The sequence below is a fragment of the Trichosurus vulpecula genome, chromosome 1 (assembly GCF_011100635.1).
Source record: "Trichosurus vulpecula isolate mTriVul1 chromosome 1, mTriVul1.pri, whole genome shotgun sequence".
In the NCBI taxonomy this organism is placed as follows: Eukaryota; Metazoa; Chordata; class Mammalia; order Diprotodontia; family Phalangeridae; genus Trichosurus; species Trichosurus vulpecula.
Window position 1 is genome coordinate 213,501,707 of NC_050573.1, and position 72,089 is coordinate 213,573,795.

Consider the following 72,089-nt stretch of genomic DNA (forward strand, 5'->3'; position numbering starts at 1 on the left):
CATTCAGAAATTCCCATTATAAATACACTAAGTCATGGTAATTTTATGTAGCAGACTAGAAATTAGAGTTTATTAACTTTCAAGGTAAGAAGATTTCTTTCTGGTTGAAGAACAATAACCCAGCGAGACCAATACACCTCAAGGATGGCTCCTTAGAATCACAGAATGCTTAGAGCTAAAAATACCCTGAGAACCCATTTTGGGCAAAAAAAGCAAGACAGAACCTAGTGGAGTTTAATAAATTGGCCAAATTCATAGAACTGGCTAAGGGTATAGCATGAACATGAACCCAAGACATTTAATGCCCAGCCTAATACTCTTCCTATTTATCAATCACTCAAGGAATAGCATTGTTTAACAGAATCAAACCCCTTATTACAATTTTCCCTTCTGACTGACATGCATTGATAATGATATAAAGGATGTCCATAAAGACTGTGTGCAATTTAAAATAGTTGTAACTTCTTTTAACTATATGTGATAGAAAGTATCTGTAATAAGGATTAGAAAGCTTGATATATCTAGTTTATTTTTGTCTTTAGTAATTTTATTTTATTTTTATTTTTAGAAATTCAACATAAAACTTATTTTTCAGGATTACTGTTGACCCATTGCTTCACTAGAAGAGAAAGTAAACTGTGTTCTTTGGCTGGCTGAACTAAAATCTACCACTGCTGTCCCAAGTCTACCATTTTCTTGGCCTCCACATTTGCCAGATTTGACTCCACTGGATTTCTTTTTATGTGGATATGTGAAAACTAATGTTCATTCAACCAAACCTTGATCTAAAGAAGACTTGAAATCCAGGGCAACTGATGTGATTGCCAGCATTACTGAAAATCAGCTTGAAAATATTTTCCATTAACTACAGAATTGTATTATCCTTTGTATCAGTAATGATGGTGGACATGTTGAAAATTAACAAGAACAGTAAAAAAATTGTGTTTCTTCTTTCTTTTGCTTTTTACAGATTCTTTTTTATCACATATAGTTACAAAGTTACAACTATTTTAAATTGCACATGGACTTTATGGACACTCCATATATGTCTGTATCTATTAAGACTTCCTCTTTCCTTCCTTGGAGAAATTACTAGTTGTTCTTGAAAGGGTACTGAAGATTAGGAAATACAAAACACCATTTATTGAAAAGTTGCCAAATCAGGAGAATACTGAATTTATTTTAAAATAGTCACTGAATGTCCATATCCAGAATTGTGCAGGACTGAATGAACTACAAATATAGACACATACTATTTTGGAAGCAAATGAATTTTAAACAATGCCCTGAACAATGAACCTTTGGCAGCTGCTTTATTCTGAGTATTATGATGGTGCTATATGCCAAATAAGAGCCAATTTTCATCCAGTGTTAATTCTTTGTTGATGTTTTCTCCCAGGCTATTCTTATCAGGGCTTACTGCTATCAACAAAAGCAACAAAAATGGCACTGGATCCCTACATAATGAGTTATATTTCCATAGCAGTGATCAAAGGCCCTAGATTTATAAGTTTGCCTCAAGTGAGCTTATTTCTATTAAAAAGGAAGGGGAGGAAGCAAGGTGCGTTGTATGTAGAAGAGAGGGAATTGAAGAGGAATTTGCAACTATGTCCAAGGAGCAGCCACGCTGTGCATACCCTTTGATCCAGCAATACTACTGTATCCCAAAGAGATAATAAAAAGGGAAAAGGACCGACGTACAAAAATATTTATGGCTGCTCTCTTCGTGGTGGCAAAGAACTAGGGGATTCCCATCAATTAGGAAATGGCTGAACAAGTTGTAGTATATGAATGTAATGGAATACTATTGTTCTATAAAAAATGATGGGCAGGTAGATTTAAGAAAAACCTGGAAACACTTAGATGAACTGATACTAAATGAAGTGCACAGAATCAGGAAAACATTGTACACAGCAATAGCAACATTGTGCAATGATTAACTATGACAGACTTAACTCTTCCCAGCAATACAGTGATCTAAGTCAATTCCAAAAAAAAACTCATGATGGAAAATGCTAACCACATCTACAGAAAGAATTCCGGAGTTTGAATACAGATTGAATCATACTATTTTCAATTTTTTTGTGTTATAATTTTTCTTTCTCATGGCTTTCCCCTTTTGTTCTGATTCTTTTACAACATGACCAATGTGGAAATATGCTTAACATGACTGTACACGTAAAACCTATGTCAGGTTTCTTGCTGTCTTGGGGAGGGGGAGTGGGGGAATGGAGAGAGAAAAATTTGGAACTCAAAATTTGACAAAAATTAATGTTGAAAATTATCTTTACATGTAGTTGGAAAAAATAAAATTCTATTAAGGAAGAAGATAGGGAATGTTTAGATTTTATCTTGTTATAGAAAAACCTAATTTGTTAGAGACTATAACTTGGAACTCTCCAGTAATTACCCTTTCTGTATATATACTATGCAATTACAACGTAAGGAAGGAGGAGGCCCCTGACACAATGAAACAATTAGAGGTACCTACTAAATCACCAAAGGGCAATTCTGGAATGGTTCCTACAGTTTTAAAGTAATGTGTATTTCATTGTACTTTCCTTTTATGTAACCCTCGAAACTGTCTCACAATTCATTAGCCAAACTGGTTAATGAGAGCAAGATTTTTATTAACTATTCCTGATAGCAGAAAGATTCCTGTATTTTTTTCTTCTTAAAAAACACTTTGAGATGCAATCCTGGAAAACATTCTTGAGGAAAATGGTACTGGACTTATTTTTATTAACATGTCTTAAAAATATTTTAGCTAAAACATTTTTTCAACTGGTATCACATTAAAATAACTTTACAGTTGTCATAGAGTCTCCATAGACATATTTACTAGGCTTCTGGAGGGAGCCTCATAATTTAATACCCTGCCCAATAATTTATTACTGATGGCTTGCTTAAAACGAGAGCTAAAATTAAAATTAAAATAGGTTAAATTATTTATCAGGATTCCATGTCTATACCTTCTTAGTGTCAAATAGAGAATCTGAGACTATTCCATGAAAATTGGAGTAAATTATATAGAAGGAAGGAAAAGAGAAATAAAGTGAATAATTTTATTTTGATTTATATTACAAAACACTTGTCAAGATGCTATGTAATATTCTAAAGCTGCCTCTAAAACAAATTTTAAAAATAAATTAATTTCTTCCCCCAATTTTTGTTTTCTGTGCAAAACATGAATAGACTGACCTTAGTATAAGAGGGAAGATTTATGAAGTTCAAAGTAAAGCAGTTAAACAAGAAAGCATGAAATACCTCATTCAAATTCCCAAGACACAAGTTGAAACTTGTCCATAAAAAAAGAAAAAAATTGTTTGAAATTTTAGGGGGCAAATTATTTGAGATCTCTTCCCTTTTCTGTTCCCTTGTTTTTCACTGCATTGCTTATTACTATTTTAAAATGAAAGAGAAAGAAATGTAACTTTGAGCAAAAATTTCTTGGTGCATGTTTTCATGAAGGTCTTGGAGAAGTGAAGGGTGAAGCCTGAGAAGGACTTAGGATTTAGGATTTAGGATAAACTGTATATTTCCTTTATCTGTGGTTTCTACCCCTATTGCTAATTAGTATGAGTCATTTGAAAACTGATTATATTTGACTTGTAAGGATCTCTATAAGAATAATCTGGAAAAAGACTGTTTTTGCATGAAGGAAGAATATGCTCAATATCACATTTATGTGTGTATTCACATTTGATTTCATTTACAAAAGAGGAGAAAGGTAGTCTTTGGATTACATTTTTTATCCATCATCCTTCAATATCTTCCACTGGAGAGATTAATCAGTTGTCATGAACATTGAAAGGCACATTTTGCAATGGGGAAAGACATTTAACCTATGCAAATTACATGTAATAAGATCAAATTTGTTTGTTTTTTTTTTAGCCATACTGAGATTGTTTCTTATTTTTAACAATAACACATTAATTCATTGATAACAATAACAAAGTGTTATTTTAACTTCAACAGTCTTTGTGTAACCATTGTGTTGGTTACATATTGTGATTACATACATACATGTCTAATAAGCCCTAAGAGGTCACAAAAGGATGCAGAATTAGATATCACAAGTACAAAAGTATAGAGAATACAATGAAGAGTTTAATTTCAGTTTCTTTCTTCTATTATAGTTTTCAAGTGCTTAGTCTACTCATTTTAATTAACCTATTTAGACTTAAAAAGTAAGATTTAAAATACTGTAGGGAACACTGCTAAAATTTACTACCTACTCAGTTACTTTGATATTCATTAAAGAGTCATCATAGATAATAGTCAATTATTTCAGTCTCCCAATATTTAATTTCCAATTAAAATAATTACTCTTCTTATGTGTCATTTTTATTTTTTAACAGTCGAGGATACAATAAACTTGGAGAAACAAGTAAATCCAAATTTAAAGGTAGCAAATATTTCTATTTTCTTACTTAGATATGTCAATGACCATTTCTTTAGTCTTATGTATCTAGCACTTCAAGGATTTGTTCAAAACTCAGTACCTCTTGAAAGCCATCTCTGACAAATCCAATCACAATCTGTTGTGATTTTTGTCTTCTCTGAACTTCTTCCCTATATTCTCCGAGCACTTGGCCCTTTATGTTTGATTATGTTTTGTATGATGAGGCTGATTTTCTTGGGAGACTCATAGTTATGATTTCAATATTTTTATTTATACTATATTTATCAAAAGGAAAAAGATAGTAGCAGAATGAGGATTTGAAATTAGGTGCTCTCACTCCAAATCCAGTATTCTTTCCACTGTACCACATCTTCCCATCATTCATTCAAACACCCTGTCTAGAGCAATTAGAATTTAAAGTGTCTTTATAGATCATCAGACCAACCAGTCTCATCAAATGAGAAAATGTATGCAAAGTCTTTTGCAAAATGTAAAGAATCATATGTATGTCAACAACAACAACAATCACTATTATCTTATGCATGAGGAAACCAAAACCTGGAGAAACTGAGTCCATACCCTAGTAAATGGCTGAACTAGAATAAGAGCTCAGGTGACCTCATATATGATTTAGTACTCTTTCCAATATATCACACTGACTCCCTAATATGTATAGCAGAGAAGTCAGGCTGAGGAGCCCCACGTCTTATATTACTGAGAACGATTTCTGCATTCAGAAGTTCTGGTAAAAGAAAAAAAAATAAAAAAACAAACAACAATAACAAACCCTTTAAATTGTAGAATATTTTAACATACCTTGAACTTAGCCTCCTAATACTGGAGACATCTCAGCCCTATTTAATAATAAGACACAAAAAGCCCAGTGCCCTCCTATGGTGAAATGATATTCTCAATACCTCACGATTCAAAAACGGTTCCATCATGAATTCCTCTTATTATTAGACCTAAAATAGCATTGCTTTGAAATGATCCAATTAATATGGTTTTATATGTCTACTTTGTCATCTTGTTTTTTTAAATTTTTTTTTATTTTTACTTTACAACACTCAGTTCCAAAAGTTTTACCAAGTTGGAAATTTTCTATCTCTTCCTCTCTTCCCCACTCCCTGCCAAAACAACGTGTAATCTTATATAGGTTGTACATATACCTTTGCACTAAACTTATTTACACAATAGCCACATTGAAAAGAACTGTAATCAATGGAATGAATCATGAGAAAGAAATAAAACCAAAAAAGAAGGAAAAAAAAGAGAGCAAATAGTTTGCCTCAAGCTGCATTCAAACTCCATAATTCTTTCTCTGGATGTGGCTAGCTTTTTCCATCATGAGTATTTTGGAGCTGTCTTTGAACCCTGTATTGCTGAGAAGAGCCAAGTCTATCAAAGTTAGTCATCAGAGATACTGTGTGTCTGTAATTGTGTATAATTTTCTCCTGGTTCTGCTACCCCCACTCAGCATCTGATCATGTTAAGTCTTTCCAGGTTTATTATGAAGTCAATCTGCTCCTCATTTCTTATAGCACAATAGTATTCCATTACATTCATATACCATAACTTGTTTAGCCATTCCCCAATTGATGGCATCCCTTTGATTTCCAATTCTTTGCCACCACAAAAAGAGCTGCTATAAATATTTTTTGTACATACAGGTCCCTTTCCCACTTGTGTGATCTCTTTGGGATACAGACCTAGAAGTGGTATTGCTGAGTCAAAGGGTATGCACATTTTTAAAACCTGTTGGGAATAGTGCCAAATTGCTCTTCAGAACAACTGTATCAGTCCACAACTCCCCCAACAATGTGACATCTTCCTATTTTCCCATATCTTCTCCAGCATTTATGATTTTCCTGTTTTGTCATGTTAGCCAAGCTGACAGGAGAGATGCGGTACCTAAGAGTGGCATTGATTTGCATTTCTCTAATCAATAGTGATTTAGAGTTTTTTTATATGACTATAGATATCTCTAATTTCTTCCTCTGAAAACTGCCTGTTCATATCTTTGACCATTTATCAATTCAAAGATAAACTGTATTCCTATAAATTTGACTCAGTTCCCTGTATATTTTAGAGATGAGGCCTTTATCAGAGACACTGGTTGTAAAAATTCTGAATTTTCTGTTTCCCTCCTAATCTTTGTTGCATTGGCTTTGTTTGTACAAAACTTTTCAATTTAACATAGTCAAAATTATCTATTTTGCATTTTGTAATGCCCTCTATTTCTTGTTTAGTCATAAATTCTTCCCTTCTCCATAAATCTGACAGGTAAACTATTCCTTGTTCTCTGAAATTGCTTATACTATCAGCCTTTATACCTAAATTGTGAACCCATTTTGACTTTACTTTGTTATACACTGTAAGATACTGGTCTATGCCCAGTTTCTGCCCTGTTGTTTTCCAATTTTCCCAGCAGTTTTTGTGAAATATTGAATTCTTAACCCAGAAGCTGGACTTGGGTTTTATCAAAGAATATAATTGCTATAGTCATTGACTACTGTGTCTTATGTACCTAACCTATTCTGTTGATATTTTTTTAAAATCAAATTTACCAAAGGTTTATCAATTTTATTGTTTTTTTTTCATAAAACTAGCTTGTAGTTTTATTTATTAGTTCAGTAGTTTTATTGGTTTCAATTTTATTAATCTCTCCTTTGGTTTTCCGTATTTCTAATTTGGTATTTAATTGAGGGTTTTCTATTTGTTCTTTTTCTAGCTTTTTTATTTGCATGCCCACTTCATTGATCCCCCTTTTTATTCATGTAAGAATTCAGAGATATAAAACTTCCCCTAAGAACTGCTTTCCCTGCATCCCATAAGTTTTGGTATGTTTTCTCATCATGGTCATTCTCTTGAACGAAGTTATTGATTGTTTCTATGATTTCTTCTTTGATCCACTCATTCTTTGGGATTAGATTATTTAGTTTCCAATTAATTCTTAGTCTATCCATCCAAGGTCCCTTATTAAAAATCATTTTTATTGCATTATGATCTGAAAAGGATGCATTGACTATTTCTGCCTTTCTGCACTGGATTGTGAGGTTTTTATGCCCTAGGACAAGGTTAAATTTTATGTATGCGCCATGTACCACTGAGAAAAAAGTATATTCCTTTCTATCCCCATTCAGTTTTCTTCAAATGTCTATCATATCTACCTTACCTAAAGTTCTATTCACTTATTTAACTTCTTTCTTGTTTATTTTGAGGTTAGATTTATCAAGTTCAGAAAGAGGGAGACTGAGGTCCCCCACTAGTATAGTTTTGCCATTTATTTGTTCTTGTAACTCCCTTAACTTCTCCTCTAAGTATTTGGATGCTATGCCACTTGGTGCATATATGTTAAATAATAGTATAACTTCATTTTCTATGGTGTCTTTTAGCAGGTTATAGTTTCCTTCCTTATCTCTTTTAATTGGATCTATCTTTGCTTTTGCTTTGTCTGAGATTAGGACTGCTACCCCTGCCTTTTTCACTTTAGCTGAAGCACAATATATTCTACTCTAGCCTTTTACCTTTACCCTGTGTGTGTCCCCTTTTCAAATGTGTTTCTTGTAAACAACATATTGTAAGATTTTGTTTTTTAATCCATTCTGCTATCCACCCCTGTTTTATGGGAGAATTCACATTCACAGTTATGATTACTATCTATGTCTTTTTTTTCCTTCTTATCCCTGCCCCCATCGATGCTTTTATTTCTCCCTTCTCTCTTCCCCTCCTCAAAAGTGTTTTGCTTTTGACCACTGCCTCCTTTATATTTCCTCCCTTTCAACTCCCCCCCTTTATCTTATCTTGCTTTATCTTATTCCCTTGCTACTTATTCCCTCGCTTCTAACCCTGCCTTTCTTTGCCCTTTTGTTCTTACTGCCTATAGGGCAAATTTGATATGTATACTTAACAGAGTATGTTATTCTCTCCTTGAACCAAATCTGATGATAGTAAATCTCCAACACTGCCCTTCTTCCTCCATTTTTCCCCCAAGTATGATATTTTTCGTGCCTCTTCATTTGATGTAATTTCCCCTGTTCTGCCTCCTCCTTACCTCTTCTCCCACTGCAATCCCTTTTCATCCCTTAATAGAGATTTTTATCATCACTTCTGTTAATTTATACCCACAGCCTCTGTCTATCAATATCACTTTAAGATGTTGTACTAACTATACCATTTTCAAAATTAGTAAATGTCATCCTCCCTTTTCATCAGGAAGGTCTGGAATTCCCTTATTTCATTGAGTGTCCATCTTCTTGCCTGAAAGATTATACTCACTTTTGCTGGATAGTTGATCCTTGGTTGTAGTCCAAGCTCCTTTGCCTTTTAGAATATCATATTCCAATACCTCCAATCTTTTAATGTAAAAGCTGCAAGGTCCTGTGTGATCCTGACTGTAATTCCACGATATTTGAATTATTTCTTTCTGGTTGTTTGCAGTATTTTCTCCTTGACCTGCTAATTCTGGAATTTGGCTACAGTATTCATGAGAGTTTTCAATTTGGTGATCAGTGGATTCTTTTGATGACTATTTTACTCTCTGGTTCTAGGACCTCAGGAAAGTTTTCCTTGAAGATTTCTTGGAAGACACTGTCCAGGCTATTTTTTTCATTATGGCTTTCTGGAAGACCAGTAACTCTTAGATTATCTCTCTTGGATCTATTTTCCAGGTTAGTTATTTTTCCAATGAGATGTTTTACATTTTCTTCTATTTTTTTCATTATTTGACTTTGTTTGATTGATTCTTGATGCCTCATAGAGTCATTAGCTTCTACTTGCACAATTCTAATTTTTAACACATTATTTTCTTCAGATAGCTTCTGCAACTCTTTCCATTTGGCCAATTTTACTTTTCAAGAATTCATTTTCTTTTGTTTGAGTCTGTAATTTTTCTCTTACCTCTCTAATTTGGATTTTAAAATCCTCTCTGAGCTCTTCCAGGTATGCTCTTTGGGCTTGAGACCAGATCATCTTCCCTTTTGAGGTTTCAGGTGTGGGTATTGTATCAATGCTATGCTCTTCTGAATTCATATTTTGATGCCTGTCCACATAATATGATTCAATGGACTTTTTCTAGTTTGCTTCTTCATGGTGGTTGCCTTTTTACCTGCCTTTTAAAGTGGATCTCTGCTTCTGGGGCCCAGGGTGTTCTGTCCCAAGCTTCTTGTTTCAGGAGCTAGGGGCCTGGTTACTGGCTTTGTGTGCTGTGGCCTCTGGTTTTGTCAGCTAGAAGCTATATTTGCTGCAGCTCACCTGGTGCTGAGCTGGAGCTGGCTGGTGTCTGCCAAGGATCAAGGCCCAGTGGAGTCTTTCTGAGTTTCCCCAGGGTTGCACTGAAGCTCACAGAATGAAGGGGGGGGAGCGGTAGTCTGGCTGCTGGAAGTCTCCTCTTCCCCCAGGGCTATGCTTTATAGCACAGGTGTTCTCAGTGTTCAGTCTGTGCTGGTGTCTGCCAAATCCCCTGGCTGTGAGAAGGCGTTCCTGGGGTCCTGGTGTTGGTGCTTGCTGTCTCCACCCCCCTGGGGCTCAGGAACTCCTGCTAGTCTGTTAAGGTGGGGCTTACTGGGATGCCTCCTTTCCTGCACTGGTCTCCTTACATCAATGCAAGAGGGAGGGTCTCCCTAGCTTCCCAAGCTAAAAGACTTCTGAACCCCCACTTCTGGCTCCTCTATTCCAGGGTTTCTCCTACAGCAGCATTCTCTGGGTTATTCAAGGGAGGGATCAGAGCTCTTAGAGTTTACTTAGTCATCATGGCTTCCAGAAGTTCAAGAAGGTGAGTTTCAAACCTTTAGACACTGGGCTTTTAGCACCAGGAGTAGTTGTTGCTGCTGCCATAGGCTCTACACTTCTGTCTCACCTAGTTTGGACAAAGTACCATCCTGCACCAAAAGGCCTGGGAATCGCCACTGCAGCCAGTGGATTGGGCCTGCTCCCTTTCTGGTTTTGTGGTTCCATGCACCCAGCTCTCTCTTAGCCCAGTGCAACAGACCCCTCTCTTACTGGACTTTCCTTGCTTGGAAATCTGCCATACTCTGTCTCCTAGTGGATTCTATTTCTCTCAAATCTATTCAGATTCACTTCCCAAGGTTTCTGAAAGAATTTGTGAGAGAGCTCAGGCATGTCCTTGCTTTCACTCTGCCTTATTGGCTCCACCTCAATACAATTGCTATTGATTTAAATGAGTACAGATAAAAAATCTAATCCTGAAATATAGCTTCATTAAAAATGTACTATGCCAAACGAAACTATTTCCTTTTTTTACCTGTTTCCCAGACAAGTAGATCTGAGAAATGCTATTGATAGTATTTATTTTAGCAAAGTTTTTGGTGAAATACCAATGCTATCTGGCAGAAAAACAAAGAAAGATATGGTCACATTGAAGTATATAGTGTCCAGCACAAGGAAAATGATAACCCAGATGGACAGCTCTGATCAGACTACATCAGTAGGGTTGTGCCATTTTGGAGTCCTGGATTTTAAATAAGAAATTTATAAGCTTGGTAGAATCCAGTGAAGAAAATCCAAGAGTAGTCAAGGGACCCCCTGATACTTACAAATATATTTAGACTGAAAGAACTGGAGATATTTAGCCTGAAGAAAGGACTTAGCAGAGACATAATAACTGTTTTCAAGGATGTAACATGCTGCTGTGCGGAAGTGGGATTTTTATGTCACAGAGCTTAGATAACTAGTTTGAAGTTTAGTGTGAAAAAAATTGTCTTCATCCCAAGAAAAAGAACAAAGAAACAAATCTTCTTTACAATCACAGCCACACAGAAATGTAATGTGATGAGAGAGAATAGATTTAACTTAACCTCACTCAAGATCTTCAAACAAAGACTAGATAATTACTTTCCGGGTCAAGGTAATTCTTGTTCAAATATGGTTCAGATGAGATGATCTCTATGCTCTGAAAAATCTTCTAGTTCTGAGACTCTAAGAGTCTGTCATTTGAAATGAGTGTATACTTGTGACAATAATGTGGCTAGCAGATGCTGTGGGGGTGTAAGACGCAACAAGATCAGCCACAAGTGCTGCCAGCACAGGTTCTTTGATATGCTTCTCTAAGGGAAGCAACTTTAAGGGGTTATCAATCTCACTTTAATCAAACATACATATATCATTCACTTAGTTCAATGGGAAAAGCCAGCACCCTGAACCTCAGAGCAAATACAAATAGAAATTACAAATGTACATTATATAAACAGAGCAAATAACACAAACCAGTCCATCCATAGCAATACATAGTTACCAGAGAAGCACTGACATCTGGGTTTTATCAAAGCCCAGGGCTCCTAAACAAAGGCTGGCCAGAGTCTCATCTAGTCAAATCACAGGACGCTGTTCTGGTGAGTTAGAGCCCCAGACAAAATGCTAACCTCTGAATTTATATACCCTTCTTAGGTCCAGAAAGCTTCACACCTAATCAGCAAAAGAGTGCGGATCTGGGGCTTAGTACCTAGTTAGCAAAAGGGTGTGGGCCTGGGGATTTGTACCTAGTAAGACTTAATCAAAGGCACTTGATTATTTTAGTATTCTAAAAGAGAAAACAGTAAAAAAAAGCCCTACTTTAATTACCAATACAATATCATAACAATGCAAAACCTAACTAGCCCTTCAGGTGATAATTATCAATATTTGGGAGATGTAATGACCAAAAGCTTTTATTATTGGGGACTATATTTCTAGAAATAAGCCTCTCCTAGATATGTTTTTTATTAAATTGATTCTTAAATATTTTATAATTGAGAGATACAAGTTTGCTGCTCTAATATTACACTGGGAAATTACATAGAAAACAGATAGTATTGATATTTCTCCTCCAAACCCCACAAAGTCTCCTGAGTAGACCAGCAATTAGTAAGGAATTTTTTAATTACCTACTAAGTTCCAGTCACTGTGGTAAGTAGCAGGGATCAAAAAACACAAGGGAAATATTCACTTCTCTTAAGAAATTTATATTTTGTTAGAGGAGACTATATATACATATGCTTGTATATATGCATGTATATATATATATATATATATATTCCTTAATACATATGTGATTTATATATGTATACGCATGCATATATGTACACATGCATACATACATAGCTATTTATCAGGGGACAACGTTAGCAGCTAACCGGATTCTAAGACGTAAATTTAAGATAGAATTAAGGAATTTAATATTTTTTTTTCAGCTAAAGAGACTAGAAGAAATCCTAAAGTATAAATGAAACTCAAAAAATCCATTGGTATATAATATTTCATTTTTATTTTTTCTGACAATGTATAACTCCATAATTTTACTGAGTTAAATAAAAGGCATTAGCATTGCGATAAATCCTCTTTTCAAAATTCTACCTTGCATACAATTAATTTCCAAAAGAATTTTTGAAATATGGTCTCGGTTCTGATAACATAAACAAGTTTGCTTATGGTGAATTGGCCAGCTTTATTAAAACCTGGCATTTTATTGAGCAAGGAGTGGTTTACAGAAACATCACCTTGTCCACTCCTAGGACAGTTTCCATGGGTATGACATCAAGTATGACATTTGGGGAGAAGGGAGAGTTAAGGAAGAAGTACCTGCAAAGATCAATCTAAAAAGTGTGACTAGAATATGAACTGTGCAACCTCAGCATTAAAGAAGCAGCCAGAAGATCTGTTAAGGGTAGATACAAGGAGTGAGAATAAAGAATCAGAACTTGTAAATACAAAGGATGCATTGCTCACTTTGGCAACTGAGTCCTAACAATGCCTGCGATCTATTTTTTTCTATTCCTGATTTTGTTATTCCTTGTTTTTATTTGAAATTATCAACTTGGCAGGTCCCCTTGCCAGTTATATCAACTGGCAGAAGAGGGGGCAGGTAAGCTTAGAACAAGCATTTTATTTGGAATCAGTTTGTCACTTACACATGTATATCATTATGGAAAATGAATCATAAAAGTTTTCTTTTTTTAGTAGAAGGAATGACATAATTCATTTCTTGGTCTATAAGTATCATCACTGAATTTTGAGATTCTGCTTTAGGATTCCTATTTGTAAAATGTCAATATAATTTGATCTAAAATAATAATATAAAATGTCATGGGATACAAATACAACTTAGAAAATCAAATTTATTTAGAACTTACTAATTTTCAATTATTTCATTATTACAGGAGAAAATATCAGCTGAAAAGATGTTAAATGTTAAAATTAAAGCTATGACATCATTTTATTTCCTAACAGTCTTCTCTTCTACATTGTTATCACAAAAATTGCTCATCATAAGGAATGAACACTTACTACATTATTAATGAATTTAAAGGGGATGAGGGGTTTTTATGTTTTTAAAAAGTAATCTAAATTATTAAATATATTTAATCTGCTGTAAATGTGGAACTCCAGTGCTACTTGAAGGGGGGAATATGTTGGGCACCAAGTCCACCTCATACCAATACATGGGAATTCAGTTACTAAAATACAAACATAATCTCATTATGAGGTAATATGAGGGTAACTAATAGGCCTCAAACCTGTTGATGAGTTAGGGGGATATCTACCCCAAGCATGTGAAAACTTTTCTTGGTGCAATGGGCAGATAACCATAAAAGCAGCTGAAGAAGACATTGTAAAGTGCTTAAAGGTTGGTCAGGCATTGATTATCAAGATGCATCCAGGGCCATTGCCAATGGTCTTGACTTTTGTCCTATTACTGGACTTCAATGACTCAGAAAGAATGAGTGAGGCTGACAATTTTTTGAAACTTTGCCTCGCTTAAATTCCATTCACATGCAAGTCAAGACATCACTTGTGATGTCATTGGTCCTCTTTGAAAATGAAGGACAAACCACAAAACATGAGGTAGGTTATATGTACATGGTTTAGTTTTCCCCTGCCACATCTTCTTAAAGCTAACAGGGAGTTTATGAATTCTGTGTGTGGTCCCTATGATGGTTCTACCTCTCTTGGGGGTGAAGAAGACTAGTTGAGCATAAAAAAGTGTTATCCACCTAAGACAAATCAAATTACATTATCTTAGAACTGGATGGGATGTTAAGATTTATCTAGTCCAAGGCCTTTGTAATAGATGAAGAAACTGAGGCCCAAGTAAGTAAAGTGACTTTCAAGAGGTTATACCAGAAACATTAGAGACAAGTTGCACCTATAAGGTAGCAAATGAATGAGTCATTCTAATAATAATGCAAAATAATGCATTTTAAAATGAAACCCTGCTTTACTCAACCATGCAGTTAGTGAAAAAGATCACCAATCATTTTTGTTTGTTTTATTGTATACCCTAGTCTTTGTGAGTCCTTTTGCTAAGATAGAATTTAATATAATTCAGGAAGAATCTTAGAAAACACGTGCTTCAAACAGAAAATATTACTTACAGATTTTTAAAATTTCAAGTTCATTTCATTTATGGTTTTAAAATCTTATATTCCTGTTAATCTGCTCCATGGAAAGGATACTAATATGACTGACATCAAAACATTTGGAATAATATAAAGTTTCAAGGAACTATTTTGAGTGTATTTAATTTTATAGTTCAGATTTGAATGCAAACAAGAAAATTAAAATATTGACAAATAGGTTCTACATAGCAAAGCCATGCCCCCTAAATTGTATTTGCTTATTCCTTTTATGTTCTTCATACAGTAGAGGAAGATAGAGTCATGAACACAGTCAACAGCTAAATAGAGAAATCAAGTCTGTGATCTGTGCTAATAGAAGAGAGTAGTGATGTATATCATTCCAAACAGTGCATGATTTCAAAACCACTTATATTTGACATTTTGGAATTTACATCTTAAGGACAGTCTACACCCAAGCAATTCTTGACATGTGTAATAAAATAATGAGACCAACTTGCAAAGACCCAAGTGAGGATGAGCTGAACAAATAACTTCATGATTCTGTGGTTGAAACCCTGAAAAAGTGATTCTTCTTCATCATTCCATGCAAGAGATAGACAGTATCTAGACTTATTGGTTCATTCAACCCCCAACTTCCTCTGGGTAATAAGTGATGACTTGGGTATTGTAGTTAAACAAAATCTTTTTGGATAGTTGAAATGGCTTTCCCAGCAGAGGAATTTCTACTCTTCAACTTGTTTCTATTCTACTTCTTCAGCTTATCCACACCCTTCTACTTTCTTCTTCATAATGCATGCAAAAGCCCAAAATGGAAGCAAGGAAGTTAATAGGAAAACAAGTCAAAAGGAACAATATTAATGTAGAGAAAGAAATTCTAATTGTATCCCACGGTGATCTGCTTGCACATCACAGGAAGTGGGTATTTTGGGTAATATAATAAATACATATTCATCCTACATTGGTCATGTTTTGGAGAAAATCTTGCCAATATTTTAAGAGAGTGAGAAGAAAGGAAGCATAATCATGTAAATGAAGTATAATTTCAACTGTAAAATTCACATATTTTGTGTGCTACTTTGTGCCTCTTTTAAAGTTATTTAAATAGGCATGCAAACGCTTCTGTTTTGAAAATATGTTTCATCTCCTCCCACACTCTAGCTACATCTTACACTTTAAGGAATATAATGATGTCTGAGTTTTGTTGCTGCTGATTAAGATCCCAGACAAAGCAATAAAAAAGAATTCTCAAGTAGTCTACGAAAGTTATGCCCCACTTTGATGTTTCTTCCAAAAGTTGTGCATACATAGGCTAAATAGTAAGTCATGGGATCACAGGATCATAAATCTAAAGCTGGAAGGGACCTGGGATCTCATCTAGTCAAGCTCTATCATTTTATGATGAGTAAACAAGGCTTAGAGAGATTAAGTGACTTGAAGCAGCACTACTTTTTCCTATAAAAATGTATTTTGCTTGAAATCCCAGAGAACGATCAGAAAGCCTAGGGAACCCAGGTAGCCAGTGTTTAAAAGGTGGCATTTTTCTTTGGATGGGATGCATGGAGTTTATTGATCTTAGGGATCCATACCAGTACCTGCCACATAAAATGAGCTTTATCTCAGGCCTGGGTATTTGCTGAACTTGGCCTGGGCACCATGAGGGTTGGGGATGAATGGGGAGTAACTGTGAAACAATAAACAAGAGGTGTCAGAACCTAGGGCTTCCAGCTTCCAGGTCCCTGTTAGAACCAGGTGCTCAGTCATTGGTGTTTGCAAGAGTGAAGTTACTGATTTTCTGGGCAAAAATCTCTGCCACAAACAGAAGGAAGACAAGAGAGGCATCCCCACAGACCTGACTGGCCTTGAATTCATTGTCCCTATTTCTTATGAAGTTAGCATCGGTAATGTAGCATTTCACCAGTCCTCCCTTGAGAGTGATCATACCTATGCATTTGGCAAAGATATCCTGAATATTGATGAATTGTAAGTCCTCCACAATGACCAACATCAATTCTGAGTTCTCACATGAGTGGAAGATCACATCCCCATGAGATCCATTTGTCAGAGTTCTTCTGTGCCCAGTAATACACAGACTCATGTTGATTTCTTTGCTCAATTGTATAGTCATCTTTGAAGGTGTCCATTTCATCCCCTCTATATTTGCTCTGGAACTATCTTGTCCAGAATTGGCATCACCAATCTTCAAATTTGCAGTAATTGTCATTGGGTAGAGGTAGATTTCTTATCCTATTGATGCCATTTTGTCTCAGATCCTTCCTCTTCAAGCTAAATTCACCCAGATATGTGGGTGCCAGGCATTTGACTACATTCTCCTCTATACTATGGGCTGTTGTCACCAGCACATCCACAGCAGGTAGTGGTTTATGGTCTCCTGAAAACCAGAGGTGATGAAGTTCCACATGTAGCATAAGAAGATGGTGCAGCCACTACTGGTTGACATCTTAGTTTCAGATATGTGTGATTCTCCTCCTCTTCCTTTACAGATCCAGTGTCTTCTCAATTATGGCATTACCTGGTGCACGCACAGCTGAAGCTGGTGGCCTAGAAGCCACTGGTGGCTAATGCATGCATAAAAGTGCCACAGTCTAAGGCCTCAGGAGTGGGGAACCCTGGTAGACTCTAGGTAGTGATTGAAGACATAGGTCTGGACCTAGATGGTTAACTGTGTGATGGAATTTGAACTTAGGTTCTGTGACTTTAATTTCAACATTCTTTCTACTGTGCCACATTTCTGAGAAGGATGGGAAATGCCTCCTAGGAAAGGTGGCTTACTTTGCTATATTTTAATATATGGAATGTGGATGTTTATGGAAAATATCTGATATCCTCATTTTTTTCCAATAGGACAACTTCTTTGCTGCTACTTTATACACACAAAGAGATGTGTGTATAATATATGTACATATATGTATAATATATAAACATATGTGTGTTATGTACATAAATACACAAATACATAGGTATGTCATTGATGCACAGTATTAACTCCTCTAAGGATTGTGTACAACTTGATGGTAGGCACTTGGTCCTCCTACAGGAGATGCTAAATGATACAGTGGATAGAGTACCAGTCTCGAGTTTAGGAAGACCTATGATCAACCTCAGACATTTACTAATTGCATGACCCTAGGTAGGTTACTCAACTCTTGTTTGCCTCAGTTTCTTTATCTGTAAAATGGGGATAATTAAAGCACCTTACTCCTAGCATTGTTATGAGGATCAAATAAGATAACTGTAAAGTGCTTATCACAGTACCTTGCACATAGCACTATATGTGTTTGCTATTACTGCTACTTCTACAACTACTACTACTACTACTACTACTACTACTACTACTACCACTACTACTACTACTACTACTACTACAAGTTCCCACTATTACAGATACTACTGGTTCTCCACACTAAAGTACCTTGCACAGAGGAGGCAACAATAACTGTTTAACTGAATTATTACTTTTAATCTAACACTCCCCAGAAAAGAGACCTCTTTTTCTCATTATTTCTCCTAAAATGCGAGTACATGAGTGAAAATATTTGACACATACTAGCTATCACCTCCAACACAAGGCGATTCCAGATCCCACTACCATTTCCCTCTTGATATTACTTTGTACTTTGAAAGGCAAGAGAAGTTTGATCAATACAATGTTCAACTGTGACTCCAGAGGATGAATGATAAAGCAGGCTGACCAGCTACAGACAGAGAAGTGATGGATTCAAGGTGATGAAAGACGAATACATTTTTCCACATGGACAAAATGATAATGTTTCACATACATATATTTGTACATATGAATGTCCATATTCGATATAAGAATTTCTTTTTTTTAATTTAAAATGGGGAAGGTTTGGGGAGGGAACGAGTGTCTAATGATAATGCCTCTTTCACTTTTTTTCCTAAAGGAAAGGAAATGAGAGTCTTCGCAGCAATTGTTTTAATGAAGATAATTAATACAGCATTGAAATATAGATGTTGAATTCATCAGTATCTTAATAGGAAAAACAAGCTACATGTAATAGAGATTCAGTTTTATATATAATCCTCTTTTTCTGCTTTATTTTATTTCCGGAAATGCTCTTTTTATTTGGTGCTTAACATCTTAATTAAAAAAACAATAATATCAAGGAAATAACTTTGAATATCCATTGCTTTCAATTATATGTTTGATGTTGAATCTCCCCACTAGCTTCTTGGGGACAAGGACTGTTTCCATGTACCTTTTTGTATCAGAGCCTGTTGCAATGTTATCTACACAAACAGCAACTAATAAACATTTGTTGAATTGACTATGGTAGCATAGTGCAGCCAGATAGGTTTCTAACATTACAGGACTGACTTTGCTAGAGAACCTTTAGACTCAATGTCAATGAATTCTTTGGAAACTGAATGTTCTTTCTAGGCTTCCCTGAAAGATTCATTCTCTCCCCTCCCCCAATTCCCTCATGTAGAGTAAACATCACTGGCAATTGCCAACGATTAGCATTCCATCTGACACAATCAAATCAGTTCAGGTACACAAGCAGTGCTATATTTTTACCATTATGAATTTCAAAAGTCTGTATACAATTGGCTTAAATGGTGGTAGCTATTATAGTGATCAGAATCATAAAAAGAAATAATTTCATTCCAAAACCCTATATAATGTCATTGCCTAACAAACTATAATTAAATCATACTTTCAACTTGCATGGATATTCCTTCTGTCACTACAAAAACACCTGATCCTGATCTCTTACAAGCTGGAAAAGATAAAAAAAAAATCATCATAGGATGGCTATCCATAGTTTGTCAACAGGGCCACACTCAAAGATTTCTCTGATTTGACAGAACCTACCAGCATTTGTAATCAATTTGCTTAGCCTGTTTGTGCCAAGAGTAACGTTTAACCTATAACATGGCATACAGGTAAGACATTAATGCAACTGTTCTGTGAGTACTTGACATTTTATTGTCCACTGTAATTTCTAATAGTATAATAATTAGGTCTGTGTCCTTCATTTTTCAAAGTAGTTAGCACATTGCCCATATATCTTAGGTGTTTAAACATATTAATTATTTATGAAGTTAAAGCTATTTTTAATATGAGAAAATGCAACCCTTACATTCTATTTTCAGTAACTCCATATTTGCAAAGGAATTTCTTGCTTTATTTGGTGAGAACATCTGGATTTTTTGAGATTCTAAAGTTTGAACACATCTTTTTTCATCCACTGGAATGATCTGTTTGATATTCATGACAGCAGTTGCTATGTGATTAGTTAAATTAAGAATGATATTAGAGGGAAGAGGCAAGATGGAGGAGAAAAGCCAGGATATTGCTTGTGTTCTCCCCAGTTTCCCTCAGAAACAATGTTAAATCAAACCTCGAAATGGATTCTGGAGTAATTGAATCTACAAGAGGATAGAGTGAAAACTTTTTTCCAGCTTAAGATAACTTAGAAGGACTTCAGCAAAAGTCTGTCTCACTTAAGCAAAATCAGAGCACAGCCCAGTGCAGGTGATGTCTGGGCAAGCCAGCAGAAGGCTCTTAATCACAGCACAGGTCAGCAGTTGAGGCCCCTCAGTTGTGAATCATCAGGCTAATGACACAGCAGGGTGGCTATGAGGCCTCCAGCCCCAGGGAATAAGACGTACAAATAGGTCGGGTCTCCCCAACTCGGTGGTCAAACTTGCCAGCTACTAAGGCCCTGAAGAGAAAGCCAGTGATCAGGCCATCTACCCCCAGCACAAGAAGCTTGAGACAGCGTCCTGTTTGCCCCAAGAGCAGACCTCAATTTTAAAATTCATGAAATAGGCTAAAAATGAGTAAAAATGGAAAAGACCCTGACCATAGAAAGATAAAAGAAAAGCTCCAAAAGGGTTTTAAAAATCAAATAAGAAAACTAAAAGAAAAATTGGGGAAAGAAATGAGTTATGCAAGAAAGAGTCAGCAGCTTAGAAAAGGAAGAAGAAAAATTGACTGAAGATTGGCCAAATGGAAAAGGAAGTATAGTAGCTAACTGAAGAAAATCATTCCTTAACAATTAAAATTTGGCAAATAGAAGGTAATGAGTCTATGAGACATCAAGAACCAGTCTAACAAAATCAAAATAATGAAAAAAAAACAGACGAAAATGTAAAATACCTCATGGCAAAAACAACTGACCTAGAAAATAGGTCCAGAAGAGATAATCTAAGAATTATTGGACTACCTGAAAGCCGTTAAAAAGAGCCTGGTCAGCATCTTTCAAGAAATTATCAAGGAAAATTTCCCCGATATCCTAGAACCAGAGGGTAAATAGAGTCATTGGAAGTTATTGAAAGAATCCACTGATTACCACCTGAAAGAGATCCCAAAATGAAAACTTCAAGGAATACTGTAGACAAATTCCAGAATTTTCTGGTCAAGTAAAATATACTGCAAGTATCCAGAAAGAAATAATTCAAATATCATGGAGCCACAGTCAGGATTACACAGGACTTAGCAGCTTCAACATTAAAGGATCAGAGGGCCTGGGATATGATATTCTGGAAGCAAAGGAGCTTGGATTACAAGGATCAACTACCCAGAAAACCTGAGCACAATCTCTCAGGGGAAGAGATGGATATTCAATGACACAGGAGACTTTCAAACTTTCCTGATGAAAAGATCAGAGTTGTACAGAAAATTTGAACTTCAAATGCAACAAAAGCCTAAAAAGTAAAAAGGAAAGAAACAGCAGCAGCAGCAGCAACAACAACCCATTATTCAATAAGATTAAACTATTTACACCCCTACAGAAGAAGATGATATTTGTAACTGTTGAGAACTGTATCTTTATTAGGGCAGTTAGAAGGAGTATACATAGACATAGGATGTGGGTATAAGTTGAGTTTGAAATGATGATAAAAAAATTAAAGGGTAAAAAAGGGATTGTTTTCTGAGAAGAGGAAATGGAAGTAGTATAGGATAAGTTACCTCACACAAAGTGCTACAAAGACCTAGTAGAGTAGAGGGAAAGAAGGGAGGGTATGAACATTGTTTGAACCTTACTCTCATTGGATTTAATGCAAAGAGGGAAAAACATGCACACTTAATTGGGTACAGAAATTTATCTTACCGTATAGGGAAGTATGAGGAGAAAGGGGAAAAAAGAGAGGGGGGGACCAATAAAGGAAGGGAGATGGTGGTCAGAAGCAAAACAGTGGTGAGGAGAGACAGGGTGGGAGAAAAGAATAAATAGGTGAAAACAGGATGGAGGGAAATATACAGTTAATAATCATAACTTTGAATGTGGATGGTATGAATTCTCCCATAAAATGGTAGTGGTTCGCAGAGTGGATTAAAAACCACACTACAATATGTTGTTGTGTTGGTAATCAAAATGGGCTTCTTAGCACTTAGTTCAACAAGTGCCCTTGGATAGTTTGGCTTTTGTTCCCTTTGAGTAATTCATTGAGCCTTACTAGGTGCTAAGCCCCAGGCCCAAACCCCTATTAGGTGTAAAATCTTAGTGGGTGTGGATTGGTAACTAACGTGGGGCCCAAGGTGGGACTAACTCCAGGGAGGGCCTAGTTTACATGTCTGGGAGAGCAGAGGCTTTTAGACCACGTGGGTTTAAGTCCGCCTCTTTGTGAAGCTTTTAGGTCACATGGGTGAGTCGCATGTGTGACTCACCCCTGACGCTGAAAAAGATACAAAAACTAGGGGTTGGCTGTTTCTTCCTTGGAGCTCATTGCCACAGCAGTGGTGGCGTGTGTGACTCTGGGCCAGCCCTTTTTCTGAGTTCCCGGGCTGAACCTAGATGTTGGTAACTACAAATTGTATTGGGTCTGTCTGTTGATGTTTGTAATTTGTTTGTGTTTTCCTCTGAAGTTCAGTGTGCTGGATTTTTCCCCTGAACTAAGTGAATGCTGTCTGTATGCTGGATTAAAGTAAATTTGTCAACCCCTTCACCTTGCTTTCCTTATTAAGGCAGATCAAAAGAACCTGTGCTGTTGGCAGCTTTCTGGGTGCTGGCTGCGGGTGGATCTTATATCCCCACAGAAGCTGCTAGCCAGATTGTGGAAACAGTTGTTTACAACAAACTTATTTGAAGCAGAGAAATACAGACAGAGTAAAGGTAAAAGGCTGGAGCAGAATATATTATGCTTTGGGTGAAGTTAAAAAAATGCAGGGGTAGCAATCCTGATCTCAGACAAAGCAAAATAAAAACAGATCTAATTAAAAGGGACAAGCTACATCCTGCTAAAGGGTACCATAGAGAATGAAGTAATATCAATGCTAAACATATATGATCCAAGTGGTATAGCATTCAGATTCTTAGAGAAGAAGTTAAGTGAGTTATGGGAAGAAATAGATAGCAAAGTATACAAATGGGAGACCTCAACTTCCCCATCTCAGAATTAGATAAATCAAACCATGAAATAAACAAGAAGGAAATTAAGAAGATGAATAGAATTTTAGAAAAGTAGATATGATATAGAGCTCTGGAGAAAACTGAGTGGGGATAGAAAGGAATATACTTTATTTCTCTGTGGTGCATGGTACCTACACAAAAATGGACCGTGTATTAGAGCATAAAAACATCACAATCTGGTGCTGAATAGCAGAAATTTTAAATGCATCATTTGAAAATAAGAATTATGTGTAATAAAAGGCCATGGAAAGATTGATTAGAAATCAATTGTAAAGTAAATAATCTAATCATAAAGAATTAGTGGGTTAAACAACAACTCTTAGAAAACAATCAATAACTTCATCAAATAGAATGGCAATAGTGAGACAACCTACCCAAATTTATGGAATGCAGCCAAAGCAGTTCTTAAGGGAATTTTTATATCTTTACATGCTTACATGAGTAAAAAGGAGAAAGAGGAGATCAATGAATTTGGCATGCAACTAAAAAAGCTAGACTAAGAAAAAAAGTAAAAATTCCAAATACCAAATTAGAAATTATGAAAAATCAAAGGAGAGGTTAATAAAACTGAAAAGAAAACTATTGAACTAATAAATAAAACTAAAAATTGGTATTATGAAGAACACCAATAAAATAAACTTTTGGTTAGTCTGATTAAAAAAAAGGAAAGAAGAAAACCAAATTACCAGTATCAAAAATGAAAAAGGGTGAATTCACAACCAAATGAACAGGAAATTAAAGCAATTATTTGGAACCAATTTGCCAGACTGTATTCCAATAAATCTGACAATCTAAGTGAAATGAATGTGTATTTACAAATACATAAATTGCCCAGATTAAGAGAAAAGTAGACAAAATACTTGAACAACCCGATTCTAGAAAAAAGAAATTGAACCATCCATCATTGAAATCCCTAAGAAAAAAGTCTCCAGGGCCAGATGGATTTACAAGTGAATTCTACCAAACATTTAAAGAACTATTAGTTCCAATATTATGTAAGTTATTTGGAAAAATAGATGAAGGAATCCTACCAAATTCCTTTTACTACACAATATATAGCGGTGATATCTAAACCAGAAAGAGCCAAAACAGAGAAAGAAAATTATAGATGAATTTCCTTAGTGATTATTGATGCAAAAATGTTAAATAAAATATTAGGCAAGAGATTATAGCCATTTATCACCAGGATGATACACTACAACCAGGTGGGATTTATATCAGGAATGCAGGGCTGGTATTAGGAAAACTATCAGCATAATTGAGCATATGACAAACAAAACTAAAAGAAACCATATGATTATCTCAACGGATGCAGAAAAAATCTTTTAACAAAAGATAGTACCCATTCCTATTAAAAACAGTAGAGAATATAGGAATAAATGGAGTTTTCCTTAAAATGATAGGTAACATCTATCTAAAACCATCAGCAAGCATTACATGAAATGAAGATAAGCTAGAAACTTTCCCAATAAGATCAAGGGTGAAACAAGATGTTCCCTATCACCACTATAATTCAATATTGTACAGGAAATATTAGCTTTAGCAATAAGAGAAGAAAAATAAATTTCAGGAATTAGAATAGGCAATGAGGAAACAAAATTATCACTCTTTGCAGATAATATAATGGTATACTTAGAAAGTCCTAGAGAATCAACTAAAAACTATTTAAAATAACTAACTTTAACAAAGTTTCAGGATAAAAAAAAAATCCACATAAATCATCAACATTTCTATACATTACCAACAAAGCACAGCAGCAAGGGATAGAAAGAGAAATTCCACTTAAAATAAGTATAGACAATTTAAAATATTTTGGAATCTACCTGTGAAGACAAACCCAGCTCAATCTATATGAACACAATTACAAAACACTTTTCACACAAATAAAGTCAGTTCTAAATAATTGGAAAACATATCAATTGCTCATGGGTAGGCTGAACTTATATAATAAAAATGACAATTCTACTTACATTAATTTACTTATTCAGTGCCATACAAATCAAACTACCAAATAATTATTTTTATAGAACTTGAAAAAAAAAAACAATAAACTATACCTGGAAAAACAAAAAAGAGGTCAAGATTATTGAGGGAATTAACGAAAAGAAATGCAAAGGAAGGTGGCCTAGCAGTACAGAATCTAAAATTATATCATAAAGCAGGAATCATCAAAACTATTTAGTACTGGCTAAGAAAGAGAGTGGTAGGTCAGTGGAAAAGGCTAGACACACAAGACACGTTGACTATTGCCAATGGCTATAGTAATCTACTGTTTGATAAGACACAAGACTCCAGCTTCTGGGATAAGAACTCAGTATTTGACAAAAATTGCTAGGGATACAGGAAATTTGTATGGCAGAAACTAGGCATAGGTCAACATCTTACACTTTATGCCAAGATAGGGTCAAAATGGGTGCATAATTTAGACATAAAGGTTGATACCAAAAGCAAATAAGGAGAACAAGGAATAGTTTACCTGTCAGATCTATGGAGAAGGGAAGAATTTATGACCAAAGAAGACGTAGAGAAAATTCCGAAATGCAAAATAGATAATTTGTATTACATCAAATTAAAAAAAGTTTTTGCACAAACAAAAACCAATTCAATCAAAATTAGAAGGGAAATAGAATGCTGGGAAACAATTTTTATAGCCATTGTTTCTGATAACAGTATCTGATAACAGATAATAGCCAGTGTTTCTTCTTTCTTTAATATATAGAGAACTGAGTAAAATTTATAAGAATACAAATCATTCTCCAATTGATAATGGTCAAAGGAAATGAACGGGCAATTTTCAGATGAAAAATTTAAAGCTATCTCTAGTCATAAGAAAAAAATGTTCTAAGTCACTATTGATTAGAGAAATGCAAAACAAAACAACTCTGAGGGACCACCTCACACCTATCAGATTGGCTAATATGACAGAAAAGGAAAATGATAAATGTTGGAGATTTGGGAAAATTGGAACACTAATTCATCGTTGGTAGAGTTGTAAACTGATCTAACCACTGTGGAGAGCAATTTGGAACCGTGCCCAAAGGGCTGTAAAACTGTGCTTACTCTTTGATCTACAAATGTCACTGCTAGGTCTGTATCAAAAGAGATCATAAAAATGGAAAATGACCCACATTGGAAATTGAGGTGATGCCCATCAATTGGGGAATGGTTGAACAAGTTGTGGTATATGAATGTAATGGAATACTATTGTTTCATAAGAAATGATGAGCAGGAAAATTTCAGAAAAAGCTAGAAAGACTTACATGATTTGATGCTGAATGAAGTGAGCAGACACAGTACAAGTAACATTGCACGATGATCAACAATGGTAGACTGCTCTTCTCAGCAATATGATGATCAAAGACAATCCAAAAGCCTAACAATGAAAAATGCTATCCATATTGAGAGAAAGAACTATGGAGTCTGAATGCAGATTGAAGTATACCATTTTCACTTTTTTTCCTTTCTTGTGGTTTTCCCCTTTTATTCTGATTCACAATATGACTACTATGGAAATATATTTAATATGATTGTACATGTATAACGTATCAGATTGCTTGCTCTCTTTAGGGAGGGGGAGAAGAGGGAAGAAGGGAGAAAAATTTGTAATTCAATATCTTATAAAAATTAATGTTGAAATTTATCTTTACATATAATTAGAAAAAAATAAAATACCATTAAGTGAAAAAAGAGTTGCATTAATGCCAGGCAGTAAAAAATCATTTTTGAAAAACCTGCATACCTATATCACACTTCCTAGAGTCATTAAGGAAAGTAAAATAAATGCTAAATAGACATTAAGTAAACATTATAATACACATTCATTCTTTTTTAAACCTTTTATCACTGGAATGAAAAAAGCCATCTGATTCAGATATGAGGGTACACACGAGAATATTGTTGCAAATTTTTTAAAGTATGAAATACTCCAAAAAGTCCTAATCTGATGCCTCATACACTTCGGTGCTCAAAAGCTACTTCAGGAGAACATAAGCTCTGGCTTCTCCTACCAACCTGGAAAAGGTATAAGATCATAGCCAGCATATAGGCCAGGATATGGGCTGTATCTAAGAGAAGCCAACCAACAGAAGGCTGTTGAAAAAGGAGTGAATTTATTTGACCACAGCATCCTATGATGACTTTCTATCTCCTTAGGTGTGGAGAAGTTGAGATCTAGAGAGAGAAACCAAAATAAAAAATTATTAATCTTCTGAAATTCTTAAGTAAACAATAATAATGACATAGGATGGCTAAAATATCTTGAGTCTTTTAATTGCAACTCACCTTTGGGAGTATTTTAAATTCAGTAGTCTTTTAATAAATGTTTTTTCATGGTCAAGAACTATGATTATTTCAGAATTTGAGGGACTTTTGAAGATAATTTTGCAGATAATTATGATGAAACTGAGGCCCAGAGAAATTAAGCAATTTTCTGAAGGTCAGACAAAGAAGGTAGTAAAAAGTTAACCATTCAAATTCAGCTCTGTATTAATGTCTTTTTGGGGGGGTTAGATTTACCTTATACTTTAAAGGATCCCATTTTTATACCATATCTTGAAACCAAAACTCCAAATGAGAGGAAAAACAGAAAGACTTCTTTTCTTTAAAGTCTGAATGATTCAAAAGTGCTCAACTTCACATGGTCTTGGATTCTTTCATCTTCTGAATACTTGAAATGAAGATTCAGGTTAAATGAATAATCTAAAATTGGCTATTAGAGTGTGGGTTTAACATAGAAAATCTAAGACTTGGATAGTATGATTGTTCTCTGTTATACAGAGTGTTCCTAAAGTCTGGACATATAGGAAATGTGGAGTTATTGCATTGAGTTCATGTGAATATTGCAAAGTGCATCAACCTTTGCATCACAAATGATGGAAATCATATTGAAGATGCTATTTGTTAATATTCCAATTAAATAAAGTGTTGCTGAAAATTTCGTTCATTTCTTGAAAATGTGCATTTTTGCTTATGTGTCCAGACTTTAGGAACACCCTGTACTTAAATGATTCCTAGACCTTCCAACACAATGTGTACAGCTAATAGTTCCATTTGTATCTTTATAGGCTAAACCTTTTTTTTGGTCATTAAGAGCCAGGGGAATAGATTTGGAGTGCACAACTATTATCTTAGCTATACAGAATGATTTTAGAAGCAGTTTATAACTCACTATACTCTAACAGATTGTGTGTGTGTGTGTGTGTGTGTGTGTGTGTGTGTGTGTGTTAGGCAGGCAAGTCCATTACTCTAAGACGTTACCTCTATTAAGGCTACCTATCTCAATATTTTAAACCACTATCATTTTGCATATAACATATGTCTGCCATCAATTTCAACAACTCCAATGCAAGTGATGGTTTCTTACTACTTGAGTTTCAGCTTACAATAAAGCTTATCAGCAAATGTTATAGTTCTACAAAAATGAGTAATTAGGACTAGTTGGTATGAACCAATTAGAACATTTATATACCAAGAGCTATAGCAAAGACAGGATACACTAGCTCATGATTCTTCTTTTCATAATGGGACAATTAAATTTCTTTCTTGTCTAATATTAATTAGATACATTTGCCTATTATAATATCAATATTCCAAAGGAAAGGTATCACTGCTTGAGCAACTTGTGGTCCTGAAACTATATTTAAGCAAGAAATCTCAAGTGAAAACGGAAGTGTAAGAAAATAATTTTAATATTTGTTATATGTTTTAGAAATGGGACATGCATTTGTAACAAATGATGTAAAACTAATTTTAGGTAATTTTTTACATCTGGTATAATGATCCATTCTTTTGGTCTTTAACATTGCAGGGATTCTTTTACTTTTGATAAAATCTATTTCCAAGATTGAGAAAGGAGAGTTTTCATATAAACTTGAAATTCAGAGGAAAATGTTGATGCTGTTTTCAGAAAATAATTCTGTTTGTAATTTTCTATACAAACTGTAAGCAATCACAAATAAGTGGTGCTTGCATCTTCCAGCAAGACTCTTGTAACAAAGAAAAGAAAAAAAAATATCAATGAAAACTTTTCTACAACAGGAGATCGGATTTAAAAGTGCTTTAACCAACTATTTCTCCTGTAGCTATTTTGAATACGAAATATGCCAGTCTAACTTCTTAAGCTCCAATTAGGACCTATGCCCAAGAGGGTATTAAGCATTTTCCATTATTCTCTGCCTTTATGAGTATCAATAGAGGGTGTGCAAAATTGAAGATGGTGATGGATTCAGCTAAACCTAAATTTCACTGATTTCATTTTCTATTTCTTATCCTGGTGCCTGGATATACAATGAAAAACAAAACAAAACCACCAATACTGACTAACAGCCCTCTACAGCCAAGGAAATGATTATTGGAAAGGATTCATAAGAAGTAGAGCTGGCCTCAATTCTACATTTCATTCAGTCTAAACATGCATTTTATAAATGAGGAAACCAAGGCATTGGAAGGACATGTGACTCACCTGTTCAAAGAGAGCAAGTGCAAGAATAACATTTCAACCCTGGTCTTCTAGTTTCGGGTATAGTCCTTGACTCCATTTTGTAATCTTTAAATGATTTATATTTTAAAATTATTTTAACAAGCATATAGTGATTCCCCTCATTTTTCAGGTAAGAAAATAGATGCACAGAGATAGACTTGCCAAATATCATAGCAGCAGTGAAAAACTTCAGATTTTAACTCAGATCTTCTAACCACAAATCCAATATTCTGTCTATTTGTCCTTACAACCACAAAACAAGAGGTCCACATTGTTATAAGGAACTTTTGATGTTTGCTATTAGTGAAGAAATAGCAAGGAAGTTGCACGATGTGCTTAGCTTCTTCTTGGTTATGCTTAACAAACCTCTAGGAGAGAATTTTTTATAACAGGGCTTTTCTCATTTTTTCCACTGCTATGACCATTATATTTCTTCTGCTAAATATTCCTTTCCTCTGTCATGTAGCACTGAAAAAGAATTTACACTCAAATTTTGTAGAGTTCTATATATTTCTTTCTTAAGCCAAGAAAGAGTATCAGGAAAGGTTTCCCAAAAGTGAAGGCATATGAAGTGAACTCTAAAAGAAACTCTCCTTTCATTAACAATACTATCACCCTAATCAAAGTCTTTTCACTCTATGCTGGGTTTTTGAACTAACCTTTTTAATTGATCTCCCAGCCTCTACACTCTCTGAGTACCACTTATCCTACAAACTGCTGCTAGGGTAATAATCCTTACAATATTTTTAACCCCTTGCCTACTCCCATTTGAGAACCTGCTGGACTTGCCAGGCCCATAGGACCAAAGTCCTTTTTGTTCATGTAGATGTGGAAGCACACACTTTTATTTATTATTATTGTTGATATGCATAAGGCAGGGAACCATGTTAGACACTAAGGGTACAGAGGAAAAGGTAACAAGAAAACATCATCTGGCCTCAAGGAGCTCATTGTCAACTGAAAGAATGGATACCATATATAAATATATAAGAACATACATAATAATACGAGGAAGAGAAAGAGTGAGAACTAACAACCAGAAACACCAGGAAAGGTTTCTTAAAGGAACATGAACTGAGCTCTGAAAGAGATAAAGATTCCAAGAGCAGGAGATGACAGGGAAGTGCATCCCAGGCATGGGGAAAGTGTGTACAAAGGCATGGAGGTGGGAGATGAAGCACTAGGTTTAGAGAACAGTAAGTAGGTCATCTTGGCTTGAATGTAGAGTATATTGAAGAGGAATAATGCAAAATAAACTGGAAATCAGGTGGTAGGCAGTCTTAATGAAGTGCTGCTCATTTTATAGCCTTTCTTCTCCTCCAACTGAGAGATAATATTCATCACAGGTACCCCAAACACCTAGTGCAGTGCTATCACGACAGTGAGTGCTTAATATCTGTTAAATGAATGGTTGAAAGCCAAATTATGAATGTAATGACTGGTAGATGTTCCTACAACTTAAAGTGTATTACCAAAGATAGGAGAAAAATAAGTAGTAGTATAATGGGAAGGTGTGGGAGTATTCAGGTTCATGGCAAGAAGAAATAGAGAGTGTGGAAAATATCAAAACACCCTTAAAGGAATGATATATAAAGGGATATGCAGTATAATTTAGTTTATATATACCTTGACAAATAGGTTACATATGTTCTTTTACTACATCACTAATGAACGCTCTTGCTTGTAAACCAAGAATTTGTTGATGACAATAATTATAAAAATAACATTTACTGAAGATTTTAAAAATTACTTTCATATACAATAAATGCATGAAGCAAGCATTCAAAATAGCTAGGGAAGACATCCTTATTCTGAGTTCCAATTCATAGGAAATAATTATCCTCCAATTTATACTATTTAAGCATTGCAAGGTAAAAGTAACAACACAAATATGCATATTAAATAGAAATAAAAATGGAAAGTATCAGTCAAGAATCAATAATGAATAAGCCATTACAGTTTACAGGTGAACTAAGTCTTTTGGGACACTGTGTATGTACAAAATATGTATAGCATCTTTTTTGTGGTAGGAAAAAACTGAAATAAAAGTAGTGCTCATTAATTGTGTATTGGTTGAACAAATTATAGCATATTAATGTGATGGAAAACTGCTGTACTCTAAAAAATGGGCAACAAGATAGTTTCAAAGATTGATAAGGTAGATAAGAAAGATAGATCAATTGATTCAGGGTGAAGTGGGCAGAAGCAGAAAAACAGTATATATTGTAACATAACATATAGTGTAGCATATAACAATATATAGCATAATATCTATATAAGAAAAATGAACACTGAAATACTTTATAATATTACTCAAATAAATGATCAACCATTGTTTCAGAAAACTAATAAAAGAATAGTGCCTAGCTCAGAAAAGAATTATAATAGAATAATAAGAATAAGAAGAGCACTTTTTATTGAAATTTGCTTTGTGCTTATGTGGATTTCTTCTTTCTTTCCTTCTCTTCTCCTTCCTTCACTCCCTACTTCTTTTTCCCCTCCCTCCTTTCTTCCCTCTTTCTCCTCTTCCCTTATTCCATTTCTTCCTTTCTTCCTTTTTCTCCTGCTTCCCACTTCCCCTCTTTCCTTCTCTCCGTGCCTTTTCCCCTCCTCCCTGCCTCCCTCTCTTCCTTCCTTTTCCCTCCTTCCCTCCCTCCCTCCCTTCCTTCCTTCCTTCTTTCCCTCCCTCTCTCTTTCTCTCTTTTTTAGGTGGGCTGGGAGATTTGGGAGGAAGAAAAAAGAATGCTGGGTAATTGAAAAAAGGATAATATTTTTACAAAGCAAAAAAAATAACAAATATCATTCTTTCAGCATCAATTATATGGAATCATATAAAGCATGATGATAAAACTTAAAGACAAGTTTATAAAATTTTAAAAATTCATGCAATATGGAAAAAACCCTTTAATGTTTACATATCCCTTTGTTCTGTCTCTCTTCATATTCATTTTGAAGAAAAATTGATTAAAGGACTACATTTTGCCTCTGTTTTTGACACTTTAGGGCTTCCTCAGAATTTTAAAAGCAATTATTAATCATTCTAAGTTTTAAACTGCATTTTGTGGAACTGAAAATGTAATTCTAATACAGATGGATTTAAGATAGTATGTTAAGTGCATTCTCTATGTTGTTGCTGATTTCTTGCCAAAGACATCCCTTGGAATTATGCTGCTTTTGGAAAACTTAAAAATGCCCATGATGAAGCCAGTAACCATGCTGCATACGTATCAGTCAGAATGGCACAGCACTTCAGAGTTGTTGAGTAAAGAAGCTCAAAAATTTGATAAATGTGACATTAACTTTCAGAGCATGTGCAGGTCTGACTGCTCTTACACCTATGCTATGACAAGACTCCAGCCAAAAGCAAGGCTACATGGAACACTTCTCAGCTGTCCTTCTCCCAAGCTGACTATTTTGCCCCTCGTTACTGTGCTTTTTTTGTCACAAAGCCTTAGAAATGGGAATCCAATTCCATGTCTGCCTCCAAAGCTACCCCTCTAACAGAACAATTATTATTGTAGCTTTTGATTCTCTCTCCTGGCTAAATTATAAATTCCCAAATGTTGTAGTGGTTTCTATATAATCTTTTTAAGGTTGTGTTTTTCTCATTTATTTAAGAATATAAATTGACCTGTCAGTGAAAACACATAAGTGAAACATCTTAATACCACTTTCTTGGGGGCTTTTTTTATTTTGTATGGAGGACAGTTTCATTATCTTTTAGAGAAAAACTGCCATGAAACAACACATTGTCAATCCAGGTGTGTGTGTGTACGTATGTGTGTGTGTGTTCTTTTGGAAGGAAGTTGAGCCAAGTAATCTATTTTTGTCTGGAGTTCCAAGAAGACATTTCATTGAAATGAGGTTAAAATTAGTCTGGAGATAAATAATGGCATTTTTTGGTAAAATTTAGCCAAAGACAGTTCATTTAGAGATTGAGACCTAAACAAGGTAATTTTTTCTCTGCTGTTTGTCTCTGGAATCAATGGAATGTTCAAAAAGGATTAGTCCCTTTAATTTAAAAGTGTTCTGCTGGTGAGTGCATGTAACCATATTTCAAAGACAAAGTTAGTTTGGAACCCCAGAAAGAATCAAAATTATATAGTCTGCCCCCAAATTAATGAACAGCTTGTGAGCTATATGGAATGTGCCACTCAGAATGATGGTATTTGACCTATAGTTATGGTGATGATTAACATTACTAAAATTACTCAATTTAAGAGGAAGTTGTTTCTTGGTGAGGATTAGGGATTTAAAGATCTCTATCATAGTCATTATTTTAAAATATTTTTTATTAAAAGCAATTCAAGTCCTACCTATTCCATTGATTTAGAAGCTAATGTCTGAATTCTCACAGGACAATATTCTGATCATTCATCAGATAGATCTGAATGAGGATAAACCACGAAAATAAGTTTATACCCATTTCCAATGGCCTGAAAAATAAATCAGTGTAGTCACAAAAGGAATATAGACTTCTAAAAAATTAATTAGAGGAGCACAATTTACTTATTGGGCTTCTACTATTTTCAGGATAAAACTAAGTACTATAATCCCTACAAAGTAAGCTAGGGCCCTGTCCTTAAGGAGTTTGGCATCTACTTGAAGGTGCCAAATGGAGAAATGCAAACATGTAAAGAGAAATAATGTAATTAAAATGTACAAATAATGAATATTATATATATGTATATGTATATGTGTGTGTGTGTGTGTGTGTGTGTATGTCACAAGATTTCAGGGGCAGGAAAGATCACTTCAGGGTGATGTGGCTGTGAACAGAAGAGGTTATGTCTCAGTGAGATTCCAAACATATTTCCAAATATTTGCTGTGTCATTTGGCAACTGCTTTTTCCTATTTTTCATAGCTTTCTTATCTCTACTTTTCTGTGTCCTCAATCACCTATAATTCTTTTCTCTTACCTCTATATTGCCTAAATTCAATTCATTCTCACAGTACCTGACATAATTCCTAAAGCACTATAATAAGTAAATATCAAACTAGCTTTAGTTCATGAATGATTGGTTGATTAGACACATAAAACAATGATATGTAACACCACCCATGTACTCCTTTGAGAAGTCTTGACCACAGAGATTTGTAATCTAATATTTAAGAAATTTTTTCTTTTAATTGCAAGAACTAATGTTACTATGTAGCATAACCTAAGGACTCCCTTGAAGTAATAAAACATACCATTGTATGCAACATACTCATTCATTAAAGAGGCATCTAAGATTTAAATATTTCATATTTCCAGTAGATCCCATTTGTCATAGTTTATGTTCAACAAAGAGCAGAATTTCATACTAATCCATAGATTTAGAAACTAATAGCTTAATTCAGTAGTATCTTATTTTGGCCATATACTCACTTTTCCTTTGGATTTAGATAAAAGTAACTGTCATTTTAAGGCACTTTCAGAGATTTTACTTATATTACAGAGTAGAATGAATTAACAAAAAGAAAAAAAGGAGGGGGAGGGGAACAATCTCATAAATATTTTCTGCATCTTACCCTCCAGGTTTACTATATACTGCCTAAGAATTTTGAAAGCATCCATTGAAATGCAGTCTCATTTTGTGGTAAATTTACTCAAAGTAGTTATTTTACCCCAGACAAGTTCAAACATGTAGAGATAATTATTTTTCTCTCTGAAATACATGTGATAAATATTACTCTAAGTCAAGTAACTAAAACTGAGGGTAGAATTTCTCCAAGTCTGATTTTAATATTAGGATTGAAGGGGAAATATATATATATACATATATATATATATATATATACATATATATATACATACACACACATATCACACATTATATTTGTTGGTTTCTAAACACTAAAAGAAATGGAATGTCAAATCATGTGCCAAATATTGTTTTATTTTCATGTGACATTTTTCCAAATATTTTCTTCATCTGAGGAAAAATGCTATATAGTTAACAGGCTTAACATTGCATTGTTTATGAAGATCACACATGTCCTTTGGGAAAAATATATTTATTAATGTTTATTAAATCTTTTTACAAAACAGATGTTGATAAGTATTCTTAAATACAGAGAAAAAAGAACCCATGAAAATTAGAGCACTAAAGAAAATGTATACATAAATTTATAAATAATACTTTTTATCTTAAAGATAAATGCAAATATGTATGCATGGTATACTTCCAATTATAATGGTAAAAACAGATATAAAACAGTGAGGAAGGATACATAGGTTAGTATAATTCAGAGAGAAAAAAAAAACTTCAAATACTTGTTACTGTAATGGCAAGCAAAGTGGGACTTTTTGTTGTCTTTTACTTTGGAGTACTTCTCAGCACTAAGGCAATCAGGTGCCTTTGACTGAGTCTTGCTTTTGTTTGTAGGAAGGCAAACACCCTTTTGCTAGTTAGGTCGCAAGAAGTGTGAAACTTTCAAGAGGTGTGAATCCCTTGAGAAGTGTGAAGCCCTTGAGAGGTGTGAAGCTCTCTGACCCTGAAGAAGTGTGTGTGTATGTATACACACACACACACATTTATATGTATATATACATATATACATACATATATGTATACACACATATATGTATATACATATATATACACACACATATACACATACACACACACAAACACACACATATATATGTATGTATACTCTGAGGTTAGCATTTTGTTTGGGGCTCACTCATTGGAAAAGTGTTGGTGTGGAACTCTGGGTAGCCATTAAGCAGCCCCCTGGCTTTGAAAACCCAGAAAACTCTGGTTACTTTGTATGTATAGCTTTGGTCAGACAGCTGTCTGTTGATTTCTGTTATTTGCTCTGTTTATATTTTCTCTGTTTGTATTTGTTCTGAAGTTCAGGGTGCTGACTTTCCCCCTGAACTAAATGAATGCTATATGTATGTTTAAAGTGAGATTGTAAACCCCTTTAATTTGCTTTCCTTAGAAAAGCAGATCAAAGAACCTGTGGTAGATGCTCTCCTGTGTGCTGGTGTTACTGGACTTACACAGCCACAGTAGCAGCAAGTGGCACTGTTGTTACAATTATCCAGCCACTTTTAAGTGTAATTTACATATTTAATTACATCTAGAATTAACACATAAAAATAAATAACATACAAGAAAAGAATTGCTTTCTTAAGCTATAGGGAACTTCCTAGTTATGAAAATCATCAAAGAATTTGCCAAAACAGAGTAGCATCCTTTGTTAAATCTTTAATTTGTCTTGTAGGTCAAATAATGTCTCCTGAAACATATAGTGATAGTTGTGAAGGATTTTGCTATTACAAACTATTCTAACATAATTTTATCTGATGTTGACAATAACTCCCTTAGATAGTACAGGTATTATTCTTATTTGATGAAGAGAGAAACTTAGATTTGGAGAAGTCATTTCTAAGACCATGCAGCAAGGTATCAGAATCATGGCCCAAATCATGTATAACTAAGTTCAGTGAGTTTTACAGTGGTTATAGTATGTGCTGCCTTTCTCCCTAAAATAAAACTCTGACATTAACTTTTAAGAATACCCTCCTCTTCACCTAATAACTATGAAGAATATACAATAATTTTGAAGCATTTATCACTAAATTCAGTGAGTTTTATTTTAATGGCATAATATGTGTTACCTTTCTCCCTAAAATAAAAGTTTCATATTAACCTTTAAACATACCTTCTTCTTCACCTAATAACTATGAAGAATATACAAGGATTTTAAAAAAAGATTCACTAAAATTAACTCTTGCAGATGAAAAGTAAAATAACTTTTTGTATTTTTTTGATAGTACCTAACCCCAAGTCATGTGATTTTGGAAGACTAATAACATGGTGATGATATGAAAGAAAGTTTTATATATTGGAAATGGATTTATTAAAGAAAAATACAGTGTCACTGAATTGGGGAAAGCTAAGATGAGCTAAAATATTTTGATAAAAAATGCAACAGTGGGGATTCATATCAGGATTAACATATAAAAAACCTTTGATTGCATCCTATAACTAGCCCCATGATGAATTAGGAGAAAGAGGTAAACATTATAGATAATAAGATTGCTTTTGTTTCCATATCAAAAGGGGGTTATTTTTTTCTGGATCTGGGGTAGAGGGCAATATTAACATTAATGAGTAATGAATGCAGATTTCAGCTCAATAAAAATGGGTATGAGGGAAATTAAACAATTGGATCTGTCTAAAAACAGAATTGGCCACTGGATAAGGAAGTATGATATACTTCTCTAGAGAGATCCTTAAGCAGAGGCTAGATAACTGTGGATACTATAGATGGAATTCATATATGTGTTACAAGTTGGACTGAGAAACCTCTGAGGTCCCTTAGAGTCTGAGCCTACATGGCTTGGAAAAGTTGCCAGTCACAAAATATGAAGCAGTATTCTTAAGGAATCTCAGTTTTATCAATATAAAATTAATTTTCATAGGAGTTTGGGAAAACAAATTTAAATTTCTTTCCCCTCAATTTAATAGACATTTGTAAGAAAGTGAAATATTTAATTTATGTAATTTGTGTCAGAGAAAAGTTCTATTTAATATAACAAGATTTTATTTCTCCCTATTTTTATCAATATTAACAAGTATTTGGCTTCCAATTTAAAACATATACCAGATGATTTAATTGGGAAGCCATTTTCAAAAAAAATCTATTTAACTTGCAAACTTGCAAGACAAAACACTGTTTTTAGCAGAACGACTCATTAAATGAAATTGCCAATTTTATCGTGAGTACCTTAAACAATAAAGAAAAGAACATGACCAGCACTTAGGTAGGCACCATTTCATCTTTTCTACGAAGATGGTGTAACATTCTAACTGCACAATTATTTGTGATACAGAGAGCAGATACCAAGACAAGAGGAGTAATTGCACAAGTCTAAGAAGTTAAAGATTGTCAATGCTTGTAGCTCTGAGTATGAGGGTTATGTATGACAAATCTCTAAACCTCAATATAAAAAAGAACCACATATTCCCCTAAGTCCATTTCCTCATTCACCTATCCAGTTTCAGTGTACAACTATAGCAAACACACTCATGTATGGTTATAATAGCTCGCATTTCTGTAGCACCTTTAGTGTCTACAAAGTACCTTCCTTACAATGACTATGAAGTAGCCAAGGAAAGAATTATGATCCCCGTGTTACAAATGAGGAAACTATGATTCACAAAGCTGAAGCAACTTGCCCATGATAGCTATTAGGTGTCACAGGAAGAATTCATAGCCAGGTGTTTTGACCCCATGACTATTGCTCTTCCCACTCACTCATTATTTGTCCTCTCAGTGGAAGACTTTGACGTCACTTGCTCATTAATGAAAAAGGATTCAATGTTGTCATTTTTTTATGTCTGTTATCACAAATGCCTCTGCTAATATTAAAAAAACCTCAAATTCACATTTGGTAGCCTGATAGTCTAAAATTTATCATTTTTGAAGCCAGAATATTTGTTGATTGAACAACCCATTGTAGAAATGATCATCTGATCCTTTCAGTCACTATATATGTTGCTATATAAATGGCAGTATTTTTACATATGGAAGCCATGAGGATCTAAATATTTGCCCATTGCTTCAGGAATAATTGCAAAGGAGTTAGAAGATTTGTTTTCATGAAGTATAATAAAAATATTCCCATGATGGAAAAGTATAATAAAATATCATTAAATGTTGACTGTATTTCTCTTTCTTTGTTTCTCTCTGTGTTTCTCTGTTCCTGTCTCTACCTCTCTCTGTCTCTACATTTGTGTCTCCCTCGCACACACCCACCCACTACTTCAATCAGAAAGTGAACTACTAATCCTGTTTTATCAAATTCCTAAAATAATGTGACTGTGTTAATTCAAAAGGATCCAGAGTGAATCAGCAACACTGGAGAATTTCTATTAAATATCTAGTTCATAAGCTCATAGGATCATAAATTTAGAATTGAAAAGGCCAGGCTCCTCGTGACAACTAAGTAACTGATTTCAGTAAATAGTAATCTCAGTGTAGATTAGTGTGGACTAAATTTGTGCAATTTCAAGCTGTGTGGAAAGTGTATTCATATTAGGATTATGCAGATAGTACAAATATATTGAAAAGAAGCCCGAATATTAAAATAGTTTTTCGTATTTCCAGCTTTACACTTCCTGTTAAGTCTCAAGCTGAACTAAACTCTACTATGATATTTGTCCTCAGTCATTTTTGTTAAAATGTGAGGGGGGAAGCATGTCATTTTCAACTAGTAGTAAAAACAACATGGGAAAAAGTACCAAGCATACCTTGCAAGAATGCTTGCAACTACTGGAAGTCATTTATTACCATATTTCTAGAAAGTCATTTTTGTTATAAGAAAAGTTAATACTTTAAGTTAATAAGAACTTACTATTCCTTATTCAAACTGGCTTCAAATGACAGTTATAACATTCTCCTTGAATTATAGCAATAGAGAACAAAATGAACTGCTAAGCAAAAAATTCTATTCTGTATTTTTAAAAATGAAATAAAGATAAGAAAACTACAACACAAGATTTGGTTCACAAATTCAGTTATAATTTCTACTACATAGATTTCTTTTTTTCTTTGGATCAAAGTTGCCTATGGTAGTTTGGGAAATGGGGGAGGTAGAAGAGATAAATGAGATACCCTGTTTGAAATAAATTGAAATATTTTACCCGACCAAAGGATTATTACAACATTCACTTTTAATTATACTATTTCATATAAGAACAATTAAGACTTATTCTGAGAACTTGTTTTTCAAAAATGCAAGTAATCCAGTCTGCTAAGCATAGTAAAATACAAGAAAGAAAGGGCAACCTCTTTCCTCTAAGAAAGTTTTAGCCTGTGTGCCCAGTATGGCATAAAACTCTGTCATTAGAATTTTAATTTGACACAAATATGAATGATTCAAAGGGAACAAAGACTCCACAGTTTTATTCCACAGCATTCAAGTGACCTATTCTGATCTGAGCAGTACTCTCCATTACAATCAAATTTACTTCAAAAGCGGGCCATCTGGGTCAGATGTACAGCCTAGAATGAGGTATTTCCTTTATGATATTATACCATAAAATATCGAACAATATTGCAATAGTGGAGTTGGGAAGAGTGACATGGTTTAGATTAGAGTATGACAATTTTACCAACATATTAAACTTTAGTATGATTATCCTCTAGATAAAATCTAATTACAGGAAGAATGGGTACTTGGGACATACGTCAGTTACCTTGTTTACTTATAGTCTTTCCTTTCAGGAAAAGGAATGTCATACTCTATCCCTCAGCTTCTTCACAGTTATTTTATTAACCCTTTAAGATCAAGTTAAGAAGTTAATGAATGTCAGCTTTACAGCTTTTTTGAACATAACTATGCTTCTACAGCCGAAGGTAAATTCTAAATAGAGACAAGTGACATCCTTTTGAAAATAGTATGTCTCAAATGGCTACAAAGAGAAAGGCTGAGATACGTTCCCCTATTTCTCATCCATTTTTGAGGAGCCAACATTTGTCCCAACAAAGAGAAAGTACATTTTCTTTTAACATTGAATCCCAGCAATGCTTCCAGGATTTAGAGGGGAAAAAGCTTCCCACCTGAACAGAATGACAAAATAGTGTTTTCCTGCATGCATTTATTTATAATTATGTAATGTATATATGTACATATAATGCATGTATATGTTGTATACATGTATATTTATAGTCCTTTGATTTAGACTATATAGAACATTTTTCTCACAACACCATAGTGAACAAGTTAATTCAAGTATCATTTGCCTCATTTTATAAGGGAGGAAACAAAGGCTTTTGGAACTTAAGTGACTTTATGGTCAGCTCATTCGTGTGTGAGGCAGGAATCATCCTGATTAGTTCCAGTGTTCTCTGCACTCTTCCTCTAATAGAGTTCTAAGTTGCTAATATGTTACTTCTCTAGGAGACTTCGAGGGCACAGACCCACAGACTTTAATTGACACAAATTAAATTGGGTTGTATGGAATATTTGTTTTTGTTTAGAAGAGCCAGAGTGCTGTAGTGGGCTAAGAATAGAGAGACTTATCTTCATTTCACTGACTATTTGGATAAATCACTTAATCAGCAAACATCTATACGCACTTGTTAGGTTACTAACACTGCTCTGTGAACTAGAGATACAAGAACAATAAAGGATAGTACCTGTCTTTATGAAGTACACATTCTATTGGGGGATATAATACAGAGGTCTATGTAGGCTAAGACAGAATCAAAACAAAGTATGTGGGGATGGTGGGTATTAGCAGATGAGAGGAAATCATGAAAGGCTTCATACAGTAAGTAGACCTTGCTCTCAGAATGAAAGGAGGGATTCTATTAGCGAACTGAAGGAATGGATTACAGCCATTGGGGAACTAGTAGTACAAAAAAAAACCAAGACTGGGATACAGAATGCCACATGCTAAAGGGCAAGAAGAATACTTTGGTTGGTTGGTAGAGTATGGAAGGGAGAATAATATATACAAACATTGGAAAGGGGGGTGGGGTTATGGGAAGAATGAAGAACTTTAAAAGCCAAAGAATTTTATATTTTATCATATAGTTAACAAGGAACCAGTTAAATTTATTCAATAGGCCAGACCTGTATCTAAGGAAAATCATTTTGGCATTTGTGTGAAGGATGTTTTCAAGTTGAATGAGACTTGAAATTGGTATCAATTTCCTCTTATGTAAAATTGAGATGTAATCTCTGCCATCCCCACATCTTCAACTTGTTATGAGGATCACATAAGTAAACATATACAAATGTGATATTATGTATACCTGCTTTCTCCTCACACTTCACCCCCCTCCATCTGGAGTCTCCTCTGATTCCATTACTCTGACATGACTATCTGCACGGTGTACTGAAGTTTCCCCTTCTCTGCCTTCTCTGCTTTCCCCCACCCTGTCCCATGATTTTTAACTTGATTTATGAGTAGGTCATGATAGAATTTAATTACTGATACATTTCAATATCTTGTTCTTTTTCCATCATTCCCTAAGCTCCTACCACACAGAAACTTTTGAAACAAAGTACCAACACAACCTAGGAAACGTTTGAAGAAAAGAGACAAACAATGAATAAGACCGACTGAGCTAGTGCTTTTAATGAAGCATGAAATAGGAAGCATGGAAGAGTTTTGAGAATCTTCAATGGCTTTCCAGCTCTTCCAAGTCAAACTGTCACTGAGTAGCTTTATTATTTTATGACACGGTTTGTGAATTCTGAAATTATCGTACATAACACCCTCAAATGAATATACAAAACCACAATCAGAAACAAAATACCTGGATTATCTATGCCACTGCTTGACATGGATGGTTAATTAATATGAATAATTTGTAAATATGTATATATGTGTATATATATGTATTTATATACCCATCTCTTTTATTAACGTATATGTAAAATGGAGCATGTACAGATTCACAGGACATCCTCCATACAATATGTAGCAAATACTTATGGTATTCTTCCTTTATCGAAATTCAAAAACCATAAACCATCTATTACTTCCATTTTTTTCTATATAGCTATCTAGTTGAAGGAGTGCATTCTGGACTTAAGTTTGTAAGAAAGGTATAAAATGATAAATAAAATGCTGAAATCTAGTTTGTTTTTTTTTAAAGCAACTTTCGCCATAGGTAATTGAGTGAATATATGAAGATTTAAACAAATACTTAACTTCTACAGCACTCTAAAATAAGCATCAATGTTGCAAATAATTTCTTTAGGAATAGCTGTAATTTATCTAACTATCCTGATACAGTTAATTCAATATACTCATGGAATTTATTGTTAAAATTTATGGAAAATCCTACATGGATTCAGGCATCTATATCATTTACAACATAGGTATATTTTATAATTTCAGTGAATTCGAATGTAATAAAATACATTTAACCTTAGTAGCACTCTGAGCATAATTCAATTACTTGTTCAGTTTATATTGGTGCAATTGTCATGGGATTAAATCATAGATTTAAAGTTGCATGAGGCCATAGAAGTCCTTGAGTCCAACTCTCTCATTTTAAGAATAAGCAAACCACCATCCAGAAAGTTAAAAGTATTTGTTCAGGATCATACATGTACTAAGGAGTAAAATCAAGATATGAACCCAGTGACTCTGATTCTACACAGACACTCTTCCTACTATGCCCCACTGCTTCCCCTGGGAAAGATAATAAAGTAAAAGGAATGATTTTCATGTATTTGCAAACATTTTGGTGTTTAACTTATTTATATATTAAAATGGTGTAACCACAATTAGGGTGGAACTTTTTTTATTGTTTTCTCTTTTGGAATGCTAAGGCAATCTGGTACTTTTGAGGAGTCTTGCCTTTCAAATGTAATGGCAAGCAAAATGGGACTTTCTGTTGCTTTTTTTGTTTGAATGCTTCTCAGCACTGAGGTAATCAAGTGCCCCAGGGCCCTGAGGCATGTATGTAAGATCTGAAATTGGCATTTTGTTTTGGGGGCATACTTATTGAAAGAGGGTTGGTGATGAGACTCTGGGCAGCCGTTGAAGGGAGCCCCCTCCCCTTCTCCCTTGGGCTTTGAAAAACACCGATGTTGGTGCTTCTCTATTTTTCTGTATTGTGATTTGGTAGGAAAGAAATCTGTCTGTTGATCTGTTCATAATTGTCTCTGTTTGTATTTGCTCTTAAATTCAGGCTACTGGCTTTTCCCCCTGAACTAAGTGAATGGTATATGTATATTTAAATAAAGTAAGATTGTTAACCCCTCAAAGTTGCTTTCATTAGAAAAGCAGATCAAAGAACCTGTGCTAGAAGCCTTTTGTGTGCTGTTGTTGGTCTTTCACCCCCATAACAGCTGCTAGAAACATTGTTGTTAAAATGGAAGCTCTTTTAAAACAAGAACCTGTATTTTATTGAACAATTCAAATTTAAAAGATATTTATTAAATACTTATTGTGTGCAAAGTCCTTGGTAGGCTTTTGAAATATAGTGACAAAATAAAAGACAGAGCCTGCCCTTATGGAACTTACAATCTTATCGAATTGTAATGGATTTCATAATCAAATGCACTTTTTAAGCCTCTTTTATTAAAGTGACTAATAATAATGATTGTAATAAAGTCATTCCAGGATCTTTGCTTCCAAAGGTCAGAAGAAGCTTTAAAAAATAATGGGCCCCTGTACAAAATAACTGAATCTGCAAGTCACAGAACTGTTAATGTTGTACACATGCATCAGGACAAGAAATGAATGAATTACATTGCAGGCAAGAATTTTGAGAAATTTACATGGCATAAACCTTATCATTCATTACTCAAGAATAAGAACTTTAAAAAATCTCTCTTCTCATACAGTTTAAATACGCTTAAATAAACCCAAGCAAGTAAAAAGCTAAAAAGTTCATAATGCCAGCAATCAATGTTTCTTTAAGCAGTGTTCTTATTTATCTGAAAAAAATGGAAGAGTAGAAATCATGGTAATTTCTGAATTATAATGCCCTCATCTAAAAACTCAGGATTCACAGTAAAATTAGCATATAACAGAGCTTTTAAATTCTAAAAAAAAATAGGACACATCTCTTGTACAGTAATTATCTATTATATATGGAATAAGGCTATGGCATTTAGAGAAATGGAGATGAAATCCTTAACAAATTCACAACATTATTCCTTAACTAAGAATTAATTAGACAAATAAAATCAGCAAAAAAATAAGTTTTAACAAAAGGAAGGGAATTTATTCATGGAACTATGTACCATGCTTTTCTTTGTTGTCCCTTATCTATACCTCAGTGGAGGGAGAGGTCATAAAAACAAGGCTATGACTCAAGGACTTAAGGCAAATCTGACTCTTGAAGCAGACCTACACATTTTTCTGTAATGTTTGGCACTTTATCTTCCTCCCATCAGCTGGATCTGGTTGAGGGACAGTCACTCTACAGGTTGCAGGAGATTAGAGTATCTTTACTTTGATTCCTAGCCAGTGCTTTTTCATCCATAAAAGAGAGAAAGAAAGAGTACAGCAAAGGCAGTGGAAGAATTTCTGTAATGGGCTGGACCAATGCCTAGAGGGTGGGAGAAGCTTTATTGCCCTGGTACAACATTAAAACTTGCATTAACCACCTGGGCTCTGATAGTCCTGACCTTTTGTGAAGGACACAAAAAACTTATTTTCTATAAGTACGCTTTTTAAAAATTGAAAAAGAATACTCAGTTTATGAGAAGAAATACTTTAAGATCATCATAAAGCAAACGTAATGTCTTTTGAGAACTATCCATGGTGTAATTTCTCATGAGGGTCAAGAGTTACAGCTATTTTCTTGGAGAATATTATGATTCTTATTTAGAGATCATAAACACCTCTAACCACAATTAAGTCACATAAATCACTATAGCATACATGAAGAGTTCATTAAAAATTCCTGTACTATTTGGAAAATGACATTTAAACTTAGGTCCAAAGGAAAACCATTAACATTTACCTTTTCAATTAAAATGGATATTTGTTATAGAATGAATTTGCATATGTAGGGAGAGGAAACTGCGTAAGCTACATATATTAAGCATTTATATCATAAAATGCATTTTATAAGTAGCTTCTCAAATGAGTTTATGCTATTTTATGCATGCATATTGATGAAAATGGTTTATCTATTTAATTGCAGCTTTACCTTCTGACATTCCTGCCTTATGTACTGAGGTTATAGTACCATCTGCCTGAGATTCTACTGGTTGAATTTTTCCATCTGCATTTTATAAATAGCAGAGAATTCTCCAAATATATTTCTTAAAGGATTCTTTTTCTCCATGGAACTCAAGGTGGATCCATGCAGGTTTGTTGTTGAGAAAGAAAACAAAGCAAATGCTTTTGTAGGCTAAACTCAATTGTCCAAGTGTATATTTCTTAGAATAGAACCTTAAGGAAGAAAAAGAAAAAAAAATGTGCTCTAAATTATACATACAGAAATATACATACATATATAACATGCATGCATTATAATAAGACTTTTGGATATTATCCTTTGACCAAAGTTCTATGAAATGCAGAATTAGTGTAGATACAGATTTACATATTGATCTACATAGGGATGTACACACATATATGTATGTATATACATTGTAATAACTATAATTGCTATTTAAAAGTAAAATCAACAGGACACCACTGACACTGTAACCTGGGAGATAGCACCTAGTAATTTTTGTTTTGACCTTTTTTTCCAGGTAGGTGTAGTTTGTTTTTTTTTTTTTTTTGCCACTCTTCTTACCATCTCAAAACCTGGAAAACTGTTAGTGGCAATTGCTTGGGGAGCAATGTTTTGACAATGGTGGCGTCCCCCTCCCTTTCACAAGAGTCACAGACTCACTTCACGGTAGAAGCTAATTCTTTAGACAATATTCCATAGTCTCATTATCAGGCACTCTGAGACAGTAACACAACAGACATGGGAGTTCCCTTTGGGACTTTAAATCAACCATTAGCATGAACAGATATAATTGGGATTCCAAAGGGAGAGAGTATGTGTGATGAACACCCCTGTCAAAACAGCAAAGGGTTTCAAAGGTCAATCTGTGATGATGATTTTCCTTTCTTTAGACGTCTCTGTTCTTTATTAGACTGACATCTTTTGCAAGTGATAAATATTAGCACTACATCCAGAGCTGATAAGCTCCACAAGGTCTTGTCTGGATGTACCTTTTCAGATGGCCTTTTCCTTATCTGCCAGGGAAGGCATAGGGCACATTCTTCGACTTTAGAAAAGCCCCTAAAAGGGGGGGGGGCGGCTACAACAGAAAATCATTCTTTCTCTCTCTCTCTCTCTCTCTCTCTCTCTCTCTCTCTCTCTCTGTGTGTGTCTGTCTCTCTTTTTCTCTCTCTCTCCTTCCTCCTTTTGTCCCCAGTCCCTTAACTTGCTTCTCTTTCTTCCCCCAACTCTCCCTTCTCCTTCTCTCCTTATCCCTTTCGTCTCAAGGAAGCACAAGCACCTCACTATCCCCCTTTGCATTTTAAAACTCATTTAAAAAAATACTTTCCCAATCGTTCTGCTACATAGCTCTCTGTATACCTCAGGAGTTCAAGGCTTAGCTCCTCGTGTCCTTCAGAACGTTGTCAGTACCATCTACATCAGAAGGGGGCATAGTCACTCCTCCTAACCCGTGGTTGGCAAATGTAGCAGCGGGAACGCTAAAAGCTAAGCCAGGCATTTCCTTCCTCCTAGCCCTACACACCTGCTTGCCTGCCACACTCACAGAAACTGCTCCTGATAGGGTGGGTGAGGGCTTGGGGGAAAACCAACACTTCGTGTCGGATAATATTCAGTTTTTTCCATATACCTAGAAGCCTTGGACCATCTTAGGATGCCTTTGTGTTTTCCTTCCATGCCAACGGTATTGTTATAATTTTTCCTTTATTTTCCAATAAAACACAGAATAAGCCCGGCCCATCCTCCGCCCCTTTACCCCATTTATTCATTTAGCAAACAAATAAAGAAACACTTCGGCCCATTTTGGACTAAGATTGTGAAGATACTCATTCAGAAGTGGGAAGTTTCAAAACTGTTAGGCACAGACGCACCTCGGAAAATTTGAAACCGCCGGTTCCTATAAAATATCTCCTCTACAGTTGGTGTTGTTCCTCCCTGCCGACTCCAGGCTGCTTCTGTTGGCGTCTCCATTGGCATCAGTCCTTGTCTCCCCCAGCCTAGCTTTTTCCTCTCTCTGCCTCATTGCCCTCGTCCCTGTGTATTTTTTCTATGTATTCCCTCTGTCATTAGGTCTGTCTCCATCCATTCCCTTCCAAGTACTGTATTTTCTTTCTTAGCCTTTGCTTATCTCTCTGTCTTCCAAACTCACTCCCCTTTGCCGCCCTCCCCCCACTCCCATCGGTGCCCTTATTACTTCCTTCCAATCTTTCCACATGATAACTTTATTAGTTGAACCTCAATATATTTATTGTTTTTCTAAGTCAAGGGGCATCTACTCCCAAAAAGAACCAAGGGAATTTCAGCACAAAGTTTGTTGTTGCTGCCCTCTCTTCCCATATATATGGGAATATATATGTATATATACATATGTGTGTGTATATATATAGATGTGTGTATATGGCCATAAATGTATATCCACATGTGATATATGTATCTGTTTGTACATGTACATTACATTTCAACTTGAAATGCCCAGTGGAGCTAAAAGAGGAAGTGTAGTTAAAGGGCATTTCAGGATTCACTTGAAAAGAGGCTGCTGCGAAATGCATAAGACATAGCATCTTTATGCATCTATTGCATATAGATCACATAACTAATGACACCGAACATTCTATGGCAGACTCCAAACATTATCCCTCTCTACTTCTAAAAAAAGAATTGATTTATTTTCTTCAACACAAAATTCCACACTGGGAGATCCAAACTAGCAAAGTCCCTCTTCTCTAAGAAGAGGAAGTAACGACAGCAGGTTCCCGGTCTGGCTTGCCACCCACACCCCGAGCTTCTGAGCTTCCCTTCTGCAGAGCCGGGACTAGCACCGGGCTCCCACCTCAGCCAAGCAACAAGCGGACAGACAGATAGGACTCTTGGCAACTGCTCTCCCCCGCCCCCGGCCACCTCGCCCCCTTCCCAGTCTCCAGGCTCCTCCAAATCCTTCGCCCGCGCTGGTCAAACCTCGCCCGTAACCGCACAAGTAGCAAACGGTGGATGGCAAAGAGAAGAGCAGGTAGAAAAGAGAAGGACGAAGGAAAAAAAACTCACCCCCAGCTTCCTGCTGCGGATTTTCACATAGCCCTGCTTGACGATATCGTTAAAGTTGGAGGCCATGGCCAATGCTTTGTCGCTTTTCTTCTCCTTCCTCTTCCTATCCCCGATGTTCAGATCCTTCTTCCTCTTCTTCCTCCTCCTTTAGGGTGCCCGTGGCAGGCTGATTGGGAAGCTCTAGCATCCAGGCAGTAAAGGAACAGCAGCCAACGCGCTGCTGCTGTCCTGCTCCTGCTGAGTGTGTGTAGTCAATGCAGCCAGTGGCTCCGCTGATCTCTCCCCTCCCGCAGGGCGCTGCTGCCGCCGCTTCCAGGGCTGTTGCTACTCCTTAGTCCAGTAGTCCCAGCAGCTCAGCCAGCAACAATCGCTCAAAGGAAGGATGTGGAGACGGCGGTGACAGCCAAGCGTCTGGATATCTGTACCCCACCTTTAACCACGACACTGAAAGGATGGGGAAGATGGAGCGGAGGGGAACGCGTCCTCCCCCTCTTTCCTTCTTCACCTTCTCCACGTCTTCAGTCGCCACTGCCGCCTCCGCCGCCGCGGGGAGGGATAGCACTTCTGCCTGCTCTTCCGCCAGCTGTTTGCTCCCCCCTCTGCTGTCGCCGCCCCGGGCACCCACGGGCTCGCAGCATCACTCAGCAGCTCCACAGCTGGCTGGACCGCACCATCCCCTCTCCCCAGTGAGGGGAGCGAAGAAAGGGGAGGGTGGGGAAAAGGAAGGTCTCTTCCCAGCCTTCTCTAGCTGTCTTCTCGCACTGCTGGTTACTGGAAAGATGCTTAGAAGACACTGCCTCCCACCACTACTACCAGCCGACTCCAAACTCTTCTCTTGCTCCTCACCCCACAATTCTCTCTAAGTATAAATTTCTCTCTGCCTATCATCACCCTCTTGGTTCTATTACTTTCTCTGCCCGGGGCTTCCTAAGAGAGACTGTTAACTCTTCCAGAGGATTTTAATCTCAGCTCGTACACTTAGAACCAGGGAAATTGTAAGAGCAATACTTCTACCAAAAGAGGCGAACACAAGAGATGGTTTATGTAAACAACATTTATGTTCCATTCAGATTTTATTTTAACTGAAAACCAAATTCCAACTTTTTTTATCAGAAAAATAAAAACAAACAAAAAACCGCAAACAACGACCAAAAAACAAAAGCTAAAAAAGAACAAGCAACAACAAACACAACAAGGAGTCGTCCGGGGTCCACACAAAGAGAAACATCATGCCCATGAGTCTAATCATAATATTCTTTAAGCTAATGATCCAAAATAGCAAAAGATTCCATACTGACTGTCAAGATGTTGAAGAAGGCAAGAGCAATTAGAGATCATTTATTTTTATTTGTTCCCTTCAGTTAACTGTGATTACAAGGAGATTAGGTTTTAAAACACTCTAGAATTAGAAAATAAGCCGACTAAGAGTAAATATAGTTTCCTACAAGCTTGTCCCTAAAAAAAAAAAAGCAATATTGAACTTTCCCTCTTAAAATAGCAACATAAAATTTAAAGTTTTTTAAGATTTATTTTGCATATGCAAATGAAAAAAATAGGTTTTTTTTTTCATTGAAACAGGTGCTTCCTCTTTTTACTATAAGCAAGAAAATGTTAACCATCTAAGGTTCTTGCAAAGGTACTTAAAGTAAAATAATACTTTATGAAGCATTGCTCCTCTACCCTTTCAATTTAGTAGGAATTCCTTTACTAAAGGTAAATGGCATTTGAAACCTGTGAGGTCGCTGCTTCTTTCTGTAAAGAGCATTTTCCCCCCAAATTCTCTTTAAGCTCTCTTACAGGTTGCAAAATAACATTTGAGGGACATTCTTAAAGGAGGAAAGCTACAGAGCTTAGATGGTGGGGAAAAATGCTGAAGTCTCTAAGACAATGCTATTTTAATTACTTACCCATATCTATCTATCTATCTATCTATCTATCACCTATCTTCTCTATCTCCAAGCATCTGGTAATTCTTCCATTATATTGCACTGCCTCACTGTGGTTTAGAGGTAACCTGTGTGTCTGAAGTCTAAACAAGCCTTATAATTCCTACCAAGCTGGTGACACATAAAGTGAGTTGGGTGGGGAGAAGATTAACATATGGGCCCCATAATAGACTATATCTCTTCTAAAGACCCACCTACCTAGGCTTCTGATTAGAATGTATACCTCCACAGAACAACTGATGTATCAATCACAGCAACTAAAGAAGGCCATCAATAAATGAATGGAGGAGTTGTTTCCCCTTTGCAGAAGTAGAGAGATGATACACACCAATCAAATCATGAATGTTTACATTATTTTAAAAATCTGTCTTTTTTTGTTTGTTTTGTTTTTGGTTTGTTTTGGCCATTGGACCAGGTCTAAATTCTACAGTAATTCACAACAGTAGCTGCAAACATTTACTGAGCATTTAACTGTTGTGGAAGATACATTGAGCTGCAAGTATCCAAGTTTCTGTCCTCAAAGAGCTTACAGCTTATTTGGACAGATAAGAGATATTCAGCATATGCAGAAATTAATGATAATACAAAGTACTCTTTAGTAAGTCCTGACAATGAGACAGTCAGGGGAAGAAGAAACCGTTCATTGTAATCTGTGAAGTAGGTGCTTGTAGAATGGAATGGAACCAAATGAAAATTAGTTTTGATGGCCTGGGAAGGTTTTCCAGGAGAAAATGGCCTGGGAAGTGGTGATTTACCCAAAAAATATTTTTAAAAGAGCATCATTTTTGACAGAGACATGAGAAAATATGTAAAAGATATAATTCAGAAGTGGAAATGAATGTCACAAAATCTCATCTGCAGAGGTATTACCAAATTAACTATGTTGATAAAGGCATACAACGAGGTTATATATCACCTTAATAAATCATTTTGGGGCAACAATTATAAGAATGCATTTTTTTTGAAAACTTATATAATCATATTAGGGGTAGAATTACACTCATTTTAGACTTGTTATATGATAGATTTTTTTTTTACCAAATGTAGAAGTTGTATTTGTTTCAATAGTATATTCATGTAAAAAGCTGACAAGATTACAGAGTGGTTTTATACTTGGGTGGCTAGAGACAAGATCATTGATATCTACCACTCTGGTGCTTTAAAATAACATTGCAAAATGCTCTTAAAAAACTGATTATTGTTAATGTATAATTATCAGGGAAAAAATCACCTTATAATTGTTATAGGCAATTTTTAATCACCTTTGATTTTTTAAGACGCAAAGAACTGATGTGTCCCAAAGAGATCATAGAACTTGGCAAAGGACCCACATGTACAAAAATATTTATAGACGCACTTTTTGTGTAGGCCAAGAACTGGAAATTGAGGGGATGTTCATCAATTGGGAAATGGCTGGGTAAGTTGTGGCATATGAATGTAATGGAATACTATTGTGCTATGAGAAATTATGAACAGGCTAACTTCAGAAAAACCTGGAAAGACTTATATGAACTGAGGCTGAGTGAAGTGAGGAGAATATTGTACACAGTAATAGCCACAGTGTGTAACAATTGATTTTGATAGACTTAGCCCTTCTCAGCAATGCAAGGACCTAAAACAATTTCAAAGGATTTTGGAAATGCCAAATGGAAAATGCCATCCACATCCACAGAAAGAACTATGGAATCTGAATGCAGAGTGAAACAGACTATTTTCTTTTTTTTTGTTTTGTTTTTCTTTCTCATGGTTTCTCCCATTTGTTATAATTCTTCTATGCAACATGACTAATGTGAAAATGTGTTTAATAGGAATGTATGTGTAGAGTCCATATCACATTGCATGTTGTCTTGGGGAGGGAAGGTGTAATGGTAATCAAAGTAGGCTTTTTTATTTATTTTCTCTTCTGGAATGCTGAGGTAATCAAGTAGCTTTGATGAGTCCTGCCTTTCAAATGTAATTGTGGTGCAAAGGGAGACTTTTTTGCTGTTTTTTGTTTGAGTGCTTCTCAGCACTGAGGTAATCAAGTGCCTTTGAGTCTTGCCTTTGTTTCAATGGGGAGTCTTTGACTTAATCAAGTGTCTTTGAAGACTAGCTTAAGAAACAAGAAAGCTCCAGGACCCTGAGAAGGGTATATATGACCTGAGGTTGGCATTTTGTTTTGGGGCTCTCACTCACTGGAAGAGTGTCTTGTGATTTGACCAGATGAGACTCTGGGTAGCCATCACAGAGCCCCCTGGCTTTGAAAACCCATATGTTGTTGTTTCACTCTCTGGTAACTCTGTGTATTGCTATAGTTAGATGGGTAGAAGCCTGTCTACTGGTTTGTGTTTATTTGCTCTGTTTATATAAAGTATGTTTGTAATTTCTGTTTGTCTACTCCCTGAAGTTCAGGGTGCTGGCTTTTTTTCCCCTGAACTTAGTGAATGACATATATATGTTTAAATAAAGTAAGATTGTTAACCCTTTAAAGTTGCTTTCCTTAGAAAAGCAGATCAAAGAACCTTTGGTAGCAGCCCTCCTCTGTGCTGGTATTGTTGGTCTTTTATACCTCCATAGCAGTTTCTAGCAACGTTGTTGCTACAGAGGGGGAAGGTAGGAGGAGAAAATTTAAAACTTACAAAAATGAATGTTAAAAACTAAAAATAACTAATTTAAAAAAGAACGAGAAAAAAGAAGCAAAGCTAAGTGATTATAAAATTATGAGCTTCGGGGGCAGAGCCAAGATGGCAGCAGGAAACCAGAGACTAGCATGAGCTCCTTGCCGAGTCCCTCCAAAAACCCATTAAAAATGGCTCTGAACCAATTCTAGAACTGCAGAACCCACAAAAACAGCAGAGGGAAGCAGGGTTCCAGGCCAGGACAGCCTGGATGGTCTCTGGGTGAGGTCTATTCTACACAGAGCAGGGAGCTGGGAGCTGGGAATGGAGCAGAGCAGAGTCCGTGTGAATGGCGTGGAACAACCAGACCAGGAGCCAGGCGGAGCATGCCCTAGTGACCTGAATCAGTGAGTTGCGGCAGTTACCAGACCTCTCAACCCCCAAACACCAAAGACAACAGAGAAGGTTAGTGGGAAAAGCTGCAGGAGTGGAAGGAGTTCTCGGTTTGGCTACTGGCCCCGGGGGCAGCGGAGGTGGGGCAGCTACAGCTGCAGTTGCTTCTGGCCCCAGGCCCACCTGGTGGGAGGAATTAAGTGGCAGATCAGAGCAGGAGTGCACAGCCTGCTTAAGATTTAAGCCCAGTCCGGGTTGGGGGTTCTTGGGGAAGGAGGAGTGCTGGTGTGGCAGAGCTAGCACCTCCCCCCCAAAAGTGGAACATAGAACTCTCTAGTCTACAAGCAATCATACCCCGCTGAAAAATTCAAGGGTCAAGTTAGTTGGTTGGGAATATGGCCAGGCAGCAAAAACACACTCAGATTCAGTCTCAGACTTTGGATTCTTTCTTTGGTGACAAAGAAGACCAAAATATACAGACAGAAGAAGTTAACAAAGTCAAAGAGCCTACAACAGAAGCCTCCAAGAAAAACATGAACTGGTCCCAGGCCATGGAAGAGCTCAAAAAGGATTTGGAAAAGCAAGTTAGAGAAGTAGAGGAAAAATTGGGAAGAGAAATGAGAAGGAAGGATGCGAGAAAACCATGAAAAACAAGTCAATGACTTGCTAAAGGAGACCCAAAAAATACTGAAAAATACACTGAAGAAAACAACACCTTAAAAAATAGACTAATTCAAATGGCAAAAGAGCTCCAAAAAGCCAATAAGGAGAAGAATACCCTGAAAGGCAGAAGTAGCCAAATGGAAAAGGAGGTCCAATGGACTACTGAAGAAAATACTACCTTAAAAATTAGCTTAGAGCAAGTGGAAGCTAGTGACTTGATGAGAAATCAAGATATTATAAAACAGAACCAGAGGAATGAAAAAATGGAAGACAATGTGAAATATCTCATTTGAAAAACCACTGACCTGGAAAATAGATCCAGGAGAGATAATTTAAAAATTATTGGACTACCTGAACGTCATGATCAAAAAAACAGCCTAGATATCATCTTTCAAGAAATAATCAAGGAGAACTGCCCTGATATTCTAGAGCCACAGGGCAAAATAGAAATTGAAAGAATCCATCGATCGCCTCCTCAAATAGATCCCCAAAAGAAATCTCCTAGGAATATTGTCGCCAAATTCCAGAGCTCCCAGATCAAGGAGAAAATACTGCAAGCAGCTAGAAAGAAACAATTTGAGTATTGTGGAAACATAATCAGAATAATCCCAGATCTGGCAGCTTCTACATTAAGAGATCGAAGGGCTTGGAATACGATATTCCGGAGTTCAATGGAGTTAGGATTAAAACCCAGAATCACCTACCCAGCAAAACTGAGTATCATGCTCCAAGGCAAAATATGGATTTTCAATAAAATAGTGGACTTTCAAGCTTTCTCAGTGAAAAGACCAGAGTTGAATAGAAAATTTGACTTTCAAACACAAGAATCAAGAGAAGTATGAAAAGGTAATCAAGAAAAAGAACAAGAAAAAGAAATTGCAAGGGGATTACTAAAGTTGAACTGTTTTGTTTACATTCCAACATGGAAAGGTGATGTGTATGATTCATGAGACCTCAGTATTAGGGTAGCTGAAGGGAATATGCATATATATATATATATATATATATATATATATATATGTATAAGTGAATGTGTATGTGTGGATATATGTATGGATATATATGTATATATATATGTGTGTGTGTGTGTGTGTGTATATATATATATATATATATATACACATATACAGAGAGAGAGAGAGAGAGAGAGAGAGAGAGAGAGAGAGAGAGAGAGAGGACACAGGGTGAGTTGAAGATGAAGGGAACATACCTAAAAGAAATAAAATCAAATTAAGGGATGAGAGAGGAATATATTGAGAGAGGGAGATAGGGAGAGATAGAATGGGGTCGATTATCTCAAATAAAGGTGGCAAGAGGAAGCAGTTCTGGGGGAGGAGGGGAGAGGGCAGGTGAGGGGGGAATGAGTGAATCTTGCTCTCATCACATTTGGCCTGAGGAGGGAATACCATACATACTCAATTGGATATCTTACCATACAGGAAAGAAGAGGGAAGAAGATAAAAAAGGGGGGAGATGATAGAAGGGAGGGCAGATGGGGGTGGAGGTAATCAAAAACAAACACTTTTGAAAGGGGACAGGGTCGAGGGAGAAAATTCAATAAAGGGGGATGGGTTGGGAAGGAGCAAATTACAGTGAGTCTTTCACAACATGAATATTGTGGAAGGGTTATACACAATGAGACACATGTGGCCTGTGTTGAATTGCTTAACTTCTTAGGGAGGGTGGGTGTTAAGGGAGGAGGGGGGAGAATTTGGAACTTAAAGTTTTAAAAACAGATATTCAAAAACAAAAAAAAAGTTTTTGCATGCAACTAGAAAATAAGATACACAGGCAATGGGGCTTAGAAATTTATCTTGCCCTACAAGAAAGGAAGGGAAAAGGGGATGGGAGGGGAGTGGGGTGACAGAAGGGAGGGCTGACTGGGGAACAGGGCAACCAGAATACATGCCATCTTGGAGTGGGGGGGAGGGTAGAAATGGGGAGAAAATTTGTAATTCAAACTCTTGTGAAAACCAATGCTGAAAACTAAATATGTTAAATAAATAAATTAAATTAAAATAAAATAAAATAAAATAAAATTATTCAGTCAAAAAGGGAGTAAAAAAGGCCAACACTTTCTTTTTAAACCAGAGTTGGTTACATTTCTCACTTCTATTCCTAATTGCTGTCAAAAAGTAAGGAGTAAGGGAAAAAAAATATGGGACTTAGATGATTGGGTAAAATAGGAAACACTGGAAGGCAGTATTATTTATAGTATATAGTCACTTGTTATACTCATTAACATGACTATTATTTATTAATGCTGTATAGTTACAATTCAAGAGAATTGAATGAAAAAGAAAAAGAACAATAAACTAAAATCATTCGGAATGAAAGTTTTCCCACATTTTTTATACAGGGGGCATTTCAATTCAGAGTAGACATTGACACAGACTATTCAAAAGTTATTAAATTTGATATTTCTCTATAGTGTGAATACATATAATATTTTAACACTGATTACTAAAATCTGGAGAATTTTCAGTTTTTGATGCTTGAAATAGTGCCCATATAATGAATACACAATTGTTTTTTTAATTACTAAAGCATAGCATTATATCATTTAAAGAGTAGAATTATAAGTGATGGTAAGATGGAGGAAAGTTGCCACTCACTTAATAAACAGGGAGCAACTTGGGTGGGAAACAACAACAACATTGGCAACAACAGCAACACAACAAAAGAAAAACTTTGACACAAGATTAATAGCTAGCATAAGCTTATGTATGAAAGACCCACAAATTCTAAGAACCAATACCTCAACAGAAGATTTTTACTACCTTAAAATAGCATCTATAATAATTCTGTTCATTTTTAGTAGTTTAAAAAATCATAAAAAAATAACACTGTTTACTTTTCTATGTGGTGCTCAGCTTCTCTAGACAAATTTATCTTCAGTTTCATATTGTTTCCACTGTTTTGCAAAGACATTTCTATTGCCCAATGACTCTCATCTCTATAAAAGTTTCCTGGTGTGTCCTTATCAAAATGGCCAATAGCTTGATAGCTTGATTTCTAATATATACATATGTATATATATATATACCATATATTTCTAATACATAGAGCAAACATTCTTACTTTTTTCATGGATCGTTTAGAATAATGTTAAATGCAAAAAATACATAGGATTACAAAGGGAACCAATTATATTTAACATAGTTATCAAAGTAAAAGGGAGTATACCCACATTTTCTAAATTGGAAGTACTCTGCTTCTGGGAGGAAATGTGTTGCATTCTCCTACCATATGGGAGAAAGTAGCTTCCTCAACTTACTGTGCTTGGAACAGGCTTTGTCTTTAAAATCTACAGACTAGGACAGTCTCCCTCTGTCTTTGTTACTGTCTTCAGAGGGTGAAGACAACATACAGTTCACCCACATTGAGGGTGACATGAATGAAAGGGGGATACCTTGATTCTCTCATTTTAGGTCCAATGACTTGGTATATTTTATGCTTCTGTTCTGTTGTTCTTAGGTCTGATTACCAGAGAATGAGGCTATAAGGGGCTGAGGGTTATTCTTCCCATTTGTTACTGATTATTTTTGTGTATATATGTATGTATATGTAGATATGTATGTATACATATCTATTTATTTATTTATACATATTTACATATATACTATATCTTTAATATTCATTTGTAAAAGCTAAGTTAATGGGTAAATGGAAGTGGGTGCAGGGAATCCGCCCTTACAGTTGTAGGGATATCATTGCTAGGAGCTGGCACCATTGGCAGAGAGCCTTAACAACCCTCCATTCCCCTTAAAAGTACCATAGAACTCTGAGAGAGGGGAGAAATGTAACATTTGTGGCCTTAAGGCAGTGAGGACCAGGTTAGTCAGTGTTATATCATAATGTTAATGTTAAAAGTTCTAATTTCATGGACCTTTTGATATCTTTCCATAGTTCCTTTACCTAGATGAATGCTTTCAAAATATTGAGTAAATCCTTTGGGAAAAATCTCTGAAATAAGACTGAAAAATATTTTATAGGATAAGGAGATATACCATCATTTGCTCTATTAAGGAATATCCAAAAATGAGATCACAGGTACATTTACATATATATACATAGGCATATATATGCATATATATCCATTTTTGATTGAAACTAGAATTCTATTTATTTCATTATCTCTACAGTTATGAAAGGTTAAAATCTAGAAAGAATATTGAAGAGAAGGGGAAGGGGATATTTTTATTTATTATCTCTCACTATTTGACTGTATCAAAATGCTTTTCTAAGTACTCACTGAAATAAATAATGCAGAATATTGAGACAACTTCTCTGGACATAACACATAGGAAAGATCTAAGAAAGGATTCTGAGTATTATTCGTAACAGACTTTTAAAAAAGTCATAATGTCATGAGGAAAATAATGGTACTCATCTCCTTTTCTCTATACATGCCAACAGTTTGATCCCTGAATAGTGAGTATAAGTGGGCATATTGATACTTCAGTAAATAAGATTTCTATTTTAGTATAATAGAAGACATTTTTTTCATATTTATTCTTTTTATCAACAGAGGAATTTAAAGGCATTACAGAACATCATATCTACCAAAGTTTTTGGTCGCTGGAAAGATTTTTAAAATGTTTGGAATTATATCACCTTGCTATTTGTTTGGCTGAATTTTAATGACATTATAATGAATACTCAGCAAACATAAATATAAAGAATAGGAGGTATTTCTCCTCCTGAACCTAAACATCTAATTACTGTGATAGCCCATTAAAGCAATTTCTCTGAAGTATTTTTCTTATCTTCTTTTTAATATACAATTATTTAAATGGATATTATGTCCAATTCAGCATAAGTACAATAGAACTTATTGATTCCATCAGATTATTCAAAATAATTCTTCAAAGCAACTCCTAGTACCTCATCTAATGGATGAAAAATATTAGATGATCAAACCAGGGTTAATAAAAAAAGTGATATCTGATATTTTGAGTTGATTAAATTTTACTTTTTTATACTATACGACTTACTGAAATGTGAGTCTTTCACTTTGGCCCTCCTAGCAATCTGGTGCAATTCACTTAAATCCCTGACTTAACATGACTGACTAGTGATAGAAGGAGGGAAAAGTCAAATCATTTGATCCTTTGAGGTACTAAGAACAGTTGTTCCTTCTCATGAAATTGATTGCTTGTAAATGGTTCCCAGATGCCTAATGTTTATTAGGAGGAGCTACTAAATTCATCTAATATGGTTTCATTTAACAGAAGCTTTTGTTAAACAAGTATGGGTTAGCAAACAACTACATATATATGTATATGTATGTATGTGTATGCATATATACATACACACATATATACATATGCATATAACATATATACATATAACATACACACACACACACACACACACACACACACACACACACACATATATATATATATGTAATACTGGATTCCTCTTGAATGCCTAGTAGGGTGCTTCTTTGGATTCCTACCAGAACTGCAGAGGCATTTCATTGGAAAATAATAAAATATAGTGCCCTACGGTTGAATTCACAATATAACTAAAACAATGTGTTAATTGTATAAATGTTTAATGTCACAAATGCAATAGTTTCCATGTCTGAAACTTTTTCCAGACTCCTTATGACCTGGGCCAGTTTGGCCCTTGTTATGTAATCTGATGCCTCTCTGATCCTAGAGGTTCTCTATTTCACTGGTCAGCTTCACATGGGGGTGGCGGAGATTGTGTGGCTGTGGTGGCAGGAGCAGCAGGATGCTCCTGCGGCTGCTTCCAGAGCTACAGCTGTGGCTGCTTCCTGAGTCCCTGGCTCACACATTGGGAAGAATCGAGTGGTAGACCAGAGCTGGAGTGCAAGGCTTGTTTACCCTGCTTGGATCTGGGTTGCAGTCCTGCTTGGTGGTTCTTGGGGGAGGAGGAGAGCTGTGGCAGAGCTTGCATTGACAGTGGAGTAGAAGTAGTTATGAAAACAACAGCACGAGGTCCCTAAAGCTTGGGACAAAGCACTCTCTATTCTACAAGCAGTCATACCCTTACATAAAGCTTAAAGGTCAAGTAGTTGGCTGGGAACATGGCCAGGCAGCAAAAAAGGACGCAGACTCAGACTCAGACTCTAGAATCTTCTTTTGGTGAAAAAGAAGATCAAAATATATAGCCAGAAGAAGTCAACAAACTCAAAGAGTCTACAGCAAAAGCCTCCAAGAAAAATATGAATTGGTCCTAGGGCATGGAAGAGCTCAAAAAGGATTTGGAAAAGGAAGTAAGAGAAGTAGAGGAAAAATTGGGAAGAGAAATGAGAGTGATCCAAGAAAACCATGAAGAACAAGTCAATGTCTTGCTAAAGCACACCCAAAAATACTGAAGAAAATAACACTTTAAAAAATAGACTAACCCAAATGGCAAAAGAGCTCCAAAAAGCCAATGAGAAGAACAATGCCTTGAAAGGCAGAATTAGCCAAATGGAGAAAATACTACCTCAAAAATTAGTTTGGAGCAATTAGAAGTAAGTGACTTCATGAGAAATCAAGATATTATAAAACAGAACCAAAGGAATGAAAAAAATGGAAGACAATGTGAAGTATCTCATTGGAAAAACCACTGACCTAGAGAATAAATCCAGGAGAGATAATTTAAATATTTAAATTTAAATATTTAATAAAATATTAAAATTACTACCTGAAAGCCATGAACAAAAAAAGAGCCTAGATATCATCTTTCAAGAAATTATCGAGGAAAAGTGCCCTGATATTCTAGAGCCGGAGAGCAAAATGGAAATTGAAGGAATCCAATGATCACCTGCTGAAAAAGATCTCAAAAAGAAAACTCCTAGGAATTTCATAGCCAAATTCCTGATTTCTCAGGTCAAGGAGAAAATAATACAAGCAGCCAGAAAGAAACAATTTGAGTATTGTGGAAACACAATCAGGATAATACAAGATCTAGCAGCTTCTACATTAAAGGAGCTAAGGGCTTGGAATATGATATTCTGGAGGTCAAAGAAGCAAGGATTAAAACAAAGAATCACCTACCCAGCAAACCTGAGTGTAATGCTCCAAGGCAAAATATGGATTTTCAATAAAATAGAGCACTTTCAAACTTTCTCGATGAAAAGACCAGAACTGAATAGAAAATTTGACTTTCAAGCACAAGAATCAAGAGAAGCATAAATAGGTAAACAAGAAAGAGAATTCATAAGGGACTTACTAAAGTTGAACTGTTTTGTTTACATTCCTACATGGAAAGATGATGTGTGTAATTCATGAGACCTTTCTCAGTATTATGGGAGTTGAATGAAATATACATATATCTACACAGAGGGCACAAGGTGACTTGGATATGAAGGGATGATATCTAAAAAATAAAATAAAATTAAGGGATGAGAGAGGATTATAATGAGAGAAGGAGAAAGGGAAAGATAGAATGGGATAAATTATCTCACATTAAAGTGGCAAGAAAAAGCAGTTCTGTTGTGAGGGAAGAGGGGGCAGGTGAGGTGGATGAGTGAATCTTGCTCTCATTGGATTTGACTTGATGAGGGAATGACATACACACTCAATTGGGTATATTACCCCACAGGTAAGTTGGGGGGTAAGGGGATAAAAAAGGAGCCATGATAGAAAGGAGGACAGAAAATGGGAGGAGGTAATTAAAAGCAAACACTTTTGAAAAGGGACAGGGTCAAGGGAGAAAACTGAATAAAGGGGGACAGGATAGGATGGAAGAAAATATAGTTAGTCTTTTACAACATGAGTACTGTGGAAGTGTTTTACATAATGATACATGTGTGGCCTATGTTGAATTCTTTGCTTTCTTATGGAGGGCGGGTGGGAAGGTATATCATTAAGTCAGAATTCATGACTTCAAAGATAACCATGAATATGCCTGAATGGTCCAGAATCGCAGGATATAAGGAATTCTCTAAGTAGAAGGCAGAAGAGTTAAAGCATTTATTGAAACTCAAAAGTAGCAGACTCATGGATCAGTGTCTCCAATTCAGCAAGCCAAGCCATATTGGTGTTTTCCCTGCCCAATGCCAGGGCCTTCCAGCAAGAAAACCACCCACTGGCCTCAAGCCCCTGCTCAGCACTCTCCAGTCTCCATTTGGGTTGGTCCTGCTTTTTTGTAGTGCCTGCCACCATCACCGCTTCCACACTTCTGCCACAATCTGCAAGCTGTATTCCGGCTAGCTGACTGCTTCCTCTCTCCTTCAGCTCTTAACTGCTCTCACCAACTGCCTCATGAACTGCCTCTCCAACTGCCTCTTAGCTCTGCTCCAACTGTTCAGCAAGCTCCTCCCACCACAGGCTTCCATTTGTTCCAGTCCTAGCCACTCCCCCCAGGACCCTGAGAGCCCTGCCCCAGAAGCCCACTCAAATGGGCGGGGAAGATCTTCCCATTCACTGATTGCCTTTAATTTTGGCCCCAGAGTCTTTCATGTCCATTTCACAGGTCAATGGGAAACTGGTGGCAATAATACCATAACGATAAAAATCTTGGGGTAAGGGGCGAAGGTCTAATTTTCCATATCTTCTTCTTGCTGAACTTGGACATAGAGCTGTCCTTGCTCCAAGAGTCCCATTCCAGAGGTCAGTTCTTTAGCAAGCTGGCAGGAATTCCAGGAATGCTAGGTGCTTAGTCATCTAAAAGTGTAGGATACTTAAGCCTAAAGGAGACAGAACTAGCAACAAGGTTAACCAAAACAAAAAATGAAAGAGTAGGCAAGTATGGGCTATTATACTTCAAATAAAATCATCCCCATTCTGGTTGAGACTCCAGTTATACAAAAATTCAATCTCATAGCCTAACTAAAGTAGGAAATGTTTCTTTTCAAAGGGAACACAATAAGGAAACTAAGTCAGAAGGGTCCCATCCTGGATGTACACTAGGATTGCCCTCCAGGCCTTTTCCCCAGATACAAACTTTCATCTGTTAATCATACAAGATCGCCTTCCCTATGAGTGGCTCACTGTGGCATTTATCAGCATCAGCCATACTTCTGGAATCCATGAATCTACTATTACAGCCCTATTCACAGTAAAATATATGGTTCAGGGGTGCGATTCAGTAATTATATTCCCATGAGTAAACAACTGTTACAGTGTTGTCCTTCCCATGGGCTATGACTTCTGCAGCCTTTGGAATATCATCCTGTTTCCATTTTACCCATACCTTAGCTCCCAAATTTATTCCATCAGTAGAACCAAAACTTTCCTTTCCTCTGAGAGTTATTTTGGAAGGAGGGTCAGTTTTCACAAAGGGTATTTTTTCACAGGGGATAATAACCACTTGGACTATCCTATCATTTCTACAGAATTGTACAGGTTTTTTATCCAAATTCTGGAGTGTCACAACAATTTCTCTTTGATAATTAGAATCTATCACTCCAGCCAATACATGTACTCCTTGAGCTGCTAATCCTGGCTTAGGTAATATCTGTCCAAAATGATTCCTGGGGATTCTCAAACACACCCCAGTAGAGGTTTTTCTTATCTCTTTCCTGTTCAACTGAAAATTCTCTATACAATGTAAATCATATCCCACCGAACCAGGTGTTCCTCGGCACAGTGGTGGGACATCTTCCCTCACAGTTCAAAATTCAATATTTTGGATCTCATGTGCTTGCTGTTTTCTAATCTTCAGATTTGGGTCATCATTCTGGCTAAAAGTATGCTCCCTCTTAAGGGCCTATTATTCAAATTACATAAGGCAGTAGACAAATTATCCTGCCAATGTCGATATGAATTATTAGAGCTTAATTTTCTTAGTTTTTCTTTCAACAATCCATTCATTCTTTCAATTAGCCCAGATGCTTGTGGGTAATATGGAATATGATATATCCACTCTATATTACTTAGTACACAATGTCTTTTCATTTCATTTTTCTTGAAATGTGACCCATTGTCACTTTGAATCTGCATCAGGGTTCCATAGTATAAACTTACAATATCTAGGGTTTTACAGGTGTTTTTTCTGAGTTGCATCCTTATAAGGACAAGCCACTAGTACACCTGAATATGTGTCAACACATGTACATATATATTTACATCCTTTATCTTGGGGTAATGGTCCAATATAATCTATCTGCCAAATTTGGGTTGGAATTTTTCCCCTTGCTATTTCTCCAGTTACTATCCTAGGAACAGTTCGTTCTTTTTCTAATTGGCATATACAACACTCCTCTGTTATTTGTTTTAACAATTCATGAGAGATACTAATACCTCGATCCTGGGCCCATTGATGGGTGGCCTGGACCCATAAATGGCTGGCAGTCTGGTGGACCCATTTTGCTAAGACTGGGTCATCAGTTTGAGGTTGAGTAGGGACAATACGTTTAGTAGCAATCTTTGCTAGCCGATCCGCATGTGCATTGTACTCATGTTGTGGTGTGGTCAGGGTCGCGTGAGCATGAACGTGAAAAACTGATGAACTCCTAACCAGAGACATATCCTGTATATCTTCCCATAACTCTTTACCCCAAACTTGTTTGCCATGAATCTCCCAATTCTGATTCCTCCATATAGGCATTCACGTAACTTAACCCATTAGCTACCGCCCATGAGTCAGTAAATATATGACACTGTCCTCCTTTCTCTGTTTTGATGGCTTGATGCACTGCCATCAGTTTGGCATATTGGCTACTTCTACCTATTCCAGAACTTTCCAGAGTTTGCTTAGTACAGGGGTTATAGGCTACTGCTTTCCAATGTCTCTTATGTCCCAAATATTTTGCTGTCCCATCAATAAACCAAGCATGTTTCTTCTGTTCCACAGTTAGTCCATCATATCCATTATTCCACTTCACTGAGGACGGTACCAACTGCTGCTTAAGTTCGGGGGGGGGTTCATTCCCCTCAGTGTCAATGTTCACTTGTTTGCTACAGATTCATGTAGAGCAGAAACTCCACTTTTGCCTGCTCTCGACCTACTCTGAATATACCACTTCCATTTGATTATGCTCACCTCTTGCACATGTCCAATTCTGTGGGAAGCTGGGGTACTCATTACCCAAGTCATAATTGGAATTCTAGGCCTTAATACCACTTCATGACCCAGAGTTAGTTGCTCAGTTTCTACCAAAGCAATATGCAGCTAACAGCTGCTTCTCAAAAGGTGTATATTGCATTCCAGGTGAAGATAGTTTCCTTGACCAAAATCCTAAAGTAAACTTCAGCTTTGTTGCTTTTGCCATGAACTCCAATTCGCATAGTCACCTTGCACAGTCACTTGTAACTCCACTGGCCCATTTTGCATAGGTCATAAATCCAGGGCTAATTGTATAGCAGCCTTTGCTTCCTCAAAAGCTCTACTTTGTTCAAACCCCCAATCAAATTTGTATTTCTTCCTGATGACTTTATACAAAGGTTTCAAAATCTGTCCCAAGTGTGAGATGTGGTGTCTCCAATAGCCCTATGAACTTTTGGGCCTCTTTCTTATTAGCAGGGGTAGGAAAATCCTGGATTTTTTGTTGAGCTTGTGGGAGAATTTCTTGGAGTCCTTTATCCCACTGTATCCCCCAAAATTTTACAATTTGAGCTGGCCCTTTAACCTTTGCAAGGTTAATGTCGCATCCTTTGCTTTTCATATGGTCAATTAATAGTGTCAAACTCTTCTCCACTTCTTTTATATTTTCTCCCTGTATCATGATGTCATCTATGTAGTGGGTAAGCTGTACACCAGGTAACTTTAATTCATCTAAATGCTCAGCTACAATACTGTGGCAAATAGTTGGGCTATGAAGATATCTTTGTGGCAGGTGTGTAAATGTACACTGTTGGCCTTGCCAAGTAAAAGCAAACTGGTCCCATTGCTTGGGGTCTATTAGGATCGTAAAGAAGGCATTGGCCAAATCAATAACTGCATACAAAGGCCCTTCATGTTTCTGTATTCTCTCCATTAAAGTAACAGTGTCTGGAACAGCAGCCTACAGGGGAGGAGTCACTTTGTTCAGCTGTCTATAATCTACTGTCATCTTCCACATTCTATCTGACTTTTGAACTGGCCAGACAGGGTTGTTCCATTGAGTAGTGGTAGGGACTAACACTCCCACTTCAACACATTCTTTTATATTACTGGCAATTTCATCTTGCCCACCTGGCACATGATATTGCCTCAAAGCAATTACCTCAGAAGGTTCAGGCAAAGTGACTGGATCCATCTTTATTTTCCCCACTAAGACTGCATTAACACCTATTTTCCTCACAGCAAATTGGTATTTCCCTTCAGGTAAATTCAAGGTCATACCATTCAATATATCTATCCCAATGATGTATTCAGGGATCGTCACAATAACCACAGTATATTCTTTCTCGGGCAATTGTCCAATTTTCATCATCAATTTAACTTGTTTGGCTGACATTTCAGCCCCTCCTAATCTCGTGATGGTAATAGGAGTTCCATGGCTGAACTTGTCTGGATTTCCATACATTAGGGTGGCCTCTGCCCAAGTATCGATTAATGCCCTAGTTACTGTATTTGACCCGTTTTTCCAACATATGGTCAAGTTAATGTGGGGTCTGCAATCAGCCTGTGTATTTCCTTAATTTGGACTGGGGCTTGGCCTGTTTCTTGTATTCCCTAACATGTGATTCACTTGGATGTGAGGGTTCAGTGTCTGTAGTATCTACAGGACCAGTTCTTATTTCCCTGTTTTGTCTGTTATCAAGTCCTTTATCTCTGTACATTCTGTACAATTCATTGGTTGGAATGCCGTCTATCATTTCAAAGTCTATCCCTGCTCTCAACAGAGCAGTGAACATTTCTTTTCTGGTCACTCTAATTTGGTGCCAAATTCACTGGCTATTCACTCTCCTCTCTCAGGGAGATACATCCCTTCCCCAGTCTCCTAAATCACTTAACTATAAAATCTTATCTATCACCACCAAAGACAGCTCCCTATTCCCCAAATAACACGGTCAAAATTAGGTGTTTATAAGCAGGAGGAACTGTCCCAACTATTAAATTCCTATGAGGGACTCCCAAGGGATCATCGTAATATCTGTCTTCAGTTCCTGCCATGATAGCAGTCTTCATTGCCTCCTCCTTTAGTTTTATGATACAATCTCTAAGTGAATACCAAGGTTTATTCTCAGTGGGCCACATAGAATCAGTAGCATATCTCTTATTGTATCCCTCAAGGGCTAACGCCAATGGATTATTCTTGCCATCACCATCTCTTTGCTGATGATATTCCCTAAATGCTTACTGAACTAGAGGATTGTGGCTGATACCTATGAATCTCATACAATCCAACCTATCTACTGATATTCCATCGGCCCCTTGATCACTGAGTCTTACCATCCAACATATTAACAGTTTTCCCATTCTTTGGGTGAATCTACTCAAAACGTCTGTGATATCTTGCTGTGAAAAATCTTCCTGAATTTCCATCATAACTGAATTGTCACCTTGGGTTTCTGTCCTCTTTCTTTGTATGGGATGAATGTTTGTCTGAGTATTTGACTATCTCTCATTCTCTATGTAAGGGACATCCTGAACCCTAGTAGTGTTTTGTGCCTCAGCCCCTGACATTGTCTCATTTTCTCTCCACTCCTTTCCCCTGCCACCGTGGCAAGGACAAAGCAGGCAGTCAGGCTCAACCTGGGCTGGGTTGCAATTCACTCTTGGCTTATTTGGCCTTCTGTTGCTTCTAGCCACATTAACGGAAAAATTCTCATTTGAGTCAGTAGACTCTTGAGCAACAGTTTATTCTCCTGCTATCTGAGATTCCCCTTCTTGCCTTGGCGTAGGAGTGCCCCCATTTCTTTCACTTAATCTCAATCTTTCATATACTAGCCAGTAGGCTGATAACACTATCCAGCTTTGCTTAGATAGTGATGCCCCTGATTGAATTCTGACCTCTTGTAAACATCTTTCCAAATCCCTGGGATCTCCTCTCTGTAGCCTTGGTTCCCAGTTTTCCCAGAGTCCAGATCTTTTAGCCCATTCCTTTGCTAGGGAGGAATAAAATTGATCCTCCCACCCTGGGATGGTTATCTCTTCCTCTGAAGTTCTGCTTCTAAAAAGAGATCTTATACCTAGTGATGCCATCCACCTAGTCGCCAGATATATCATTAAGGCAGAATTCACGACTTCAAAGATAACCATGAATATTCCTGAATGGTCCAGAATCACAGGATATAAGGAATTCTCTAAGTAGAAGGCAGAGGAGATAAAGCATTTATTGAAACTCAAAAGTAGCAGACCCATAGACCAGTGTCCCCAACTTGACATCCTGGCAAGAACCTTCCAAAACCACTATACCCATCTCACAATAGTGACCAGGAGGCCACAGAAAAACATTATGGTAGCAAGCCAAGCCATACTGGTGCTTCTACCCCCCAATGCCAGTGTCCCTCCAGCAAGAAGACCACCCACTGGCCTCAAGCCCCTGCTCAGCATTCTCCAGTCTCCACAAGGGTCAGTCCTGCTTTTTTTGTAGCACCTGCCACTGTCATCGTGGCTTCTGCACTTGTGCCGCAATCTCCAAGCTGTGCTCCAGCTAGCTGACTGCTTCCTCTCACCTTCAGCTCTTAACTGCTCTCACCAACTGCCTCACCAACTGCCTCTTAGCCCTGCTCCAATTGCTCAGCAAGCTCCTCCCACCACAGGCTTCATGTCATCACATGGACCAGAACTCAGACGCCTACCATTTGCTCCAATCTTAGCCACTCCCCCCAGGACCCTGAGAACCCCGCCCCCGAAGCCCACTCAAATGGGCAGGAAAGGTCTTCCCATTCACTGATTGCCTTTACAGAAGGGAAGAAGGGAGAGAATTTGCAATTCAAAGTTTTAAAATCAGATGCTAAAAAGAAAAAGTTGCTTTTGCATGCAACTGAGAAATAAGATATATAGGGAATGGAGAATAGAAATCTATCCTGCTCTACAAGAAAGTAAGGGGAAAGGTGATGGGGGGAGTGGGGTGGCAGAAGGGAGGGCTGACTGGGGAATGGGGCAATCAGAATATATGCCATCTTGTAGTGGGGGGGAGGATAGAAATGGGGAGAAAATTTGTAACTCAAAATCTTGTGGAAATGAATGTTGAAAACTAAAATATTAAATAAATAATAAAATTAAAAGAAAAAAAAGAGCTGCAGTAGAGAACAGTCTATGGAAACAAGGAATGCAAGAGGCAGGCTCTGGCAAAATTCAGGTGCCTCTTATCCTATTATCTGCATTATGGGAAAACCCCCAAATAGGAAAAAGACCTTTGATTTTTTGCAAGAGGATTCTTTATTACAGCAATAAAAGTAACCTGAGTTAACTGCAATTGTTATATCATATAAATGGTAGGAATTGAAAAGAACCACAGCACAATGAATCACAGAGCTCTAAGGATATGTAACATGAACTTTTAGACCTTTTGTGATTGTATTTCTGTAACAAGGAGTTCTTAGACTTGTGTGTGTGTGTGTGTGTGTGTGTGTGTGTGTGTGTGTGTGTGTATAAAGCCTATAGACTCTTTCTTAGAGTGATGTTTAAATGCATAAAATAAAATATATAGGTTCACAAAGAAACCAATTTCATTGAAATACAACTATAAATTTTATATATTTTTTAAGTTCACAGATGCCAGGTTAAGAACACTTAGGGTAATATCAGTGAATATAGAAAAAGCAGGTGAATTTATTTTAGCAGTTGTAGCACCCATAAATATTGCTTGCTACTTTTGTGTCTCTGTTGAGTTTTCAGGTAGTATAATTTTTAAAATTAAAAATGACTGATGGCTCCATAAATGATGCTTCTAACATTGACTGCTATTGTAATCATCTTGGGAAAACTAATTTTTTAATTTTTGAATATGAGACTTCTAAATTAGTTCACATGTACACTAGATGTCATGATAACTACCTAGATTCTGTTGACTCCATTTTTTTACTATAAACTTTCCCAATCTTGCCAATGCTTTCTCTATATCTCTGGCATCTGTCTCTGTTTCCACACATGCACCATCAACCTAATTCAGGACTTCATAACATTTTCCACCAACTATTGCAGTAGACTCTTAATAACCCCTGCCTCATGTCTCTTCTCTCTACAAATAGTCTTCCACAGGTCACAAAATTATCTTTTTAAATTATTTTTTCTGCCTTTGTTAGCTGCATGAACAAAGATGATCAATGGCTCTCTATTACCTCTAATATCAACTGCAAGTAACATTGTCTATCCTTTAAATCTCTTTCCAACCTGTCCCTTTGCTTCCTTTCAAATTATAAAAGACCCATCAATAAAAATCACAGAGCAAGTGATTACTGTCTTCATCTGAGGTTCTGTAATGGTGAGTGATTTACCACCCTGTCCTTCTCTCTGTATGTTTCACTTTTGGAGTTGTATGGAATTGAAAAAGTGACAACATGGCATAGTAGATAGAATATCCATCCCAGATTCAGGAAGACCTGGGTTCAGTTCTTGCCTCTGATGAATGCTGTGCTTTCTGTTTGACTCAGGGCAAATTATGTCAGACCTTGGGTAATTCTCTAAGATCATGAAGTTTCAGAGTAGATGCTCATTTTCATTGATACAGGTAATTTCTTCGCTGGGAAAATGCTCCATCAATGAAATCACAGGCCTGGTATTGCAAAAACAAATAGTAGAATTGTTTCCCTGTAACTTCCACATATTAGTCTTAGTTATGCTTTCATTGAACCCAGATCTCCACAATTCTTGTAATTCAGTTGTTTCAGTCATGTCTGACTGCTTGTAACCCCATTTGGGGTTTTCTTGGCAAAGATCCTGAAATGGCTTGCCATTTCCTTTTCCAGCTTAATTTGCCAATGAGGAAATTGAGGAAAACAAGATTAAGTGATTTGCTCAGGCTCACACAGCTAGTTAAGTGTCTGAAGCCAGATTTGAACTCAGTTGTTCTAACTCCATGCCTAAGGCTCTATCCACATAGTTACTCACAACTCTTAGATATTCTTTTAAAGTTCCTTTTGAATATAATATTGCTTCTTACAGGAACACTGCAGTGTATCAGAAATAGATTAAATGCAATGTACACACACAAAGCAGAAGGATAAAGAAAGGAAGAAGCAGAAGTCAGCTTAAAGAGTTTGAAAGACTGGAAATTTTGAAATTTGTAGCAAGTTCATCTCAAAAATGGTTTTTGCTTTCGTGACATTATCGACCAAAGATTGCTCACTACTGGTCATTTGCACTTAT

At 36.2% G+C, this 72,089-nt stretch overlaps 1 pseudogene; it reads right to left on the reverse strand.

Annotated features, from left to right (window-relative positions):
- Positions 1 to 16,510: 16,510 nt before the first annotated feature.
- LOC118835937 lies at positions 16,511 to 48,271 on the reverse strand (annotated as a pseudogene).
- Positions 48,272 to 72,089: the final 23,818 nt, after the last annotated feature.